Genomic DNA, 71,294 nt, shown 5'->3' with positions numbered 1-71,294 from the left:
TTTTCCTTGTCAAAACACGCGCTTATTAGCAGGTTTCACATGAATTACGTCCGGACTTGACCTTTTCAAGCAAACAGTTTGACATGTCTGAGTAGGAACAGCACAAGTGTTACAAATAATATTAACAATGGCTCTGTTCTGTTCAAGTGTCCCAGTTTAACAATGCGACAGTGACCCTGAACCTGAAACAACTAAATGGATTTCAGCCATCATTCATTTTGTTATGAAGATCTGCGTTTTTCTGACTACAACAGGTCAAAGCGTCTCGTGTCTGTTGCAAAACTATTTATCTGAAATAGATATTACAGTCCTGGGCCTCGTCTTTCATACAAAATAATAATTAAAAAATCTTTCAACGTGTTTGAATGCACCCTCACACACATTTTTATTTGGGCTTGATGATTCAAAACCAGCTCATTTTAAAAGGGGTGAACTCATTACGAAGAATACTAAAATTATTAATGAGAATTAAATGAGGCACCCTAATAGATCAGCCTGGAATTAGCATACAAGGAACACACCAAGTCCTGTTGCATACTATTTCCTTGGAAAAAAAATTCATGCTGCACAATTTCTATCAGCTACGTCCTACCCGTGTCTTTGGCCCTAAGCCTAACCATCTTCCATGTCATTTAACTGCACAACAAGCGGAATCAGTTGTCATAACACAAGGAACATGCCTGAAGTGGCGTGCTATTTAAACACAACTCACTGATATCCCATCAAACAGATGTAACACAGCTATAATGGGAGTGAGGGAGAGGATAATTATTCGATGCTCAGCCAAGATCTAATGCTGCTTTTGTGTACACAAAGTGTTTGGCGCGCTAGTGGCAACATCGAGCCACAAGAAAGCAGTTTAGCAAGCGAACAACCGGGTGACTTAATGTAGGAAAAGGCATAATGAAAGAATGAGGCTGCTGGGAATGTAGACATTTCACTCAGACGGTAACTGGACCGTAACGTGTTATATAATTACAAAGAAATCTCCACAGGGCTACATTACAATATATTAATTTACCATCCACCTCTTCCATTCTTGGAAGCGTTAGCAAACACATGATATATCTGGAAATTGGAATATCCACTTGAGGCAGTACGTACGGACATTTCTCAAGAACGTGACACCTTTTGAAGACACAATAAGGGGAAAAACACTCCTTTGAGGATGGAATTTGAGCAGTAAATTTCCCCCGTGCATTTCTTCATATGTCAAAATATCTCCTGTAAAAAAAGACGGCTGAATTAATGATAAAAATAATTAGTTCAATTACATTTTAGAAAAAAAGCAATGAATTATATTTCCCAGGTAACGACCTCTTCCAGTCTTATCATCTTGTGTTTCAGGCCCAGTTACGGCTCATCTGGCTCGCTTTAGCACAGAAATAAGTGCGTGGCAAATCTAGCATATTTTAGCTGAAGCCTTTAAAGACTGGATTGATTGCTTCCTTCGTCTCTGATGGAGAGGAGGCTCGATAAGCCGCAGGACAGAGTAAATACAATGTGTTCTCGTTCCAACATGGCGAAAAACTGAGGTTTGTATTGTTTATTTTCAATGCAATTTGTACAGAAAAGGCAAAAAAGTGCAGAGTTTGGTAGAGATTATGTGAGTAGGACTGTGAGCGTAATCCAGAGAGGAAATTGGAGAGAGAACCAATCTAATTTAAGATAAAGCTGTTTATTTACTGGTATTTTTCCCTCGGGGGCGACACACAAGTGACATCATTGGTATCAAGTATCTAGTGACATAAAAAAAAATCTTTACAAAAACAAACGACTGGTATCGAGTAAGGCCAAATACTGCCGACTGTCGACACTAGCTCACTTAAACTGTAACAGATCAGCATCATTCACCACGCCTTACAGTCATTCTTACTTTTTCTCAATATTGCTGCGGGTGTTTCAGTAAACTGTACCTGCAGTTACTGGCTCATCATCAGAAAATCAATTTGTTTTCATCAGACGTACAAACAGGCATACGTCCATCTCTGGTAAGTGATGCTTAGATCATCACTCATGTTCGGTAAAATGATTAGTCAGCTCAATAAAGACATTTTTATTGTAAAGAAAAAAACAAATACATTTCCCAATAAAGCTGCAGTTTAACAAACAGCATGTATGTGGAAGCACTTAGAGTAGACAAACAGGTGCGCACACATATACAAACATATATACACGTATATTGAATACACAAACCGGTAAATATGGGCACATATGATGTCATGCACAAACACAGATATCAAAGCTTTACATCCCACGTGCACAGACGTACGTAGTCTTTTGTTGGTCAGAAGCAGCGTCGGCGTTATCTTCAACATCATCAGCAGGAGCAGCAGCATCGGAGCCGCCGCCAGGCTGCACAGGTCTCACTCAGATGATGTGATTATCTGCTCCACTGGTCACTGTCTCCTGGCTGGTTGGCTGGCTGGAACACATTAGCAACTGGGATGTTTCTGCCTGGCAGAGCCAACACCCTTTGTGTGTGTACGTGCCTGTCACTGTGTGTCTATAGATGGTCGCGCCGGCTGGCTGGAACACATTAGCAACCTGGAAATGTCTGCCTAGCAGGGCCAGTGCTCCATGCTATTTCATTTCTGCTATATGAGAAGAGAGAATATGCTACAGAGTCCAGAAGTCAGAGTGTCTCCATGTTTGAGTGTCTGTCATGGATAAAAGGTGGACATAGCCACAGGCTCTACAAAGTGAAGCAGATGCAGAAGTGGCTCACAGTGCAATATCAGTGATGTTGCTGACTGCCAAAAAAAATCTCTGGCTCCAATAGACTCCCGATCAAAGAAAACCTCAACTTCTCCCATGAAACGCGAAATCAATATCTTTTTCCCACAAGTCATTATGGTGTCATTAGTTAAATTCACAGCCTGCGATCCGTTAGCTGGTGGTCTGTCTGGAAATAATTGTAAAATGAAATCTATATTATGACTGAATATGGGGTATGTTTGGGGTTGTTGTCTTGATTGACTGGTCTAGACTGACTGACACATATCACTGCCCAGCGTCTCTAAATATGGTCACCTCAACTCAATAGTCTGTGGTGTCAACTTGTTTCATGTGAATGTGAATATTTGTATGTCCTTGCGAGAACCTGCTTTGTTTGTAGACATTGTTGGGCCACGGAAAGCCATGGAGAGCGGTGACGAGCCGTGGGGTGAGATGAAGAAGAGGGGTAAAAGAGAGAACAATGGAGGCACTGCGGTTTTATCTCCCTGGGTCAGGGGGCACTCCAATCTGTTATCAGTTCAGGTTACAGCTGCAGGAAGTGGCCGGAAGTGGCCAAATGTAGTAGTATTCACTTAAATACTACTGCATCTGTGAATTTCCATGGCCCAACAACATTTTTGCTAAATGTGACGATTTCATTTCAGGGTAAAGAGATGTGTTACCCTTACAATCAGGCATGTCATTTTGAGTTATGATTTAAAGAAGAGAAAGAAAATCCACCAGAGGTCCTCACATGTCATCACTACAAACACCATCATCCATGTGCACGGCACACATGACAGGGCCCTCTCTAGACAAAGCAACTGCAACAATATTCTCTCAGTCAGTGCGGCAGCGAGATGAGTCAGTGATCAGTCAGACGTAACGGGCTGAGACCTGTCGGAGCTCCCCGCTGGACCACCAGAGGCTCGCTCCCAGACACGGCGGCACTGTACAAGAGCAGTTAAAACACCTGCACGCTTCACTGGAGCCACCACAAGTGTGAATATCTCAGCCCACGCTCACTGAATACCGGACGTTATGGTCCTAAAATGGATGTTTATGAACACCTGTCTTGAAGTATAATGAGAAAACTTTGCCTTTTTGCTGTAGATGTTGCAACATTTTTGTGGTAAATTTACACTGTTAAAAAGTATTAGGGCAATGGGTCTTTTTTGTTTTGTATTTCTAAAAAGAAATCAAATTCAGTCAGTAGTTTTGGTCACATATTTGACATAAAATCCACCAATAATATGTCTTATGTTGGTTACTGTCAAATTTCTCTTATTTTCTTGGCAGCCCTGGTTTCAGACAATACCATTCATTTTAAATGTAAAACGTTTTTAGATATATTAAATATCTAATTGGATGTCACGTCGTTTCCCGGAAAAAGTAGCAAAAATGAAATATTTCCTTGGCCTTTCTTTTTTGGATTACGTGTTTTTAACATATAAAAAAAAAAAAAAAAAAAAAAAAAAAAAAAGAAGGCAATACATCATTAAATATGGGACTGAAGTACCACAAGTGAAACACAATCCCACTGACTTCAATCTTGTCTTAAATGAGCATAATATTTGTTTTACTTCCACCTTTTGGAATAACTCAGTTCATTGTGAATGCTTGGAAAACATCCTGTCATACATACATGTACAGTAAGTATACTGCAACACTGCACGTGCTTTGCCAGAATCAAGTCTCCTTACGGGAGCTGTGGCAGAAGATTTCTGAAAATGTATTTAGACTGAGTGAAAGTCGAACCAGGATAAGGATAGGGAGATAGGGAGATAAGGGCTGAAAATGTCGGTGAGAGGCAGATACCAGATGCTATGTATCCAAGCCCAGCACCCACCTTTGCCAACTGTGAATGAGCTCTCTGTGAGCTCCTGCGGCCAGTTTTGCATCAGTCGATAGGTTCTGGATGGCTTTCACTTCACCATTTCCACTCCTCTCACAGTGGCCGTTTCTCAGCTGCTGCTTGTGCCAATGCAGTCGTCAACCTTCTCTCAACTGCTTTCACTCAATAGACCCCTGCACTGTTAAATTTATGGCAAGGGTTCTTTCTTCTCGCCTGTGCTGCCACAGTTCTGTCAACATAATACCAAGAAACCTGCTGCCTAAGGTGAAGAGTCGACACACTCGTCTTTTGACTATTTAAGGTTCTTAACACAGCTCCTTGGCTTTACTAAATCGCCCCCAGAATTTGGGTTGTCTACAGCATAACCGCATGTAAAAGCATAAAGCAGGATACACAGACCAACACACAGTACACAATATAACCCTGTATTCCTGTCCTTCTAGTACCTCTACGGCAGATACCAAACCACCTTCTGCAACCACAGGGATAGAGGATGTGTTTGACATCAGATCGTATAAATTATTTGCTGGAGTCTCTTCCAAGACTTCTTAGGGCTTTTTAAGTTTCTTTTTTCTTTTTTTTTTTTGAGGTGAAATATTTATGGGGCAAATGTTAGCCAGCACAGACTGGCCTCTCACTGTTCTGTTGTTGTGTATTTGCAAGGAAATGAAGGCAGACCACAAACACAAGGGAGTGGGTCTCGCCGCTAGATGAGTTCTGACTGCTCTCTCATGTGTTATCAGCACCGACGTGTCGGCTATGGTTATGTTAGATGTCAGATCAGGACACGACGAGAAGGCCTCCGTGAACACAAATGGTAAGAGATAGGCCGGCTCACTGTGCTGCAGTCTGCCAAGGCTCATATCGTCTCTGCTCCAGATGAAACCCCATATTTCCAAAAGAGACCTTCCAAGTAGAGGGGAGAATTTTGACCACACAGGCTGAAATTACAGTTATTAATATTACTAAACTGCATGTTTCATGTCATTTTCACGTCACTCATAGCAAATGTTAGAGACATCTCAATGTTTTTTTTCTCAAACTAATGCACATATTGAACTTGCAGTTCCATGACAACTAAACAGGCTTAACAGATAACTTGGCAAACGGTGTCAGGGTGTATGGAACGACAATAATACAAAGCGTGTAACCTATTTCCATAAGGTATTCCTCGTAATAACTTTAAATTAAATGTGACACCTCAGATTCTAAAACCTACATAAATATTAGAATACATCTGTTAATCTCACATTAGCTGGCCTCCACTGGAACTTCTTTGTCGCTTTCATATCCATATTAAAATAAACGTCTGACCACATCACATGTTATATAATGCATTTTTTATGCCTCATTTCAGCCAGCCCCACTAGGCTCTTCTTAGACACTTGCCTGTCTGGTTACAGTCAGTTGGCCAGTGCATTTTCCAGTATCGTATCATTTTACAGGCCACTAATTTAACATTGTTACAGCTCATTAGCCTGAAGTGTATCGCTAACCTCAAATTAAAGACACAGTAAAGAGCAATAAATAAAGCTGAGTGATGAGACTTAGTGGTAAATGACTTAATTGCTGTAATTTCTCATTTGTTTACTTCGACAACCCCAGTGAGATAATATTATGTGAGCGTGTGTGAGCGTGTGTGAGTTTACTGTGCGTTTCCACTCACAGCGATCTAACAGTAATGGTTCAGGTGCATTTGTGTTGTTTCATCTTTTATAGGACTTTCAGAGCTTTAAACAATGTTTCAGGAAGGCATATTTAAGTTGTTATGGAGGCTAGCTGTCTGAGACACATGTGTTTAGTTTTGAAACACTTATCCTCCCGTTGACAGATGAGACTAGAGTTTTTCCATGACAACCCCAGACTCGGGCCACCTAACAATAGCTCCCCCAGTCTCATGCCTGCTAAGGGGCAACAACAGGACCTAATGAGAACAAGGAGAGACGGGGCTCCTTCAGCACCTCGGCTGATGTAAGTAGAAAAAAGTTTTCTTTTTTTCTTTTTTTTTTTTTCAACTTCTTGTTACAAATAGCTCTCACACAACCTGGGGGTTCCACTCCGTGTCACATTTTCTGAGTGATGAGATGGGAAAAATGGAATAAATGTTCATCAATGCAATACTGATGAACTAACCTCCAAGACATACTCTACATACAGACTTACATATAATGTACAATGTACAATAGTAATGAGAAGATTTTGTTTTCATCATTAATAAGTCCTGTAAATGTTTGGGAAATAAAGAAAAACTTGCATTTGAATGATATGCTGCCTTTGATAAACCGGTGAACGTAAAATTTTAAAACACTATTAATAGAAACACATGTCCTAAAATTTGCACCTGTTATGAGTGGATTTTGTTTGGGTGGCATTTCGGGGACCTACTGGAGGGTTTAAACATCGCTGGGCTGCTTGTCCTTGTTGCCGCCTAATCTGGAGTCTCAGCCCACACTGAGAGAAAGAGCCAAACCAGCCTCCTTAGATTAGCATCAATCCCTGCAGGCTATTAAAAAGTCATTTGTCTCAATTCAAATGGCAGTCGGTCACATGCTGCCCAAGTGCTGCTTGTTTCATTTTAACCCTAAAGAGTCCCTGTCGGCCATAACAGTGTTTTTGCCACACCGGTGTCTCGGTCAACTAACTTATCTGAGAGCTACAAGTAAAGGCGTCTATTTATACATGCAAAGTAGCAAATAAATGTATGTGAACTGTGTGTAACCGTTTTCGATTGGTCTAAACAATATGGAACTGTGTGTAAAAAGCACACCACTGAAGGCACATTTTTGCATGTCACAGCATGGTAAGCCTCGTGTTATTTTAAGGCATTAAGTGACACACAAGAAGCTTATGGCAAAGGACAGGGGTAGGTGGTCCTTCATCAAGACTACACAACGTGAAATAACAGGTGAAATACACAAAAGTGAACAAGTGACGTTACTTGGCATTTGACTCGTAAGCTGTCTGATGACAGCAGGCTGGACTGGTTGGTGAACTGAATAATAATAATGGTCATGAATGGCCTACAAAAAAACAAATATTTCACAGCTAACATTGAAGCTTAAATTCTGCATTATGTAAGGCGTAATATTTCTATCCTTACTTAACAAACTAACCAAGAACCAAGTTGAGCTTCTATGGGTATATCACCAATGGGGAAAGTTAACTCAGATAGGACAAATGAATTGCTGTGAGAAAGAGCACAGATAGCACATGAGCAGGACTTTGACATGTAAATATGCTCGGTGCATTGATGGATTGATGTTTTCACTGTGTATCCTAGTGAAAACAATGGATAACATAAGGCTATCAGCTTTGCTGCAGTTGTAAATATATGTTTTGAACAGAAAGTTCACCTGACATTCTGCACTGGGTGTTCGTGAAGCTCTATATTTTAATTATCACATTTAGAGATAATTTACTTGGGTGAAAAGGCTGTCACAATGTAAGCCAATATGTCTGCCAATGTGACGGAGCAGTAGCCAGTGGGCTCCATGGACTCTGTTATGACTAGGGGCAGAAAGAGTGGGAGACAGATGGAGAGAAGGACAGATGACAACAGCGAGAGAAAAGGAAAAAGAGATAAGGATGGAGGCAGAGGGAGGGTGAGAGCGAGAGTTGTAAAGAGCAGGCAGGTTGGAGTGTGCTGGCCGGGCCCCAGTGGAGCCATCGATCCAGGCTGGCCTTACATCAGAGACAGGAAACCTGAGCTGCATGCTTCATCACCTTCCCCACGGAGTCCTCCCTCGTTCCTCTCTTTTCGCTTCTATGTAAATCTCTCCCCACAACCATCTTCTCTCCTCAGCTCTCTTGCACTTCACAGTCGTACTCTCGCATCCATTTTTTTTTTCACTGGTTTTCTCTCCTCTCCTGTGGTCCAGGGTCCGTCAGCCTCTACTACAAGCTGCTGTCAATTCATCATTTGTGGCAGAGGCTGGCTGCACCCGGCACTAAGTGCACATAGTCATCCATTCACAACCCCTCATTCATTATACTCCCCGCGCATGTGTGTGAGTGTGTGTGCACTTGTGGCTTTCAGCGTGCAAGAGTGTGTGCACATCAGTGTGTAAATTATGCACAACTTGTCTTGCCTGTCTGTCTAAGCTATTGTTTTGAATGGGGAGGGGGGTATTATGGGGGCCAGTGCCATGCGACTTGGGGGTAACAAGGTTAGGTTATCGAATTTGTTTAGGCGTCACAGTCTCCTGTGGGAGTGAACTCAACCCCCACGCTACCCCAGCCCTCATCTCTCACCCAGCTCAGTCTAAAATATCTCAGTAGCCCAGCACTGAGGGGTCTGCTGTATAGCAGGTTGGGTGTTTGCTTATATATGTTTCATGACACTGTGAGACTCCATTTACTATACACTTTAAGAGATGTTATCATTTACGCTCTGTAATTAGCCACAGCAAACAGTTAAACAGACTAAAGCAAGGTCATTAAAGAGTGTCTTAAGTTTCACTAGAGATTCTGGCACTAAAGACTGTTTTGAAACTACAATCAATGTTAAATTCAACCTTACCAAAACACAATACTGCTAAAACACTCTGTAGTTTTTTTCCAGTTCAGTGGTTCTTTATCTGCAATAACTAAGATTGTTTTGTAGTTAATGACTATATTATATTTTTAATTTCACTGAATTCACCTGCATAGATGCTTAGAAATAAAACTTTTTAGAAATAATTCAGAAGAAAAGCTTCTTGTGTATCTTTTTATATCAGTTCATTTACTTTAACAATATTAACATTATGTATATTTTTTTAAATCTATGCTATTGGCATGGTTTGTGGGTAGTTATGGCTGTGTCACTGTGGGCGATCGTCCATCCATCGTCCATCAGGATTTTGAAGATCTCTTTATTTTTGTATTCTACCATCTTCAAGGTTTTGAGGGAACTGTCTCTGCAATTATTAGATTTACAGCTAGTTTGGAACACAAGCTAAGACATTTAATTGCAATAACTTCCTCTGACTTTTCATCTATCTCCATCATAAGGGTCAATATGTGTCAGGTGTTGGTTTAGGACCTGCAGAATCAATGACATTCCCATCAGTCAAAGTTGGTGTTTGCACACCTTAAACTAAGATGAAGATTTTGTGAAGTAGACTGCAGCCTGTTACCGTTTTCATTAACCATGTTAGGATGATGACATCATGATTGAGCTCAAGATTGCACTTTGCCTAAGAAAAGTTCATAAACCTGAAATAAACATTTCAACATTAGTCATAGGGCAACATGTTGATCTAAAATTGTGCATGTGCATTAGCTTCCTTCCTGGCCAAGCCTGTAGAGAGAATCTGCAACCAAGACTCATACCAGACAAAAGCTTCCTGCACATTTGAATGTGAAAAAAAAGAAAGAAAATTGTTATGCTGCTTTTCTAAACTTGCCAAATGTTACTTCATAATAAGGATTGCGTTTTGTTAATGAAGCTTTGGTCATTACAGCAAAACTCCAGTGGAGCAGCTGTGAAACCACTTGGTGTTAAATTACTTATACACTGATCAGCCACAATATTAAAATCACTGACAGGAGAAGTGAATAACATTGACCGTCTTGCGACAATTCAGTGTTCTGCTGGGAACCTTTAGGACCTGGCATTCGTGTGGATGTTACTTAGATGTACCACCCACCTAGACCAGACCAGACACCCCCACCCCATAGCCATGACACTCCTTGATGGCAGCAGCCATCCCCAGCAGGATGCAGCCTGACACACACACACACACACACACACACACACACACACACACACACGGTTAGGAACAACTAAAAAAACATGAAGAACAACACAAGTTGTTGACCTGGCCTCCAAATTCACTAGATCCCAAACTGATCAAGTATCTGTGGGATGCACTGGAACAGGCCTGATCCACAGAGTCATAATGTCATGCCTGATCAGTATATATACATGCCGCTTGTTATTTTGATCTCAGGCTACAGGAGTTTTTGACCAATTTATTTCCATATTCACCTCAGCCTCCAGTCTGGATTAGGAGATTATATCAGGTAACGTGAGGATTTCCAAATCTGTTCTGGAACGCAAACCACTTGCAGACCGATTTGTCCCACCTCTATTAATGTCAAACATATTTGATATTTAGTATTAAAAATCTGGACGATAACAACAGCAGTTTTACCATAACCAAGAAGGAAAATAAGTCCACAAACATAGGAAGCAGTTGACAGTGTTGATGTCACGCATATATAATATAATACATAATATGAGATGTTAAACTCTTACCTCCAGTTCTTGCATAAGAACAGACATCAGGTGTTGACCCCACCTGCACTCTTGTTTAGCATTCTGCTTAGTATTTTCTCAATTCTTCTTCTTCTTCTTCTTCTTCTTCTTCCTCTGGTAAGCAAATCATCTTACAGGTGCATTACCACCACCTACTGGTGATTGTGGTACTGGTAATGCAACATTCTGAATAATATTAAGCACTGTTGCACTATTATTTTCCAATGAGGTAGTGTGAGACTGAGAATATCTGTAAGTGTGTGATGCATTCAATCTTAAAACTGCAGTCTGAGCCCAGCTTTTATCTATAAAAGAGCTACAGATATTTTCTATATTTAAATGCCCTGGGAAACCCCCATCCAGATTAGTTCCCGAGTCCAATACCATCTCTCAGACCACACATTCTGCACAACACACACTACGTGGTACTCTCAACTTTCACAATGAGACATGAGCCTAATGAACAGCCCAAACAGGACAAACACACTTTTTCTCCTTTCTCATACTGTATTGATCTACTCGGTTGATATCATACTTCCTCTCTCTCTCTCTCTCTCTCTCTCTCTCTCTCACTCTCACACACACACACACACACATATGCACACATGCATATTCTGTCTCTCCTCGCACACCCCTCCCCCATCAAGTCTATATATCAAAAAGTTTAAGACTATTAACTGAAACCAATCCTCTTGAATTCCCTGACTTCTTCTTTCTTACCTCATTCTGTACATCCTGTGCTCTCCGGATCAATTCTGGTGGAATTCCCTGGATGAGACTGGATATGTTTATGTGTGTATGCAGTATTTATATCATCCAAAATATCTTGTTAAACTTAAACGAGCGTCCGTATTCTGTATGCTGTAACAGCCTAAATAAAGGACTAAGTGGTGCAACAATAACTGCTAGAACTGGAGGTGAATCACACAGCGAGTGAGGCAACTACAACACAAAACTATAGATGTTTGAATGCAGCTTAGAGGAGGGCCTTCATGAAACATTACCCCAAAAAGCCAGTCGGGCTGTTATCGTGGCTAGCTGGACTACTCTGAAAGGACATTAGTCTGTCCTTTTTACATGCATGACTAGTTGTTGCATTTGGCCCCTCCAATGAATTTTTCAGCATCACAGGTATGTTCAGCAGTCTGATATAGAAAAAGGAAAAAATGCAGACGCTAACGTAAGCTGAAAGCTCAGGTTTTAGTATCTAGGCTAACAGATTTTGGGGATCTGAATAATGTAAAATCCAGAAGAGAGAAGAGACATAAATAGCTCAGAGTAGAAGCAGACACGGCTCCATCCATGATGGTATTTATTCGAAAAAAATATGTGCTGCCCTGTAGAACAGGCACAGATCTTGTTGTCTCAACATTATTAGTTTGAAATTGGCTCATAATATCAGCTGCATATCTGTGTTTCTTTCCACTGTTTATTTATAGCAAATATTCAAGGCAGAGGGACATTGGTATGTGGGAACCACTCGGAATAAACTAGAGTCCATGTTAATTTGATTGAAGGAACGTGACAGTCAGTGTCACTCATTCCACTCATTTATGTATTTTTCTTTTTAAAATACAAACAGTAGAGGAACCACTATATAATAGTATGTTCAAAATGTGAAATGTATTGAAGGTCATTATCCCTTAAAGAGAAACACAACACAACACTACAACAAGCCTAAAAGGCCACGATGCCCTCTCTGCTCAACTTCTTGGTAGGTCTTGCTTGCCTTGCCCCCCACGCAGCTACATAGTGAGTAAATGGTCATCATGATCAATATCTATTTCCTGTGGTGTCATGTTTCAGAATAATGTCCATATTGAACCAATGTTTCAGCAGACTCCCACCACAGTTTTTCTCTCCCAGCCATCCACCGTTTCCGTTGCTGAAGGAGAGAAAATCCCTACAAATCCGATTAAACAAATGATTTTCAGACAAGCCATTGATCATCCATCTTGCTCCACTGGCCTAACTGGGAGATCCTAACAGTGCAGACTGGGCATCTGAGAAGGGAATGTGCCTCTAATATGGTTTGCGATTCCTGTTTATCCTGCACAGATCAGCAGTGTTAACTTAATTGGTGGAAACTCTGGATCTCAGTGCTACTCAGAGAAAATCCACCCTAAAACCATCTTCACTACAGCGTTATGTTGGGAGGAAAAGCATTTGATTTGATATCCCTCTTTAGAGACCAGAAACTCAAACCAATGGTATTAATAAAGCCAGCTTACCTCTACGACCTTTCTGTAGACACTAATATTGTGAAATTTAGTGTAGGTCACATTTTCTTATGTCACTGAATGTAAATCCAGGGATTCCTGATCTGGTTGATTGATTTCGGCCATCTTGCTACTAACTGTGGGAAAAAGTTGTCTTTGACATCCCGAGATCAAACACACAGAAGCCATATATTTTGTCCAAAGTAGATTTCCCCTTTGAAGTGCGGCTAGTAATTAGGTTTCATCAATAGTAAGCTTTGCTGAAACACAGGCCTATGGTGGTGAGGGGAGCTCCGTGCTACTACCTCCCCCCACTGGGAGTCTTTGTAATACTGCAAACCAGCTCATGTAAAATACATTTCTACATCAGTAAACTGAGTTACTACCCTTATGGGAACCAAAAGGGCCAGAACCCATGCAAAGTACTAGTAAGACAATCAATGTACAGTCCGTGCTAAAAGCACAAACCGAGGGGGGGCTTAAAAGCCTGCACTTTTATGCTTTAATCAATTTATGGGTGTACTGGTCATTCTGTTTAAGCCAATAAACTTGTGGATTACCTTGAAATACTGCTTAGCCCATTGACCACTTGTGTTTATGATGGAAGTTACAAAGGTCATGTTTGTGTGTTTTTTTCTGTCTTAACATGACTGGTACAAAGACATCAGTAGCTTGCTCAATCAGACACACTGCAGTTGCTATTAGGAGAAGTTTGCAGATGGACAGTTGAGGTTGTTTTACAAAAATTGATGTTTGAATAGTATTTGTATCCGTTGACAGTTTGTGGGACGTATGGTAACTGTCAGTCAAATGTGACTGATGAAATGCGGCCCAGTTTTTGAGTCTTGTTGTGTTAAAGGAACTGATTTTCTACCAGTCGTACCCACACATTCCTGATAAAGTCAACACACTGAGTTTGTTGGTGTTAAGACTTTAAATCCCCATTAAATAAAATTCAATGTTTAAATGTTTTTATATGACATGTCTTCCACTAAACATCACCTATAGGCTAGCATGACAAAAAGTAGCTTTGTAGGTTTTTTTATCGTTACTTTAGAGAGTGTCATCTCCTGTAAAATGACGTAAACATGTTGATGACTCATCTTGCACTTGGGGGCGTATATGCTGATTTTTTCACAAATCCTGCCTCTTTTTAACGGCTTTAAACTTTTACAAAATAATAATGTTTGTCAGATTTTTTAAAAACTTTAATTGTTGCGCATTTATATGGACTATTTTGCATTTATATTTTAGAAATACTTAAAATGTGAAACCAAACCAAAGATTTATGTCAATTCTAAGCCACAGATAATTTTCTTTTTTTTCTTTTTTTTTACCTTGGTGAGTAGCTACAGATCTAGTGAGTACAAAAGGTATTATTTACTGAAAACATAGAAATCTCTAATACCAGGTTGTAATAAATTGGAAGTATCCGATACAGTATATGATACTCAGATACAGTATAGCAGACGTATACTTATATGCTAATGACTCCCTTATAATATACACCCATTGTTCCATTTCACTGACAAATCCAGTGCTCCTCTCTCCTCCATTCAGTTTCATTTTTCCTCTCTCACACTTTCCCTTTTCCCCTCCTGTCCTCCCACTCTTCTCTCTTTCTTTCTCTCTCTCGCGCTCAGGCAGACAGGAAGTGTAAGGCCAGGCCAGGTTATTTCAGGCCTAATTGGGAGATTGATGTTCCTCCAGAAACCTGGCACCTTGACATGTCTTTCATCCTCCCTCATGCACTTCCTCCCAAACGGCAAGAGCCAGACATGTTGACGGCTCACTGAAACACAGACAACTGTCCTTTTTGAGGACTTTTCTCTGCCAGTCAAAAGTACGGATGACACAGGGATGCGTGATAAACAGCATCAGCGGGAGGAAACCACCGAGCGGTCAGAAGGTCCTAAGAAATGACTGCTTGTGCTAACCACCTTTATCTCTCAAGACCGCATCGCGCCCATCCTTGCCTATTACTAAGGCCATGGAAATTCTGAAAGGAAAAGAGTATCCTTGAATGGGCTGGAAGAATAGGGGCATCGGTCCCAGCTAATGGGGTTATTTGTGGGGAATGTCTGGAGGGGATCAGTGGGGGCAGTAGCTCTATCGTGTCTTCTATCATCAGGCCATGTCGGAGCAGGCTGTAACCTGAACCTCACGTCCACCACTTCTACAACACAAGCAACAAGAAGCTGGGGCAGACAAGGGCCACTGGAGCATGTCCTGACCAGTGCTCTCTGTTTAAATAAGATGTGGCTGCGAGGGGTCTGGGACGCCTTTCAAGTGTTAGTTCACCCAATTACAAAAACATATTTTGTCACTTAAGGGGTCAGTATGATCAAAACTGGGTCTGGGCGCCCGCACATAAGATGTGAAACTAAAATCACTCAGTTGTTGTCATCCTTCCAAAACTGATTCTGTGATATATTAAGTTATCAAAATGAGTGACACCTAACAGATGTCTTTGTCCAAACTGTTATCCTCACTGGAACCAGTACATGTTGCTATCAATCACAGAAACCCTTAAAGGTGGTCAATTGGAATGATTAACCCTTTTTAATTCAATTCAATTCAATTTTATTTATATGGCGTCAATAACAATACAAATCGTCTCAAGACGCTTTACAAAGCCCGGCCTGAAACCCCCAGAGCAAGCCTGAAGGCGACGGTGGCAAGGAAAAACTCCCTTTTAACAGCAAGAAACCTTGAGCAGAACCCAGCTCAAGGTTTAGTATAGACAGAAGAAAGAGAGAAGAGAACAGCAAGATAAACATACATCTGTCATAGATACACATATCTGACTAAAGCGTACATGTGGAATCTTATGATACAAACTGATGATGTTACATGACAGTTTGAAAATGTAAGAGGAATCATAGGCAGGTTGGAGAATTGTTCATGTTTAGATGAAATGTTGTACAGTCCAGTTTGTTTCAAATATATCACAGTTTTTATGTTTATAGTGGAGACATTTGCATGCATATAAAGCACAGTAGATCCGTCGTTTTAGCTTTTTACTTTTCAAGATCTGAATCTCCAACATTTGCGGTGTTCAGCTTTTTGCCACCACCAGTCTACGGTCGAGGTGAGCAGAATGACGTTTGTTGTGCTGTGACATTCAGAAAAATCAGCATTTCTCTCGAAATACGGCATCCCCTGTGAATAATCCACACAGCACAATGTCGACAGTTTTACTGGAGCAGTTTCTTTGACTGAAGGTAGCGCCGATGAAAATTATATACAGGTACCGTAAACAGTTCAAAGTAAAAGGACATTGCTTAGTAGAATACCTTTGTTGTAAAGTGGTAGGAAAAAAATCTCAGAGCCAGATAAAATATGATTTATCTGGGGCAACCACCCAAAAATATAAAAATTGCCCTCTATTTTAATAACTCTACCCTTTTCCGCCAATGTTAAAGCCTTAACATTAAATCACTGGCAGCCACTAGAGTCTTCAATGATTTCTGTAAGCTGTGGGCTCGGCTAACTTGAAGCTAAAAGGTCTGCTTTGTCTGGGCTACAGCTACAAACAACAAAAGTCTGTCCGAGGGGCTTCCACCTAGAAGGCAAGCACCAGTGGCCACAGCTAGATGCCCATCCATGACTAGATGGGCAGCTGAAATTACCAATTAGTTTACCAATTGGCTGCAGCGGATTCGATTGGTTTGTAATTAATTCTAGTTACTGGCCCGTAGAGCAGGACGGATGGCGCCATGCCTTTGTCCTACTGACACACTATCCCACAGAGCTGGGCCCTGGGGGGGAGGCAGCGGACATCAATACAGGGCCTTGCAGCTACTGAGCCCTCCACCTCCTCCTCAACGCACACACTTAGACACACAATACCTTACACACACTCGCACTCCGCTACGCAAACACACACAGACGGACCCCCTTGGAGTGCTCGGCTGATTCCGCAGAAGGCGAAACCTCAACCGCCTGAGAAGGTGCTGACGACAAACAAAGACAACAGAAATCTTGTGTTTCGAGACCCTGACCCCGTCTCTCTGTGTGTGTTTGTATGTGTGCATGTACAACTCTCTGTATGAGGACAAGTTCAAATTTTTGACCATTAGAGTGAGAGCATTTTGGAATGGGCTGTTTAAGTATGTGTATCAGAGAGAGAGAGAGAGAGAGAGACGCAAAGGGAGAAAGCAAAAGAGAGAAACTCTTCTGCATGTGCAGCGAGAGCGGTGACCGACGGCTGTAGCGCAATGCCGTGGGAACTTCACACCTCGACTTCTCAGACTTTGCTGCGTTGTTTCCATCATTGTTGTGCATTATAATTTTGTACATTTTTGCACGTGCATGCAAGTGTGTGTGCGATTCCGCCTGTGTATTAGCAAGTTGTGTAGAAGCGGTGGCCCAGAGCGGAGGTCACATGGCTCACTGATACCTCCCACACTGAAGGTCAAGGCTTCTACACCCAGAGGCAGAGGAGGGAAGGCTGAAACAGATCGATGATCCAGATAAAAATACACTGCACCTCAGCTCGCCTGCTTTATAAACACACACACACATTCGCAAACATATTCACACACCCTCAACAAATGACTTAAATGCCAGTACAAATGATCCTGGCCTCCTCTTAATGAAAGTGATATCAAAGTGAGAGCCCACGGCAGTGACTGCTGAGCTTTTAGGAGAACGCTACAGTAATAGAAGACCATTAAAAAATCATAACAGCTTAAACGATGAGGTCTCTGTTGTTGCTCTGGCCTAAACCTCCTGCGATCAAAGCACTATCTGCGCTCAATATAAAGGGGGACACGTTGGGAAGGTAAAGTTACTTCTAATGGCAATGCTGCATCAACATCCAGGGAAGCATGCTGATCAACAAAGTCCCCTGTACAGGAGAGCCGGGGCCGGCTGGAGAGAGGGAATCAGACAGGACTGCTGCTCGTGAAAGACGACAACGCGTGATTTATGTGAGCTGTGAGAGGAGTGGTAATTGGGAGTAAAGCTCCACAATGCTTTTAGTTAATGACAAGTCGACTAGTGAAAGATGTCTGCGCCACCACCGCTCCTTATTATGGATGCTGGTTAACAGTGGAAAGAGGGCTGTGTCGGTGAGCATTCATCAGCTAATAAATGAGCGTGATGCTGAGAAGGAATGGGTGTCCTGGCAGCCACCGAGCAGTCAGCAGGATAGCACGAGTACTTCCTATTCAGGCTACATTCTCCCTGGCCAATACTGTATGTTAAAAGGAAGCTGCAAAAAATTCTTAAGATGGTGTTGTCTGGTTTTGACTTCTGCCATTTGAAAAAAAAATAAATGGCAGATTAATGTGCCTTTTTAAGTTCTTTATATGCCGCCCATTGATAAAAGAAGTCAAATTTCAATTGTAATGTTGCATAGAATACTACCTAAACGCAGAGCTTGCTGGGTGACTAAGAGCTCTCATGACAGCCGGGTAAAGAAATGGCCACTTCATCCAAGAAAATAAATGAGCAACACATCTGATCTCACCGCACTCCTCATCATCAGCCATCAGCGGCAGAGACAGATGAGTGAAATCACCACCGGAGAGTTAAAATCAATATTGTTACTATATTTCACCATGAGACAACTGCTGGCGTGACACTATTTATTATTAGTTGAAGTTTAGACTGCGTTGTCGATCAGCTAATCTGCCCAGATATGATCAGCACCGGAGCTGAGAAAAAATTCTCCTAATCTGAGCGGGAATATTGATACGTTTTAAAACAGATTACTGAAATAGCCTCGTGTCCTATAATCTATGAGGGCGCGTAAATCAAGGCAAGGTAGGACAGTGTTCGATAAAGACTAATTAGGCGTTTATGCTCTGGGTTAAAGGGGTCTTGCTGTTATTCAAGCAAATGTATTAATTATGATGTGCATGTCCGCGGACAGAAGCATAACTGATTGTATGCTGGAATTTTTGATGATGTTACTAAAACGCAGAAGCTTAACCTAAAACTAAAGGCTCATTATATATGCTTTGCGGACATATTTTATTTCCCTACAGACTATCCTATTAAAACGTGATAATGACGTCATAATGTGGGATGGATAGATGTTTTTTTTTTTGTTGTTTTTTAATGTACATTCAAAGAAATCCTGAAAAAGTGTAATAACGCCAACAAAACCACGATCAATAGCTCCGGTGTGTCACGACAAGAGTCAGGCACAGTCAAGGTTAAATACATCGCCTCCAACATTTGACTTGATGTTGAATGAGATGTCCCCATTCCACCATGGCTGCATTGAAGCTGCTCAAGCTTGCAAACATATTAAGAGGGGGCAGAGAAAGAGGAGCTTCGGGGTGCTCGGAGCATGCCCGTGGCAAACCTCCGTCAGATACTGTTTGTGTTTAGCGCTCGGGCCCAATGAAGAATTGATGAAGCTTTCTGAAAACGTGCTATCATCAAGACTTGGAAGAATCAGAGCATGGCACAAATTGCATATCTGCCTCTCATGTGCAAAGCACCCACCCTTTATGAGAGCCATCCATTAGCTCCAGCCACAGGGCCCGAGTCCTGCACGCATCTGCGGTCAATGAGGTGTGTGCATGAGTGGAAAGAGATATCAAAAATAAGTAAGACAGGCAAGAAGAAGAATGAGAAAGAACCAGATGACGTATCAGTTATTGTGTTGTGTAAAGATTCAGTCACTTAAACGACCGGCTGAAAACCTTTGTTGCATTTTACATGATATGCTATGGCAGGAGTACAGAATTCCACACAGCGGGGTCAGTAGTACTGGTGGCTTGTTTGAAGCCTGGGGCAATTCCCAAATGCTCAACAGTGAAAGTGCATGTGTGTTATGGTAAGTGTGTGTGTGTGAGTGGTGTTGCAGGGGAGACAACAATAGCAAAAGAATGAGAACAAAGAAGAATAGAGACTCAAACAAGACAAGTAATGAGAAAAATGAACAGAAAGTCGGAGAAACAAAGCGCGGAGACAACAGAGAAAGGGCACGTGAAGCGACAGAGGAAGACACACACAGACACACACTCACACTCATACCGATCTTCTTACACAGCCTTGGCTGTCTGTAGGCTAACCACAATCCTGCTCCCTGCAGTGCTGACCGCAATACAGTCAACAGAGGCACACTGGGCCTTATCCTGCATGACACGCTGGTCGATAATCATGCACACCACCGCATAGCACAACACCACTGTAACTGCGATACCTGGGCCTGCCAGCCTGCCTCCAAACAAACACGCCTGGATGGAGCCACATCGGCGCTAACGGTTATTCATCATGCGTAAATAAAGATGTATGATGTTTTTCAGTATTAGATTATTTTTCAAGAATTTGTTTCAAGAATATGTACAGTACATGGGAGGTTGCAGCAGGTTGAAAATAAAACCGTGTGTAAAATTTGTGGAGAAACAGGCAAAACAAAGGTATATTAAAAAAAGCTAAACTCCCACACGCTGCCTTATTGTTATGACAAATTCATACAAATCTAAAGTGCATTTGAAGCACACACAATATCTGAAATATGGTTTAATATATAAAACACATGAAATAATATATTTACCATAAATGATTTGCTCCCGCCTTCTCGCTTAGCCTTGATATTACAAGGAACTTTTTAAAATAAATTTCCCTTTGTGTGTTTTCCTCCACATGTGACAAGTTTCTGTAATAAGTGACCAATTATATTGTAACATAATGAGCACTGAAACCCAAACAATGCACATCAGACATATGTGGAAGTGTTGTGAATTGATGAAAAGTCAGTAGTGGTTTTAATGGTTTACATTAATCATTAAAGACTGACTGTGAGGTGAACACAAACAGAAACTATTTATTCTTTTGTGATCTTAATGACAAAAAAAAAACAATATCAACCGTAAATGTCCATTCTCCAGCTGAATGTGACTGTGTGACCAACACCTAGACACCTACTAGTTCCATACATCACTTCCAAACATTCATTAGCATATACACATTTTGCAAGGTCAATAAAGTGGCCAAAGGATGAGACTGTTGTCTCCACCGTCTCCGTCTTCTCCTGCTGGAATACTGTAAAATACAACCTGTGCTGTCCTCAGTTTTAGTACAGCAATAAAGTGTCTGGATCAACAACAACCCACTTTGCATGGAACACAATGTCAAACACTGTCACGCAAAGCCGCCGATGCAGCTCATCTAGAAGTCCGATAATGTGCACACACATTGTTATACATATCTGTTTTTCAGATAAGACCAAAATGAAAGGCTGTCACTGTGACTGTAGCCTATACGTCGCTCAGAGTCAGGCTTTACTAGGCATCAGCATCTTAATCTAAGATTGTATTCACAGTCCTGGAGCATTTATTCAGAAACTTTTTTGAAAAGGGGTGCGAAGGATGTATAAATTAATATGTACCATTTATTATAATGATTGCCTAATACGGGTGCGAAAAAAGGTTTTTGTTAGGTAAATATCAAACACGCTCCAATTATTTATAAAAGATATAAAAGAGCAGTACTTCACTTGGGCCATGTCATCTTTCAAACAACAGTTGCATCAATTAGGATGTAATAATCTGAGGGCACGAATCCTTATGTGTCTGTGAGAATGTTTTTTTACAGCTCAGAGAATGATTTTCCGTGAGCAGTAGCCGAGCGTGCTCCGGGTTATCAGTGCGTGTGGTGGACGAGCAGCCGACAAAGCCTCAAGATTCTTTGTGCGACTGAAAGGAAAACAGAAAGAGTGTGGATGGAGAGATGCAAGATGCTTGGAAGTCAATCAGTAAGTCTAGAAACTCAACAGCCCCACCTGCTGTTTCATATGTGCATTGTTCCCGCTGCTTTTAAAGGTGTGCCTGGCGAGGTGGCTTACATACGTGAATAACAACGGAAGTCACAATGGACTACACAAATATTTTAAAGCAGGATTGTGTAGTTGTATTACCATAGTTGTGAATCAAGTAAAGAGTGCGTGTATAATCTCAGCAGTACCACCACGTGTTTTAGTTTTTAGGAAGTTGAGACTGATAGATTTTTGACCGATGGAGAAGTAAATAAAGTGTACCACAGTATATACTGTTTCTGTTCAGATTAGGCTGCATCGGCTGATTTTGTGTGGTAGGATGTCAGGCACTTTCAGAAATCGATGAGTATTGTCAAAACAGAGACATCATTTAGTTTAAATGATCTTGTGAGAAGAAAACAAACCTGACACTTTTTATCAGTCTGACAAATAACTGCTTTTCCCTTTACAGCCCTTTAAACTTTACAAACACAAACAATGGAGAGTGTGTGCGGGCGCGCATGGACACACATGCACGCATTCCATTATCTTCCACGAAGCGGACACGGTCCAACGTGCATGCCCACACACCGCCACAATCTTAAAAAAAAATCCCTTTGTACTCTTCGAATGGAAACAACAAAACCAAGATGGGAGCTGGTACATGGAGGGCGGCACGTGTTGGCCTCCATCAGACTCTGACTCCTCTTGTGGCCTGCATCAGACGAGCGAAGCCCAAAAGAATCTCTGTCCTTTGTCAAATGGATGAAACCACTTAGAAAAGTGGCGGTGTCCCCTCTCTTGGTTTTGGACACACATGCGGGCACACAGGGCAAACACATACTGTAAGAGCACTCATACAGGTATGAGCAAGTGCACACATCTGCACGCACGAACAAGCCGCATGGGGTGGTAAAAGGCCAGGCCCGGAGAGACTAGCAGGACTAGGAACATGTAAAAGCTGGAGAGAGAAAGAGTGAGAGGAAAAGGGGGGAGTGAGAAAGAGGAGAAGAGCACGAGGGAGGCGAGAGGAGAAGGGAGGATGATGGCTTCGAGAGAAGAGTGGAGGTGGGAAAAACTGAGGTGAGGAGAGGATGCCACACGTCAGCTCAGATTCACAGACGCACCTGCATGCATGCAACACACAGCATAGTTTTACTGACACACACTAATATGTGTACGTCCCATTGACTGTATATACTAGGTACGTCCGCATACATGCAGGCATCCGTCCACATTTTAAAGTCATCAGAGAAACAGAATCATGGCCGTGATCGCAACATGTGACATCAAAGCTAATCAAATATTAATACTCTGAAAACATATTGGACGTGTGTGTGTGTGTGTGATTCATTTGTCCCAGTGTCCAGAGAAGCACGTCAGGGAATAACGGACACGCGAGGATCAAATTGATTGAGGGCGGAGATGTATGCAGTAACACCGGGGATTAAAACAGCTAATAAATGTTTCATTCAAAGCCAGGCGCAGATCAAACGTCAGAAAGGCCCCCGGCTCGCTCTCTGGTCTTTTGCGTGATTCTGCTCTTTTCTCTCCTGTCCTCCTCCTACTTCTCCCTCTCCTCCACCTCCTTCAGCTGTTGGTTTTCAGCTGTATTATGACAGCCTCTACAGATCGTCTCACTAGCAACTACAGGCCCTGCCCTTGTGCCTACACATCATTAGCGCTCCATCTGTCAGCTTCCTAACAGGTTCCCACTAATGTGGCCAAGGACTCACTTCATTGCATTCCTATCCAGCAGACAGCCAAAGTCAACCATACACCACGCTCTGTCCCGTTCAATTAAAAAGCTCCTCTCTCCTTAGATTTTTACTCCTCTCTCCTTAATCCCAGTCTTTCTGATCGTGTGTTTCATCCCTGCTTCATCACTCTCCCCTTGCATCCTCTTTGCCCATCCTTCGCCGTCTCTCTCTTCACTCCTCTTCCACTTTTAACCTTTCCGCTCTGCTCCTCTCACCCCGCCTCTTCACTCTCCTTAGACTTGTTCCCTAAAGTATCTGGTGAGATTCAGGGCTGGTGCCAATAGTCAACAGGGGATTAGCAAGAATGGAGGATTGGAGAATGTGTGAAAACCAGTTAAGTCACACACTGTGTAGGGCAGAGGCTCGAACACACTCACACAGACGCACACAACCACACACACACACACAGGCACAGATAACACACATGTGCATAAACCCGAGCAACAAGGTACTAGCTGTCTGGCACGGCATGGTCATCACTTGGCACGCATGCACTCCCCAGACCCACACCACTACTAGACTACAATGTAGGCTCACAGAATCATTCGAAGTACTGCATGTCTTGCAGCTGAAGTTATCCACAAGTTTAAAATAAAATAAAGTAAAATAAAATACATTTGTGTCAGAGTGCATGGAGGGATGTAGTGGCTAATGGTAGCAACGGTGACACTGGTCTTGGCAAATGGGCTGTGTGGCTGTGTGTGTAACTCTATCTGTGGAGGGGGAATACAGCAGTGGTTGGGTAATGGAAAGGTCATTTAGCCAATCCCCCAGGTAGGGGGGCTGGTCTGACACGGCTCGTTTGTCACAGTTCAATAACTGCCACTCCGGGGAGTGAGAGAGAGAGAGAGAGAGAGAGAGAGAGAGAGAGAGAGAGAGAGAGAAAACCAGTGAGAGAAGGGTAGGACGTTTGTGTGTGTGTGCGTGCATGCGTGTGTGTGCAGCAACCCTGGCGTGTGAGAGTCTGCTCCGTCCCTGGCAGCACAGCTGATTCCCAGGGCCTGTCCCTCCATTTGAGGCCTCAAACGGGGTCACAGCGAAGGCCAAGCACCGCGGACCGAGACATCTTGATGTGAAAACTTGTAAGCTTTGGACTGGAAGGATTATTTTCGCTCTAACTGGTAGATGTTTGGTTTTCCAAGTGGGAAAACTGAACTGTTACACTCCTCTTGAACCCAAAGAGGGGCACTCCAGACTGACGGCCCGCTTTGATCTCTGGCTTCTGATCAAGCAGCGGAATGAAAAATTGCATCTAACTATATTTCTAAATGGCTAAATAGGAAACAGACTACAGCAGTGGCTCATCATAGAGATAAGAACGGGCTATAAACAACATAACTATTTTCAGTTAGTACTGAAATAAAACTACCTAAAGTTTCCATTTCTCAATGTGCATACAAACACCTATATAAATACTCATATGTTGTGGATAAATAAAGAATTAAAAAGCATTGGATTATATGAACAAAGCTGAAAACAAACCTATTTCTATTAGATCATGATATAGCCAGTATTTGCAGAATTGCAGCTCGAAGCACTTTATGATTTTAAAAAGTGCATAAAATACAAAACAAATAAAAAGTGTGAAGCAGATCAAGCCCCATTATTCTCAGTTGGCTTTATTGATTTGTACTGTCCCTTTAACATGTAGTTAGGTGTGTGACAGAATGATCCCCCAGCTGTGTGAGAGAGCCAAAGATTTTCACACATCTCATTGAGCGACTGGTGAGAGACACCACAGTGTGTCCTCCTCCTCACTTTGAAAATCAATACTAAGCTTCGGTGTGCTCACTCACGTGTCTCTTCCCAGAGAGATGCCCGAGGCACAGATTTGTATTCATCTCTGTCGGACTGAGAGATTTGAAATTTTATGGCCGACCTCCTGGGAGAGATTTAGGAACTGTGGAGTCTGTGCAGTGGGTGGGTTTGATCACAAGACAATAACCATACCAGTACTGGGGCTATGTTTTTTTACCAAAGGTTTGTGTCTCCCTCTAGTGGTCGTTATGGGAGTGTACAACTGGGACTGGACGCATTCAGAGATATTGTGCAAAAAAATAAAATAAAATAAAATAAAATAAAATAAAACATTCATATTGATAATTGTAAATAATTTGAAATTATATCATATATTTTGCAACTTGCATTTTTAGGTCTTGTAAAAGAAAAGGGGGGCGTAACCTTTTGAGTTAATTCAAGCAGTTTTGAAGTGATGGAAGGTAATTAAGTATTTATATCCAAGTATCACGTTTAAGTACCAATTTGCAGAACTTAAATTATTATCACATTATCCATTCTGTTCTCATCTTTATACTTGTACTTTGCTACATCTCAGAGATCTACATAGTAATAGTAGTAGTAGTAGTAGTAGTAGTACTTTGCACTATACATTACATTTGTCAGATAGCTTTAGTTAGTACAGTTTTGTATATGTTCATTTTGAATCTTTGTGACAACCTGAAGGATTCAGCGTTCCTGTATGAGTCGTGTTGTGACTTGTTCGATTAGTTGTTTAAAAAATTCAATTCAGTCCAATTTTATTTATATATCGTCAATAACAATACAAATTGTCTCAAGGTGCTTTACAAAACCCGGCCTGAAACCCCCAGAGCAAGCCTGAAGGCGACGGTGGCAAGGAAAAACTCCCCTTTAACAGGAAGAAACCTTGAGCAGAACCCAGCTCATATGGAGGGACCCAGCTTCCTAAGGCCAGCTGGGTACAGACAGAAAAGAGAGAGAAGAGAACAAGCAGGAGAAATGAGATAAACATACATATGTCATAGATACATACAACTAACTAAAGCGTACACGTGGAATCTGATGATGCAAACTGATGATGTTACATGACAGTTTGAAAATGTAAGAAGAGTCATAGGCAGGTTGGAGAATTGTTCATTCAGGTAGGAGGGGATAACTGCAGGAGGCCATCAAGACTGGGCAGGTTGATGAGACCACGACAACAGATGTAGTATGGAGCTCAACAGGAAACACACAACTCCAGGCCAGAGACAATGTTCTTGAGGGCTCATGAAAAGCTGACTTTTTAGACATGCGCACTTCTCACAGGACAGCATTTTCAAAATCATATGTGAATGTGAGGAAGTTCAAATTAGCTCATATTTAAACATCTACAGTCAAAAAATGCAACCTATACGTGAAAGCAGTGGTAATATTCACCCAAAAACATCCTATCTAGGGTAATACACTGACAGAGACCATTCGCCTGCACAATGAGAACTTTTACTTTTGATATGGACTTTTAATTTAAATAACTTTGTGTGATAATACTTTTACTTAAGTATGAATGCAGCCCTTGGCGAGTATTGTCACTGTCTGGTTATGGTTGTAATGATAATGTAGTGTAGCATACAACATAGCCACTATAAATGCTAGCTAGCAGCTGGTAAACCATTAGGCATTAAACACGGTATGCCCTACAACTGGTGTGGTTGAAATTGCACTGTACACCTGTGTGGGTTTATTCAAGTTCATATGCATATAAAGAGACAAACATTATAGCCTAAGTAGATGCCTTTAAATGTGGGTGAAACTCTTGCACAACATTTAAAGCAGCGTTAAACCTTCATCTTTGAAATGAGCGTCTCTCACATGGGCTGTGCTCACTGTGGTCAGTGACATCATGGGACAAAAGCTCTTCCTCATTCAAAATGACTCACGGACGTTGGGCCACTCGAGCTTCCACACACAGTTTGCTTGGCTGAGTATCTTGTAACCTTCAGCTACTTTATTTGCTGTTGGCTGGCAATTTTGGTCTCAAGAAGAGCCCTGTAAGTGGACTTCATAGTGAGGAACTGGGTTCAGTTCAAGGAAGTAACAAGCGTGATGTCTCCTTTGAGGTTTAAAGATGCTTTCTGGGTAAGTCTATTTTTGTGGCCTTTTGCTTCGCTGGAGTTGTCTTTGCTGACAGTTGATCTGTAATTTGGACAACAATTAATTAATTTATCTTTGATGAATTCACATGCCAAGTAAACCCCATTATATTATACAGAAAACAAGATTACAACTATTTATAACTGTGATCTGTGGTTCAAATTCAGCCCATATTTACATCACACTAATGTCATTTAATCGTGACAGTTTAAGGTCAAAAATAATATTACTTCTACAGTAGTAACGCTTTCACGTTTGGAGTCTTATCTCTAGTGTGATGTTTGTCACAAATAACTGTTTTTGCCAAGTCCAAGCACTAGTTCTGCATTTTATTTAGCCCACAGTCAGTCCAGGATTGATTTAAGGACATGTTGTAATAGTTGTTGAGCAATGCGGTTAGTTGCAGCAGTTTTGTGCTATGTCTTCTTTCTATACCTTCTCAATACAGGGGTCTGATTTCACTTGTCACGCCGGTTATGATGCCGTGATCCAAAGGTTACGGGACGGAAGGCAAACGTGCAAAGATGTGGAGGAGCTTTTGAAGATGAGGTATATGTATTTATATTTCAGTAGCTGAATCCAAAATGGAGAATAAAGTTGTGGATCTCGTTAAAGAAGCTTGTATAGTGCATGTGCATCACTTGGGTGATTGCTGTAAAATGTAACACTGTGACACAATGCACACAGCATTAGTGAATGTAGTTCATCCAGAAACAGCCAGTTCACCAAAGAAAGACAAAAACACTTCATTAAGGAATCATTGGAGCATTTGTTAGCGCTGTAGGTGACTTTTGATTAAGCGGCCCATTTAGGCACTGAAGCAGGCGCATCACTCATCGACACCGAGGTAGCAATGTAGCTGAACTTTGCTTATTAACTCAAGAGTTAACATGTCAAGCAGTGTACAGCCACGTAAAAAACATTAAAAATAATTCTAAATACTGATGAAGAATAGTTAAGGATACAGTAATTTCATTTAAAATGTACCATAAGATGGAACCAAAGCTATCAAACGATATCTCAGGGCAACAAAGATCATTTTATCTGGAACAAAACTATCTTTGCTATGTACCTAATTAGTTTGTAATGTCATAAAGAAAAGCAAATAAGCAAATCAAATACACAAATCGTTGTTGTTGCTAAATGCGTTGCAAAAGTGTGAAAGAGCGAAACCTACGAAGCTTCAGTGTTAACAGGGTGAAAGGTGCAGATGATATTATCGTATATTCCGTAACGTGTACAGTTCATGTAATAAGTTTTACAGCTAACACAAGTTCTGAGAGTGACGCGGCTCTCTTTCTAAACTCCACAGGGCTCAAGCAGAGGAGAAGTATGGGAAGGAGCTGGTGATTATTGCTCGCAAAGCTGGAGGACATTCTGAGATCAGGTGAAACACATCACTTCATATTCAATCTTCCTGCTACAAGGTCAATATTATGTACTGTATATCTGGGCCGTACAGATCATAAGAATGACATATTGTCCCACAAAATAAATAAATGCTTAACTCTTGCTTGGTGAAGGGTCATAGGCATATTAATGTTGTCAAGTCCTTTTTTATTATTATTTTTTGCTAGTTGAATGTGACTTCCAAAATACAATATGAAACAGCAGTCAGGCGCTTCTGAGTCACATTCTTTTTAGAGGAAACTAACATTGGTACGCCTGGGAGACAAACATAAAGATAAAAGGAGTATTAATCACTGCTACAGCCCCTCTCTTTGTGTACCGTAGGCCATTATCTGTTTTCAGTTTCCTGTTCCCTGCCGCCTATGAGAGACCTCACTCTATTCTCACAGCAACAGTTAAATACAAAGATGCCACTATGACGAGGGAACCCTCTTGCAAACTGAAACCAAATAGATTTTATCTTCAGTGTTTTTTTTTCCATACTAAGGTGCAAAGTTTGCACAGTAAAGCTTAAAACTCCATGCTGTCATAGCACTGACTGAGTGAAATACTTCCTTTGTACTTAAAAAAGTTGAGTCAAATGTCAGTGAGGTGTCCTTATTGGTTCATTCCAAGCTGCTTTGATGTAGCTATACTTTGCTCTCAGCAATGAATCAGTTACTTTTAGCCTGAAAAGTTAACCCACCTCTTTTGCTTAAGACTGTTCCTTGAATGTTCTCTGATCGTACTTGTCTGTTGTTTTTACAGCACTTTGAGAGCGTCCTTTGACCAATTAAAATCCCGTAAGTCCATTTCCACTTTGGAAGTATCCAACCTCAGTTGAGTTTCGGTGTCAAATGAATCATTTTGCGGTTTGGATGTGTTTTGCTTTCAGAAATAGAGAACATCGGGAACTTTCACATCCAACTATCTGATATATTGAAAGAGGAGGTGAAAAAGATTGAGACATTCAGAGAGCGTCAGAAAGAGCAGAGGAAGAAGGTACTGGGTAATTTGCTGTTGCCTAACACCCATCTTAGCACTAACACAGAGGTGTAACATTTGAGTGTCCTGACAAAAATAAGTGAGCAGTTTTCATGTTACTTCACACACTTGCTTACAAGTACAGTTAGTATGCATCATTCAAGTAAAAGGTTCATGCAATATAAGCTGTCTATAAGTTTTCATTGACGTTGTGTTACAGAAATGTTGACCCAATGCTATAAGCATTTAAAACACTTTGCGGGTAATTCGTAAAATGTAACGACTGATACTGGGACAACAACAATGTCAACATTTCAGTCATTAGTAAATGTTAATTCTGTCTTCAAGAAAAGGATAATATTAGAAAAATCGAGTACGAGAGACATATACAGTGCCACTTTAAAGCTTTTGTGCTCTTCGGAATTTTCCAAATGATGCATAGAAATTACTCAGATTCAATCAGATTTTCACACAAGTACTGAAAGTAGTTAAAGAGATTACAATAAAGCAAATGAAACAGGAATATTATACATACTTATCTGTGAGTTGCAAAAGTAAGTGAACCTTTGTTTTCAGTATCTGGTGTGACCCCTCTTATGCAGCAAAAACAGCAACTAAATGTTTCCAGTAACTGCTGATCAGTCGTTTGCAGCAGCTTTTAGCCCATTCCTCAGTACAGAACCATGTCAGTTCTGAGCTGTTGATGGGTTTGCTCACATGAGCTGTTTGCTTCAGGTCCTTTCACAAAATGTCCATTGGATTAAAGTCACGATTTTGGATTCTTTTAGAATTAGCTAGTATAATTCAGAATGAATTGGTCCATCGATGATGGCAAACCACCAGGGCCCAGATGCAGCAAAACAGGCCTAAACAAGGACGTCAGTCATCTTAAATCTCCGCCAAATGCCAACCTGTGCTTGAGCAAGACAACCCCATTTGCTCCCAGTGCATCAGTGTGTGTGCTTGTATGAGTGAATAGGTAGATGTGTCTGTGACTATAAAGTGCGTTGAGTACCAATAGGTAGAAAAGTGCTATATAAAAGCAAGGCCATTTACCTTTGTTGATTCCAAACTCTTCAGAGATGGTTTTCTAACCTTTTCCAGCCTGATGAGCAGCAACAACTCTTTTTCTGAGCTCCTCAGAAAGCTCCTTAGTCCGTGCCATCATACACTTCCACAAACATGTGTTGTCAAGATCAGACTGTGACAAATCCCTGATTTTTTTAAACAAAACGGGGAACTGAATAGTACCTGAGTCTCATTACATTTATTGGAAGCACTTCTGAACCATTGGATTCTAATTTGGCCTTGAAATTAACTTGTAAACCTAGAGGTCCACTTACTTTTGCAACTCCCTGATATGTAATATTGGTTAATTTTCCTGAATAAACAAACGTTTTTTGCGGAAATGTATATTAGTCTGTAAGCTGTAAAACCTTTTAATGTACGTAATGTATGTATAATCCTGCTGGGTAAAAATGCGTGGAAGATTTAAATCCTTTAATTTCTTCTGTCTCTAGTTTGAAAGCATCATGGAGAAGGTTCAAAAGAAAAAGGTTTCTTTATTCAAGAAGACCCTGGAGGTAGGAGAACGCTACCAGTGGTGTCATTTTAATAATTTCAGATCAATACTGGTTACTTTGGACAAAACACATTTTTTTCCTGTCCTTACTGTAAATATGTAGCTTGTACTTTCTCTTTCTCTCAGTCTAAAAAGAACTACGAGCTGAAATGCAAGGAGGCTGACGAGGCAGAACAGGGGGCTGAGAAAATAGTTGTTTCATGCAAAAACCCTGACAAGGTACGGTAAATATGTGAACGACAATAGATATTGTTTGTAAAGCAGTTATATTCACCAGTTTAGGTGAAAATGTGTTTAATCCAAACTCAGAAATATATCCCTTCACATCACACAAATGACCACTGAGTTATGCTCTGATAGCTGATAGCAGGGTAACATTTATGGTTTGACCTTACTGTGTGCAACAGCTGGCAATGTGGAAGTGAAGTGTGTTAAAGTGTTAATGTGTCTTCTATTTTGAAGTAAGTTGTCAGTCTCTCTGGCACCTCTCCATACATTCATGCATGTCGATTCCTATGTAATATTTGTTTCACAGGTACGTCACAGGACAAAGCAATGCAGACAGGCAGCCAATGAAGCAGGTATGACCCCAAGTCACATGTTGCCACTTTCAGTTCCACTTTTAACCTGCATAATTTGTATTTTGCTTTATTCATGTCATTTGTAAATGCAGCTAGCACATTTTAAGGAAATCCTGAACCATACTACTTCAAATTAAGACATTAGAGACCAGACACAGTTCACTAATTACGTGTGTTCACTTTTGTGTTTCATTTTTAACTATAATCATCTGTTCTCTCACAGAGAAGCTGTATGTAAATAACATTGTTCAGCTGGAAGTTGTTCGCCAGGACTGGGAAGAAACGCACAAAAGCACGTGTGAGGTACTGCAGATTTTATTCCTGGTAGCTGCGCTCTAACCTAGTCTCAGTCTAGAAAAAGAGCTCCTAACCTCACAGATAAAACCTCGCACCACAACCCTTTTCACAGTGCAAAGCCTTCCTGCTGCTGACCAGTAAATAGCGTGCTTCCTCTTGCATTGAGCGTGCCAAAAAAAAATCAGCATACCCACAAGCAGAAACACACGTAGTGACGCACAAATTCTGTCTAAGGCCTTTTTTATGGTTCCCTTCCACTGAATACCGTCAGCGTGTGCAGTATTTAGAAGTAACAAAGGAAAGGCAGAAGGAAAAACAGAAACTACGGTGTATCTCAGGAGACTCTGTGTCACAGATGCATTATTAACTTTGAAATGGTACACTAAATATGTGGTGCACATGCGTTTCAGGTGTTCCAGCAGCTGGAGGGAGATCGGATCAGCATGCTCAGGTGTGCTCTTTGGGACCACTGCAACCATTTCTCCATGCAGTGCGTCAAAGATGATGAGGTGAGGTATTTCTTTATTTATTTATGTAAAGAGAACACATTCTATTTTTCTCTCTTTGTTCTACTTATCTCTTTAAACCTGAATGGCGTGGTAATAAATCAAGGGCACTGACCTAATTAAGACAATACCATGATATTGGACCGTGATATTATACAATAACATGCACAAGCACAACTGCCGTCATATGGACAGTTATAGAAAGAAAAAGCCTCTTTCACTGGGTTGAACGTCTAACTTTTACTTTTCATTTCAGCACAGGTCCAAAAGTTGCATATGAAATCTAACAGTTTGGTTAGATTTCTGTATTATAGGCCTTTTGTACTGACCTCCTTCAATAGGGCAAATATATTAATGACAGCTGTAGCACAATAAGGGAGGTCCTGCTTGTGCATGCTGATTCACCCTGTGTAAAAATGAGCTGTCATGTATTTCATGTGCCTTCCTTTATGTGACAAGTTTATAAGTCAGTTGCAAAAAGGTCTATTCGGCATTGGTCTGAGCATATATTAGGATAACTAAAGTATGAATTTAAATGATGGTTTATGGACTCAAGCTAAACTAAATCGGTGAACAAAGTAAATATTTGAACTATTTTAATATTTAAACTGAACAAGTAAACAGGCATTGACACTGTGAGCTTGTTAGCAAAATCATATTAGCATTTAGCTCAAATTCTGTTAGCTGGTGGAATCAAATCATAAATCTAACCCTAATTTAGCAGAATTAACTGATACTCGCTCATCTTCCTTTCTTAGACTAGATAACTGCAACTGAAATGAGGTCCTCTAACAGAAATGCTTGAACGTTTGACCTGTTGAGTTTCATTGTACAATTCTGGTTTCCTCCTTCTTCAGTTGTACGAGGAGGTGAGGAAGATTCTGGAGCAATGTGACATCACCACAGACAACAACTATTTCATAGGGCTGAAAAGCACAGGATCGAGGCCACCAGGTGAGCTTTCACAGTGAGCCAGTAACGCATTTGGAAAAAGCTTTAGACGTAACTCAACAATCAGATCCTTCCCTTTCCTACAGAGGTAAAGCAGAAGAGAGAAGTGAGAAAAAGCAGGACTACAACAGTACTGGCTTTAGGGCACTGCTCAACTTCTTGCCTTTCTGTTTCAGTCGCACACGCGAGCAGAGAGCAACACTTGACCTCAGTCCTTGAATGAGCAGCTTCTCCTTTCTTGTCACAGATCCCATCGTGTTTGAAAGCTACTACCCTGGAGGGGCGGTCAGAGACAGCAATGGCCTAGCCCATTTTGCAGGAGGAGAGGGCATCGTGAGGAGGTGCGGCAGAAGTGAAACAGGCAGCCTTGTGAATGTTCTCAAGAATAAAAGACATATGAGCGGAAATTTGAAATAGAAATAACCACACGCACATGTTTCATGGACATTTCCAGGTTCTCTGACTCTCTAACCGGAAGCTCCATGAACATCAACTCTGACAGTCCTCAATCCTCGCGACCAGCACTGGCATCTCTTGGCGAAGGTGAGTACTGCGGTCACTCACTCACCTGTATTATTTTGTAAAAGAAGAACAAAACCTTGAGTAGTTGTTGGCTCCGGGTTGTTTTGTTTCTACTTTGTCTTATTCTATTTTGCTTTATTGTCTGCTTTGGCTCTGGCTTCAGCTGAGGGTTCAGACGGAGGCTATGCCCCTCTATCATTGTTCCAGCTGGAAGCACCAGCACCAGTGGCAACTGTTCCAGCTGATCAAGACTGCTGTGTCGTGCTTTATGAATACAATGCACAGGTGATCACATTATTATTTTAACACTGAATGGAAACAGTTTTGTTAAAACTAGCAACCCCGATTGTTGATGTAAGTAACTAGGTTACATCAGTCTGTAAATAACACTTGGCATGTTTGCACCGACTGTTCAGGAAGAGGACGAGCTATCTGTGAGCAGGGGAGACCTGCTCCGGGTGTTGGAGCGAGGGGACGACGGCTGGTGGACTGTGGAGAAGGACGGGCGGAGTGGACTGGTGCCAGGAAACTACCTAGGCAAACTCTGAACACGTGCACACACACAAGCACACACACAAGACAGCACAGACACAAAAATACATACTAAACACATGTGCTTAAAAATATGTGCGCACACTGCATGGTGTGTCAAGCTCGCTAAGAAGCATTCTGTACGCGTACTTATGTCACACACCACACCGCCTACAGATTCACACATCTATGTCGGGCTTTCTCACTCTGTACAGTCGTGGTCTTATGTCCAAATATGTACATTTTCGGAACCCGAACTGAAAATCTTGCGTCTTTTAATAAGCAGTAGGTTATTTGAGCGGTGTTTTCACCAGCTTATATCCCCTCCATTGACTCTTTGTACCTTTTCGAATCAGCAGTCTTGTTATTTATTGTGAGTGAGTAATACAACTTTTATTGTACTGAAACCCTGCTACCTCATGTTCTGTACGGATTCTCGCGCTCTATACTTACATGGTGCGTACAGTGCGGTATGAGAGAAAATAACGATGGTAAATCATCTACTGTTGAACATGAGAAAGGAATGGCTTTTTAGAATGGCTCCTAATGACATGATCTGTCGATATGTAATGTTTCAGGAGGTAACAGAAGAGAGTGGTATTGTACCAGTGCTATATTATGCGTAGCAATACTTTCTTATAACATAAATTCAAATATCATCAGATAAAACAGACAAATGTATCTGCTGATAAGAAAATAGAGCAGCCTTGATTGACCGTAAGCCCCGCGATAGACTGGCGACTTGTCCAGGGTGTACCCCGCCTCTTGCCCGATGACAGCTGGGATAGGCTCCAGCAGACCCCGCAACCCTTCACAGGAACAAGCGGTTACAGAAGATGAATGAATGAATGAATGATTGACTGTACTATTTGATGTGACAAATCATGCGTAACTCTTAAATACATCGAAGTGCTTATGACGTTAACAGAACTGAGGTCTAGTGGTCAGAGAAGTGGATTTGGGACCATGGGGTTACCTATTTGAACCCTCTCTACATCCATGGCTGCAGTGCCCTTGAGCAAGGCACCTAACATCTAACAACTGCTCCCCGGGGTCCTTGCGTGGCCGCCCATTGCTCCAAGTGTGCTCACTAGTCTATGTATGTACAAATGCATGGGTTAAATGCAATAACCAATTCCTTGTATGTGTGTACATACAGTATACACTTGGCAAGCTGATTTACATTAGACGAGAATCTTTCTCTGCCACAAAGATGTATGTCTGTCTTCCCTCGCCTTGAATCCAAGCTGGGTTTCTTTTTCTTTGTTATGTCTAAACAAACAGTGCCAGGAAGTTTCAGCTGTTGACTTGAGTCAGGTAGCATGCTGGTGTTAGAGGTTCCTCATCATATGCAGTCTGCTGTCCATTAAGTATTTTCTATAACCTTTGAATAGATCTTCTATGGTAGCAGCTGTTTAAGATACAAAAATAAAGTTTGTATAATTCATTTGTTTATCTGATCGTCATTTATTTAAACATGTGTTTTCCACACATGTTTTCCACACGACTCTCCAAGTCTGTATGTTTGGTTTAATAGGTAAAATTCGCTTGCACATCCGTAGAAGGAATTACAAATAAAACAGGCCAGTTGAAATGTATGAGTTTATTTGTTCTCCGGTCTATACACAATTTTGTTTTTCTTTTTTTTTTTACCCCCCAGCAGCACTAGCTAAATATTTAAAGGTAAACGTAACGGCTCAAAAATATTAAAACGGACCACAATTTCACAAATGTGTATAAAATAATGTGTTATAGTTCTCTGATTCAGCTTTATAACTAACAATCAAACTAAATAGGAAGAGGGAAGTCTCTACCAAACTGAATCTACACATATAGGTCTTCAGGTAACACTGATAATACTCCCAATGATGGCACTGGAGGCCAAAAGGATTTGATTCACAATTTCTATATTGGCAATGCCTCACTAGTGAAGCTTGATTCTGGGGAAAAGCTAAGCCAAAACATTATGTACTGTACATTATTGTACTGTACAACCTTCGTATTTGTGAAAATGCATAACTTTTTCTACCAAACATGGCGTTAAGAACAAAATGCAGGGCTGTTCCATTACATCTTTCAGTGTCCATGAAGTCTTAAATATTGGACTGCATTGCTATAATAGCTGAGATCGAAACCTTGGATCTGTCCTATGGTTAAAAAGATTTACCATTTTCACAAAGTCTGTTCAAACCAGGGATCTAGAAATAGCGTACATGCTCTTTTTAACATAGCATTTAAACAGCCATCAAATATCCCAGAGCTCCAATCGTAGTGCAAACTAGCACAGAAGGAAATACATTCCATACAAAACTCCCAACCACATTTTCACACAAAAGCTCCAAATTACTCATCATCATCCTCCTCACTGGCGATGAACACAAATTTCATGTAGCCACGATTAAAAGAAAACAAAATGTCTGCATCAACATCAATAATGTCAACTAGCCATATACAACTTTGGCTTTTCTAAGTGTTTCAGTAGTTGTAGGAAAAGAAATAAAACATTTAAAGTAACAGTAAGTTAGAAAGCATGACAATAAATAATGGTTTTCCCCTTGAAAGCCAACCCACCCACCCAAACCACGCTGTCAGTGTTCGCTACTTTATCATGAATTGTGCAAGGTGTGCTTGGGCTTATGTAACTACAGCTGATAACTAGTGTGGACATGTCCGGTGAAGCTCCTGTTTATTTTTTTTTTTTGTTGAGTGCTTTGTTGGCTGGCTGCGTCCTTCATGCGTAGCTGTTGGTGGTGACCAGCAGCTCATACGCCGGGTCATGACTCCTCCTGCAGAGCACCACACAGGCACAGAGCATGCCCAGCATCTGCAGGCACACAACACAGGAATTAAAACTGTTTTTTTTTGTTGTATAAGGTGCTTTTCCCTTCTGGGGAAAATTACAGATAAATTTGTAAATAGCACTGTAATTGACAACAACCATCTGGATAGTCTAGGAGACAACAATAAATTACACTATATAAGAAGTATTGAATGCTTTAATAAGTCTGTTTGTGTGTTTATATAGTCAAATTACGTGATTCATCATTGCTTTTGGAGCTGGGGTTTCCTTGTCAATCATGCTGAGCCGTTCAACATGAAAGTAATACTTAAACTGACACATTTAGGTCAGAGCTGCTGTCGGCTCGGTTTGTGCTGACGGACATTACTGCAGCTTTAATTATGCAACCAAGAAACAGGGTTTTGACTTGATTTAAACAGTATCTACGACACCATGTCTTATACGCCAGTCATTTGCAGTGAGCTTTTCAATTTGAATACCTCGTATTCACTTTCAAATGAGGATAAGTTGCTTGAATATGAATTTGTTTCCAAATTGCTCTGAACTGCTCATGTCGCTTGTAATAACTCTTTCAGGACGTTTTGACACCTTCATTTTGTTCCAGTCCAGGATATAATTGATACAAATTCTGTTATAATGTTGCATTTAACCTGCATTTAACTGGGAAATTGAGACAGATGTCTGGCAAGCTCTCATCACTACGCGCTTGCAAACCGTTTAGTGACTGGCCATCATTTTTCTTGAAAATTGGATTTTAGAAAACGAGAAAATAATCGCACTAAAACTGAAGCATCGCCAGCCAGTGTGAGCACTGGTCTGTGTTGCTGTTCTGTGGTTTACAACTACAGCCTGAGGTGTGAAATGCACAGCATAACATTTCCGGCTATTCGGTCATGTGTTTCTTACCTGTATGGTTGCAAAAGTTAATGCAGCCCATATGACATACATCATGATCTCCTTTAATTTCTTCACAACAAGAGCTTCACAACCCTGAGAGAGAAAATAAAGGACCGAACGTGAGTTTTACAGCACATGTCTCACGTGCCAAAATGCACAGGAAATATCATCAGAGAATTTTTAGAGTTACTGTCAGTGTCAGCGGTTCAATCACAGAAAAGCATTACAGCTACATGTGGTGTGTGTACCTCTTGGTAGAGATCTGCTGGCCGAGTGAGAGTGCCTGTACAGTTGCTGATGCTGGGTTGACAGCAGCTGACCGGGACACTGTTGTTCTTGGATTCTTTAAACCAACGTGTGTTCCTCCAGTCAGAATAGTTGTGGATCCCACAGCAGTGGAGCTTAGCAGGAGAATAAGGCCGAGTGGTGAATCTTATGTATGTATCACACGAAACATTGCCAAGTAATCAAAACTAAAGTTTTCCTCACCTGCCTCTGCACATAGTCAATAGCGCGGCTTGGAGCATCAGAGTTGGTGCCGTTGTACTCGTTGTAGACCTTCTGGATGGAATGATTCACCTCATTTTCTACCTGAAACAACCACACAGCTGTAAGTCGCTTCCCTTCACAGCTACAGTATTTGCATGTTACCAAAGAGAAACATTTTTCACGTTATTAATATAGGACTAATTTACATTGCCTTTGGCAACACTCTGACTCAGACTCGGACTATTAATACATGAGAGCAGCTAAATGAATCAACATTAATTCATCATGGGAAAGGGAGTTTTTAAACAGTAGCAGCATAGGGTTATAAAGTGCATTTGGCTAAAACTGCATATACATATAACTATATTCATCACATCCTTTAGCCTGAAACAAGCACTAAGATTTTAGAACGTTACACTCACTCTATTTTTCTACCTATCTATCTATCTATCTATCTATCTGAAATCTGCAGTGTACCGCAGAAGACAAGAGGATGTCTAGTTGTTACATTCAGCATTTCCGCTGGTGGAAACGCTTAAAAAATCTTTACCTTTGCCCTGTATATGTAGCCGAGCACCACGACCACACACTCTGTTAAGAAAACCAACAGGAGAATGGCAGCAAACTGAAAGGACAATAAACATATAGGAAGTCATTAGAAAAACTGGTGTGAAAAGAAAAAAAAAAAATTGTTACCAGACACTTTTTTTTGTGCCAAATCGTTAAGGGTACATAATAAGGCTCTCTTAAAACAACAGGAAAGTGCCGCAATGATGAATGAAAAAGCTCGTAAGAAGATCCCTTTCTAATGTATTGTCAATGTATTGATGGAAAAATAAATAAGTGCACCTTTGATGCAAAATGCATTTGGTATTTAATGTCAAAGCTGCACTGAAATCACACTGAAATGACACTTTGGACCATATCAACGTGGGAATCTAAGGCATCACACTAGCTTCAATTAAACCTTTTTTTGCAGAATACACTGACTCCCCTCACTTACACTGGAGTAATACAAAGGAGCGACGCTTTAGGATCCAGTATGAACAGCATGAATGATCACAACAAGAAAGGTCTATTTCAGCGGTCATGAGGGCAGCTGACGGTTCATTTAAGACAGGCGTGGCAAGCTGTGAACCTATTCTTTAAGCTGCTTTGCATTTTTTCTGACACTTCCTACAGTGCGCGACAGAAACGCCTCGTGAACCCCCCCCCCCCCCCCCCCCCCCCGTCCACATTCAGCTCATTTCAAGTGCAGTCGAAACTCACAGTTGCCAGGCCACAGGAGCTTTCACGTATTGTGGCGCAGCAGCCAATCAAGCCGATGATGAAAAGCAGAGTACCGACGCCTATTATTATGACAGCAGGAATCAGGGTGTACACATCTTGAAAGAAGTGGTCGTAGTCATCGTATGTGATGAACACGTAGGCTCCAATGTAGCACAAGATCCCAGCTGCAGCCTGCGGAGAGAAACAAAGACAGACTGAGACGCACACTCAGAGACACAGACAGAAGGAGCCTGCTCTGCCAATACTGTATTCATTAACATATTGCAAGGGAAGGAAATGTGAGAGACAGATGATTAAAGAAATATATATTTAAAAAAATATATATATATTATAAGCTAATGTGAATATTAGACAGGTGCAATGTGAACTGGACCATTTGTTTCATTGTCTTCTCTTAAACTAAAGCATTTAGAGTTCAGTTTATAGCTTTCCGTATACATTTGAACGCAGCTCTGCCGCTCCGTTAGTGATGGGATGTAGCTCAGATAGCTGGAGGCTAAACTCAGCTGCTGCATAACGTCATAGCCGTAACTTGTGGGCGGCAGCTACACACACACACACACTGCAGCTGTCCGCACTGGTTTTCAATATGACTTCATGAAGCCTCACGGTGAACACGAAAGAGCCACTGGGACGACGCGCCGAGTCCGCATACGTGCGCTCCTCTCTACCGGACTGCGGCGCATCTCTGGCGCAGTCTGCTAGCCTGCTAATCTCTCCTCCATCCCTGGCCTCGCTCACTGGGATGCTGCACATTGTTCAAACATCTGCCGCTTTCTTACCCAAAATATGAGGTTGAGGAACACCAAGACGGTTTTGGACGACGTAATCCCGCACTGGCCCATGGTGTCGAGAAAAAGTTAAAACTGTTGGTATGTGTGTATTTAAAAATATAGATATATATTGATGCACCTGCACATTTGCTGTTAAAATAATAAAATGGCTTCGGTCTGCCCCACTCTGCGCATTCTTCTGGGCTCCACCAATCAAGTCGCAGCAAAGGGTAGAGGAGGGTCACGTGGTCCGGTGACGAATTCCAAATTCAAAACAGTCTTCAGTCAGCTATTTTAATACTGATCTCTGTAACATAGGTAAGAGTTTATTTTATGTGAAGTTCTAGTTCATTTGTTTGGGCTTTGTGTTGTTATTAGAAAGAATTAATGTATCATTTTATATCTGCATACAGCAGATGATTTCGTCAACATAACATACTTTTTGTGTTTGCCTCTGCACATCTACCAGCAGCTTCTTCACCTGAGTATTTCAGCAGTAGTCAGCTGTAATGATGGAGCATGTGAGCGTGGAAGTTTTGCATACCGATATGAAAAAATAGACATTTTCTGTAAAGGAACCATTTACCGTTTGGTTCTCATATTTTCACGCAAAGCCAGCCTGGTTTTGGCTCTGTACGTGTGCCCCTCATGCTCCTTGATGGACAGCCTATAAGCCTTTTAAATGACATGCTTATATTCCATGTGTGTTGGAGAAGCATCCGTCTGTTCTTAATGTGAAACATTCACATTCAGTATGCTGTCGCTATTTTTAAACCACTGTTTGATTCTGCTGTTTCAGTTTGCTGATGCGCTCGGTATAGCTCAAGAGATTTATTCTTTTTCACCAGCATTACAAAAGATTATATATGTCTGAGTGAGCAATTGAACTGATTTGATATTTCACTGTGACATCAAAGCTCACCTGAGAGCCTGCAGCTCACCTGTCTGTGTGTGTGAATTTTATAATAAATACATAATACATATAATAAAGATATGCCTTATATGAATCCAAATAATACGTTTGCTTAAGGTTAATGTACTGCAGTAAACACAGTTAATAACTGTTTCCGTCATGGAAAAGAGGAGAGTTTAATATCAGTGCAATATTATTAAAGTAGACAGCAAAGTTGTTTTGTTTTTTGTTTTTTTTATGTGGCTGCATGTATTTTGCAGGTATATTATTCACTGGTTGGTTTAATGTGCCGACAAGCAAACATTCCCAAAACAAATTAGCACTAACACACCTGAGACTGGTGGGAAAGTCAAGCTTTGTAAGGATTTGGTCATAAAACAAACAGTATCTGAGCTGATAAGGAAAAGTCAGGAGATCACAACTGAAAAGACATGAACATAACCAGGTGGTCCACAAAACTTTAGCTGGAATCATTTGGAATATCGGGCAAAGTCTGCACCGAGATGCCACTGATGTGTAGTAAGAGATTTCATACCAGAGGGTGGCACTGTGTCATTTCCACTTTTTATACTGCCATTGTGAGAGACTAGATTTTTCAAGAGTAAGCAGTTGGTAAGAACACCGCACAACAATGATAATGATAATCCTTATTTTAACTGCATCAATATTTCAGATGTTCAGTCTCAGGCTTGAATAAATAATAATATATGCAGAGCACCCGCACAGCCCCTTGGCAGAAATGAATGAACCTTCTGTGTGTGTCCTATGAGCAAGATAGATTGCTCAATTGAAAATGAGTTGCGACACTCAATCAATAATGACTTGGACTGCTGCCCAAAGCCTTGGATTTATTAAGTGAAAGCTTTCTACATCTGTCTCTGTCCGCTTTTGGTGTCCAGACTGAACAACCATAGAACTTACAAATGCCAGAAGAAGCCGAGGCTGCCTAACATGGCGTAGTAAACATCCACTGTGTGAATTATGCATAAAGTTTACCTGTTGGCCGTTTAAGTCATTACTAAAACAGGACAATATTGAACAAGGAAGGACAATATGTGTGAGGAGGCAATCACACGACGACGTCCCAAAGGCAGAGACATGCCCATAAATGTAGGTCATATGTCTGCAGCTCGTTACCTTGCAGTGAAAATGTCAGTAACTCTATTAAAGTTTGTATAGCTGATGAAAATCACAATATTTTACATCATATGGCATACATTTGGGCCAATGAGTTTAGAGCTTTATGGAACAGAAAAGATTTAATTGAGTTTACACACTGTTTTACTTGTCAGATGAGAGATATTTCATTAGTACAATATCCAGAGAGAGCCGTCTCCACATTCAGGACTTGATTACAATTCATTATAGAGACGCACATGACAAGCGCAGCAATTCTAAAAAAAAAAACTCACATGCCGATTGAGTTGCTCAGTGAGAATATTGCCATATTGTGTGTCATTTTCTATAAGCTTGTACTTGTTCAATTTAAAAGTGTGATTCTTTTTGTTTTTTTGCAGAAAGCCAAAACTGTCCAAGAAACAGCGTCATCACTACAAATGACTTACAGTAAATCTGTTGCCGTTCATTAAGCCTCGATACAAATCCCTGCCGGTAAGTCATTTGTCACAGCGGCAGTTTGGGACAACAAGCCATGATGTGGATGACACTGCACCCATTTCAGTGACAGATGCATTCTTTTAGTCTCTGTGATATAAATAAAAATACTAGCATCCCATTCGATCTCTTCAAGACGAGGAAACCTGTGATGGCTGCTGATTGCTTTTATCTGATTTTATTTAGCTGAATGAGCCACAGCATTATCTTAAGATTTATGGTAGAACTTTTATATGGTTTTGTGCTTATTTGAATTATTTAACAGCCACACTGCTGCTTTATAAAACATAACTGGACTGTGTTTTAAGCAACATTTAAAGTATTTTACTTTCCATTTGAAATATCACAACAAATAGTGAGTGGACTCATCATGACCATCTACACTAAATATCAAATTCAGGCCATTTCTAAGGTGTCTTCCTGATTTGAACTTGTGCACACCTCAAATGCCTCAAAGATTCTTCTCTACCCCTGTTTAGGCCCAGATTTATTTAGTCTATGACTTTTACTTTGATTGACTCTAATCAAAGTGAAAAGATTTTAGTAGAATCTCATCTGTGCTGGAATATCATTTTCTTCGCCTGGGCGAGCATGGACTCTCACTGTTCACTTGTGTAGGTCAACAGAAAGAATGGTTAAACCACAACATATGAAGGAATGAAGAATCTATGTGAGCAATGGAGAAAATTCAGTGTAAATTGCTCTCATTCCCCCAGGGGTGGGGAAGCTCAAATTGTGTGGAAACGTCACCTTTCACAATGGTTAACACTCAAGCATGTTTGGATCTGCAAGTTTGAGTCATGAGAAGACATTAGTCGCTCAGTTACACCCCCCACCCCACCAAACACACATACACCCTAACTCATAATTATGCTATTAATGCGTTAAACTTCCGTGTGCAACAGATCACCATGCACTCGCCTAACATTTGTAATTAATGAAAGAAGACACTGTATTTGTGTTTGGAGAGGACATTTCTCCTGGCACTCAAATAAAGCCTGGCATAGTTTGTGTGTTCATGCAACAACTGCAAAAGACCCAGAACACATACATATCCAAAAGAAATCCTCTAGAACATCTTTTTTTTTTATTCACTCTGCTCATCAAAGTTACAAACACAAGTTTGAAAGCTTTTCTTTCATAAATCTCCCGTAAACTACTGAACAGGCTCTTTTATTAAATTGTACCCAATTTTCTAACCCACTAACCTACTTGTGTGCAATGTCTTGCACCTGAAAATTCCATGACCTCAAAGCTGCTGTTTTTATGGAAAAAATATTGTGGCAAACTTGATTCTGTTTTAAAAAAGCTCTGAACAAAGACTTAATTAGATGCTAGTGGAACAAAAAGTCTAAAGTCCTATACGAAAGGGTAAATGTATGGGTAATTTTATTTTTTTACCATTTCTAACAATAAAAGTAGACGCACCATCCAATTGTAACACAATAGACGTCAACACAATAGAACACAATAGCGCCAGTCTGAAACTGTTTTATCCGAAACTGAATATTGTAACCTTTGTGAGGACAGGATTTTGTTTTCCCCAGGACTGTTAGGACTGTGTTACTTCACTGCTTTAGAAATGTGTAAATTAATAACTGAGATTATTCTTATCATTATGTTTTCTCTGTCACTTACTGAGTCTAAATGCTGGTGTTAACCAGATATCCATTATTCAGAGTCTGTAAATACTTCGTGAACTCAGACCAAGCTGAACATGGAGCACATTCCACACCTTAAAATGACATGAAGGAGTAAAAGGGCCTTGTGGGAGGGCTATTGAAATAGCCTGCCGGTGTCTAAATCAACGGATAAGCCCGAGGCAGAGAAGCTGCATGGACCATCTCACTTCACTTCACTCCACCACTATCGATCGAGAGGAAAGATCATCCCTTTATGCAAAGGACAGAAAAAAAATAAAGTACAAAAGACGATATTGATTCCACGTTGAAGTATTCAGCAAACTAAGAAATGTGATTTATGTAAGCTGCCTACATATTTACGTAAGCGTTATTTTGCACGTATTTTAAGAACGTAGCACAAAAGGGTGAAAAATCTTGCAAATGCTGAACGTCAGCATGATGGACCTGTAGATAGGACCTGTGAAGGTCATGTGTATAAAACCCCTGCAGAGGAAAACAGGGCGCCGCCTCTCAGATGTTCAGTCTCTTTCTGTAAAGCCTACCCGGCACAGGCTAACTATAATTACCGAAAGTGGTCTGGGTTCATTTCAGGCCCTTAAGCGCAACATACATTCTAAAAGCTGCCATCTATGAGGCCAGAAGTGCAAGCAAAGAATGAGTCAAACTCATCTCACTAAAGAGGCGTCTGGACATAAAATGTTTCAGTTAAGTCTATTCTGTTTTCTCCATTACCCTCCAAGGAAAGGTTAGAAACCAAAAAAGAACCCCAGTGGTGGAGCTATAATGACGTCAGTGTGTCATTTAGCTTCCACATTATTCAAGATGGTCCAACATCAGAGTCAAAGTATTGCAAATAAGTATTTTATTTCATATAAACAACTAAATTAACGACAAGACAGTTTCATATATATTCATCAAAATAAATTGGTAAATGCTGTATTGCACATGGAACATGAGTTGTAGGCTGAGTGGCGTTTACAGCAGCCCGAATTACAATCATGATGAGCAGGAGACTGTAGACTGTTTCTGATTTATTTATTTTAACCCACGAGGCCAGGTGACCTCGGATCCGTGTTCATGCGCGCCACATTTTCACGCCCACCGCCTCACTTTCTGCTCTGGATGTAGTTTTCTAAAATCTTCATCAACAGGTCCGCCTCCTGGAACAGAGAGTTCAAATCAGATCAAATTTAGATTTTTTTTTTTTTAAATCTAGTTTTCAAATACGTGTAAAGAAAATGTTGCGACAGTGAGGAGTGTGTTTCTCTCACCTGATTTTTCGAGAAGCTCTCTTGCGTATCCACCTGCGCTTGCAACGCCACCCGCAGAAACTCTTGGAAAAGCTCTCCGAGCGCGCTCTGCCGCGCAGGAAGGGCGACTTCCAGCGCATCAACACCCTGGTCCTCAGCTGAGGGCAGGAGGGGGGCATCCATCACACTCTTCTTGCCCATGAAGTGTCCTGTCAAACCCAAGGAAACGCTCATTAACGCTGACTTTAACAAGGTGAAAACTGGAGAGAAAACGGTTTTAAAAGCACGACACAATCAACATGATGACGTAAAAAGAAATGTAGACTATTATAAATGAACATACATGTGAAATTAGATAGGATCCAACACAAATTTGATCAACTGGTCCACAGTGGAGAATGAAAATAAAATAATAATAATAATAAAAAAATAAAAAAACGATTCTTACCTGTCGCCCAAAGATTGCCTCTTGGATTCACTTTGATTTTTGCAACTTTATTCCTTAGCTCAGTCAGGTCGAAACTGACTGCAGTGGTGAAAGACATGAACGAAAATAAGAACAGATACGTAAATAAGCCACACTGGCAGACATTATTCACTGTAAACCCTTTCATCTCGACGCGAACTGGCGAGCTGTCCTCCAGGGCGCAAATTTCCAAGTGTCTCCTGTTGGTCGTGGATGGCTGAGACGCATCCCTCTTTTATAGGCTCTCCAGACTGGGGTGGGCTCTGTTTATGTTGCGTGTGCTTTTCATTCAACCTACTGCATACACAGAAGTGAAGTCACTCGACAAATTGTTAAGGTGTCGTTGGACCGCGTCTCTGCGTGTGCGTAAAGGACAACATGATTCATCTGTAATTTAGGGCTTGTCAGCCACCCAAATACGAGCAGCAACACATCAGTGCGCAAATATCCAGTGCGGGTTGATAAATTGTGGCATGCTTGTTATTTTTCCTGTTAAAGGTTGAAGTCTTTCCAGATGTTTCTACAGAAGATAAAATATGTGTTGTGGATGGAGGTGCTCTGCATTTCTTTGAGGAAAGTTCCTCAAGAAGTATTCACCATGCTCCTACAGTTTATATAAATCCAATCAAATATCCTACACCAAAGCATATAGGCTGGGCTATATTTAAATGATTTGATAAAGCTTCATAAACTGGTGACTCCTTGGTTGTGCGTGCTGGTGTAAACTGTGGTTAGAATCACAAAATGGCACAGGGGGTAGCTATGCCTTACTCAATCAATGCATAATTTTCTGCTTGGATCCCTCCTGTTATTCCCATCCCTCTCCCACGGCCAAGCCTGGCCCCTTACAATGAGCAACATGACATTTGGCCAGTTGCAACATGCTACTGTGATCACCATCAGTCCTCTGAGGACAGGAGAACCTGCTGGTTCTCACTGCTAATTTAGAGCCGATAAGACAGATGGCCTCTCTGTCACTTCAGGGTGCTAAAGTTGCAAGTATAGAGGAAGAGCTGCAGCTTCATGCTCTTTTAATAACCTCTGACATTAAAACACATACGTGCGATTTAGGGAAATTCAGCACAGCTGAATGTCAGTCTAATTAGAGGACTGTCTGACCATCACAGCATCCCTCTCCCCATGTTCACAGATTAAATGAACAGAGACAGCCGCAACACGGTCTCCTTAGAACATGTGGGTATTTGAATCTCAAAGCAGTTGAGGGTACAGTTCATTTCATAGGACAATCCATGAGACTACAGCCTAAGGTTACTTGGTGGCCCTTTATTCTTTGAGGGCCGCACTAAAGTGGAACAGTCAATGTAACGATTTGAGCCTAATCCATATGAGACACTGCATAATTTATAAAAGACTGATGATTGATGATGAAGATTGATCCAAAAATCAGGGAGTTTATAAAAGGACGCTCCAATGTTGACAAGATTCCCTAATAATCCATGTGGCATGTAATTTATGAATACCAGAAATTGTGACCACTTAAGTAATAAAGAACCCACCTTTCGATCAAGGTCTTTCGATGACATCTAACAAAGACTGCAGCCAGATGCAATCAGTTTCAGTCAGAGTTCAAGTGCCCTGATAGAATTTCAAGTGGATCCATATTAAGATTATATGTTGATCCATATCACGGTATGATTACACGTCTCTGCTGGGTAGGCACGACAGAATTTACCTTGATTGCAAGAACACTGAAGTGCGCTCGTGTTTTATTAACAAAGAGAACAGAAACAAGGTTAATGCCCAAAGCATGTCTGCACTCATGAAGAGCTCGGCCCACTTACAAACACCTGTGCCCCACTCCTGTGACCTTTGTAGAGAAATCTGGCAAACAAGCCATTACACCATTTAATTTACAACAAATGAAGTGAGCAACAAATCATATCTGGAACAACTCACAAGAATGTAACAGCTGTTGGTACTGGTTTTACAGAATATCTGAATCAGTAAATTAACATTATAGAGGGTTTCTGACTAAAATAAGATTCGTGTAAAATATATTCCTTGAGAGTCAAATAAACAAATAATGGAGAGACATAAAAGCAGTTACTGTTGAACACTGGTCAAAGGAAAATGAGGCAAAGAGTTAAAATAATCCAAAGTGAATGGTAACCAGATTTAATATTTAATATTCATAAAATACTTCACATATCTTTCTCAAAGACAATGATTCAACAGGAAAGAAACAAGACTGAACTCCTCTTTTAAGAATGCAGCTTCACATTCTGTAGATTACAAATAAAGATCGACTTGAAACTAAACCTAACCTGGTTCCCTCACAAAAATATTTTTTTAAAGCTTGGATTTTTCAAATGTAAACACCCTATCCACGTTTCTACAAAATGTTCAAACAAATGGTACAAAAAGCCAGTTGGGTTTTGACAAAGTGTAACTTAATTCTGTTTTGAAAGGCATGACTGAGGTTTCCTGGACGTTTATCCTTCTTGAGTGCTGAAGCTTGGGTACCTCACTCCCGATGGACCAACACGAAGAGACCCAGCAGGAAGAGAACAGCATACTGCAGAATGAAAACACAGATGAATCACTTGCACAGAATTTTTAGGTAGTAAGAAAATGAGGGGCTAATTAACGGGTATGTCGACTTACTTTGAATTTGGGGTAATCGTTCATGAGAATGGTGACAATTCCAATGTATGGCACAAACCTGGGGATGATAAGACACTTACTTTAAAGACATTTCATCTATAAAACATATTTTTAATTTACATTACACAAATAATAAAATGTATTGTCACTTCTACAATAAAAACACACAGAGGCGTAAAATAATGGTTTCCCAGTCAATGAACAAATATTTTGTGACTTTCTCCCACATTACATGAAACCAAATTGACTGCAGAAAGTGAGTGAGGGAGAACAAACTCTGCGTAGCGTGGCAGTGTCTTTTTCAATATTAAGATGCAGAGAGATGACATTTACTGTCACATGTCTCACGATTGATTATATAATTTTAGTAAATTGACATAATGTAAATTCACTTATAGCGATAACATGTAGGATCATTTGGCATGATCCTAATAGCACGCACTGTAATCTGAGACTGATTTATAAATCAAAACCGACGCCATAGGTATGTTTGGTGCCGTTCCCGTTAACCCACAGCATCAAACTACACATCCAGGTTGAAAACTTTAGGTAAAACCTGTCAAAACGACTTGAATACAGAGAAAAACTGAGGCCAGACTCCTTGTGAAACATAATTAGACGACAAATTTCAAGGATGAACAGCTGCTCTGACACAAAGTGTTCAGTGCCCTTGCTTTCCCTCTTGTGCATAAGGACAAGCACTGACAAGTAGGATGAACTGTCTTCATCCAACTTTGTTACATAAAGATGAACTAGCAGAGATAACAGCAACCCTAATCCCCAAACCTTTAACAACAAAGATCTGAAATTGCTGTTTTATGCCAATGACCTTGTCAGTTAGTCTCAAAGACAAAGGGGGCTATTGTACTTGAATCTGTTGTAAAAGTGTTCCTTTTATTGTGGGAACCTCAAGCAGAAATGTGGTGGTGAAAGGCAGTCTTTTTGTTCCAATTTAACACATCTCCTTCTTAATTTTCACAGTTTGCCCTTTTACAATTTTGTTTTGGCATTATTTTGAACAGACAAGCTCAAGGCACTAGTCTGAAGTATGTTTCTGAGATATTTTAAAATATCATAAAATAGCTCAGATACAACCGTATCACTTTACAGCTCAGTACTACACCTAGAATCTGGACTACTACGCACTACAGTTTTTCCACCCAGGAGAAAGAAGCTCTGGGGTGTCCATCACTCACCAGTGTGTACATCTGGAAAATAACCTCCCTTTCCCATTTGATGAACTAACCAGAAAAGTGATCCAATGACCACAGGATCAAAACAATCAACCGAATCCCTGATTTCCACTATTATTATATTTTTTCAAACCAAAACACTTACCCCCTAGCTCGTCCCACCACGTCTTTTTTCTCCAGCCAGTGTTGGCCCTGCTTGTACAGTCCTCGGTCATCCACTGCATTGTTGTCTCCTTTGGTCAAGAACTTAATGTCTCCGTTTTCCCTGTGAACAAAGCATCTCTGTGATTTTGAGAACACGACGTACACCAAGTTCCTCTTTTTTTCAACACAGTATATCTGGATGAGGATGCGCGATGAGCGTGAAATATCACAGAGGCTTCTCAATACATTATCTCAGATGGCTTTTCACATTCAGCATTATAAACAGCATTGGCAGTTTTGGCAGGCAGGAACGGGATCCTGCAATACTGGAAGTAGTAACTTCCTCATGGACACAACACTAAAAAAAACAAAAAACAAAAAACACATCATACTTTTCGTGGATCTTTAGTACTCTGTGTACTATTGGGATCTCTCTGCCTTCTATCCTGAAGACAACAATCTCTCCGACTCTAATGGGATCCTCTACACGGTTGGTCAGAAACAAGAGGTCTCCTCTGTGGAAAGCTGGCTCCATACTCCCACTGAAATGAAGCACATACAAATTAACAAAATTAGACTGTGCCATGTGAAAAATTAAAGATGACATTACCACTCTCAATAACATACTGTGTAAATCACTTGTTTCCTTTAGGAAATTAGGAACCTAACTATCTGTCTACTAGCAAATTATAATCTTTGCAAAGACCTGTATTAACAACTATTTTGAACATGGGAGTTCAACATTGCCCAGTTTGTATTATATATAAACTGCAGTCAACTGCTCTTGTGCAGCTCTTCGCCATGGTCACATTTTTTTTTAAATCCAATTAGCTTTCAGGTCTGACGGAGCTCTGAGAGATGTAAGTTCTGTCATGTTTTGGATGTCCATCACATGTGGATTGACCTCGTTGCGTGGCCTCACAAGATTTAAGATATTTATTTAACATAATCAGAATGGGGGATTTTATGAATCAATATCAGATCTTTCACATGAAGTCAGAGTCTCTGAATAATTTGTCTCATTTAATTCCGTATAAAGTTCACCCCGCCGGGACTATTATGAACTTCACAACAGAAATGCTAATAGAATTATAAAGAACCCAAATGATGATGAAAGACTGCTGCTGTGCAATCACAAATGGGAGAATGAAAAGCTATCCAGCAGTCTCAAGTGATATGTTTACATGAACAATATTTTGTTAACCAGATTAAATTAGATCCCAATTAGATATTCCAATTTAACTTCCAACATGGACACTAAAATGAGCTACGTGGGCCATTTTCGTGCTCCAAAACATCAATTTGATTCTTTTTTTTGTCAACGTTGTTCTACCTGCTGTGGAAATATAGCAGGAGACGTTATTTCACCAACAACACTGAATTTATTCAAAAGAAGATGATGACCAAGAGAGACCCACTTTTCAGCACTGCTGCCCAAATCAATTCCGGGTTTGCTTAGGTTTTGAAACACTTGTTTGAACAACCTTTTTTTTTCTTTTTCCCCCCCCGACACTCTTTACTTCACATGACTGAACCTTTGCATGTTCACCTCAAATGGTGCAAACACGCTCAGTAAGAATGCATTCATTCTACAAAACCACCAGATCGAGTGTTAGTGGTTTTTTCCCCCCCGTTGGACAGATTATCACTTGACGAAACCACTCCACTCAATCAGATTAAAATGTGTTACAATCGTTTCCTGTTTGATCTCACAGGGCTATAATTATGAATATCAGCACGATTGTTGTGGAACAAGGAAGTTGGTAGCCCATGGAACTGCCTAAAACATCTTAACCTCTTATTGTCTCCTGTTATTATTTTACAAGGGAAAGGCTGAGTTACACATTTCTTAGGATGACACAGAGGTTCTCCTTTTGAATCAGCATTAGACTACAGACAGTGTAGTGCTTTATTCTGGGTAAAACTGGCTTTAATACCTTGGTATGTTCTTTACTGTACCTACCAACCATGGGGACATGTCTGCCATTTCTTCAACCTTAATTCTCACTAGCAGAGCGTGATGATGCTAAATTAAACTTTCTTACCTGAGAACAACAACAATAGGACTCTCACTGCCGGTGACCACCATCAGTCCCTTCCAGATCATCAGCGCAGAGGAAACAATCATACCAAAGTTCAGCACCTGGTAATAAAGCTGCAAACACATATGGAAAATCTAATCAGTGCAACAGTCTCTCGGATAATAAGTGTGCATGTACAACTAGCGGTTAACTATAAGCAAACCAAAGCAGCTTTATAACATTATTATTCCCCGACATGTTTGTAAAATAAAAGACACTCATTCTTAGCACATCTGGCGTTCAGAGTTTTGCTAGCGGAGCCACAACAATAGTGTGATAAAATGAGAAACATAGCTAGCTACAGTCGAGTTAGAATTACTGTCGAGCCGAGGTTTACAAATGTATTTTAAGCTGGTGAATATGGAGGAGCACCTGGGGACATGTGTGCATACAGTAGCTCACTTTGTAGGTCGCTAACAACTGAGAGACAGGCTGCAACGTTAAAGGCGGTCTGCGGCTAGCAGCCGTTAGCTCCGAGCTCTCCCACCATACAAAGAGACAGCCGTAACATGAGAGTAAACTAACGCTCCGGCACCTACCTGCCGCTTGTTCATGCGACGGACATCGTCGAGAAAGTCTAAAGATAACATTGTTGCAAATACTACAGTATAGAAAAGCGCCTATATCACATTAAAACGTTTAAAGTAGCGAGCATATGGATGCACGGTCGAGCCGTGAAACTTGCATCCGAATCTTCCGGGTGAGCTAAACCGGAAGTCCCGCCCCCGACCGAGCGCTGTGTTGAGGTGTCAGTTCAGGATACGAGACAGAGCAGAGGGGGTTTCCAAAACTGCTCAGTGGTTGAAACGAGACGTGTTGCTGCTTCAGTGCAGTTTAAACATAAACAACTGAGAAAAGGCTAAATTTAGGATTGGCTTTTTTTAAAGCTTGGTAGATTTATAGATAGATAGCTAGCATTATTGCCAAACAATTAAGTGTTTCTAATTAAATGCACACTGACAGAAAGAGACATAAAAGAGATGCGATAAGATAAGATAAGGTTTTATTTGTCACATGCACAGTTATACATAGTACAATGCACAGTGAAATTTTTTTTTGCACCTGCAGCCAGTAGTAAAAAAGTACCACAGTAAAACAGTAATAATTGCACATAACACACAAGGTAAACAATTGTAAATGTAAAACTCATAAAAATAAAATATAGACTGTAAACTTTAAATGTACACTTAGAGGGGGGTAGCTAGCTCATATATATGCACATTGAAACAGTATTGAAAACAGCTATGTGACTAAAGTGCAGTGGTGCAGCGGTATAGGTCCAGTTTAAGGTTCAGAGTTGGATAGACGGATGGCATGTGGATAGAAACTCTTCTTCAGCCTCTCAGTCTTTGTCCTCAGGCAGCAGAAACGCCGGCCCAGTGGTAGTAGGGAGAAGACAGAGTGTCCGGGGTGACTGGCCTGTTCCAGGATCTTCTTGGCCCTTAACCTGCAATGTTTTGTGTAAATGTCCCGCAGAGCCCACAAATGCAAAGTGGTTGAGAGAGCTGTAAATACGTGACCATGCAAGTGAAGAACACATGAAATGTCTAGTGCAGCAATGTATGAAAAAAAAAGGTTATGTAATTTATTGATTTTTCTACTAAAAAGTAGCATAGAAAGGTGCATCTGTTGCCTTGGCTTGAAATGGGGTTGTGTTTATTGTGTTCACAAGAGAGTCCCTATGAAAATTAGCCAGGAGTTATGGGGGATGTCACATGGAGGGGTTTGTCCAGGATGCCAGCCTTTCTGGTGAGTACTTTGACTGTGTTAAAGTCTGTTGCACCAGCACACCTAGGCAAACCTGGCATTGTGATAATGCAGAAAAACGTACCAGGTAGCTTAATTTATTCCTCACCGTTCTCTATGCTTGTGTGTACATAAACTGATCAGTTTGGGAATTTGGAGGACAGGTCAACACCTGTTCTTCATGTTTTCTGAGTTGTTCCTAAAGTGTTTGTGTGTGTGTGCCTGTGACAGGCTGCATCCTGCTGGGGATGGCTGCTGCCATCAAGGAGTGTCATTGCTCTGGGGTGGGGGTGTCTGGTCTGGTCTAGGTGGGTGGTACATGTCTAAGTAACATCCACATGAATGCCAGGTCCAAAAGTTTCCCAGAAGAAGACTGAATCATCACAAGATGGTCAATGTTATTCACTCCGCATGTCAGTGGTTTTAATTTTGTGGCTGATCAGTGTAAATAAAGTTATTGACTGAGATACCACAAAAAAAAGCCTGATAAACACAGTGAAATGTTTTGTCTTCAGCAACATTTAATATGTTTTTAAAGAAAGACTCATCTTTTTGTTATTGTTGTTTAAGCCATCAGAGACAGAATTCCACGACATGTAAGGGATATAGGTTTTTATCTATTTCTCCTCCAACTCCTGAGAAAAGATCTGTCTCATTTTAGTGCCTAGATGCTCTCTTTCACAATTAATCTCTCACTTTGTCTGATATTTAGTTTCTGGCAGGTAAGCACACAGTGAGTCTCTCCAATCTTTTGCCACAAAGAGGTTGATGTGAGCAGTGAATCTTGGTCAAGACAAAAGACGTGGGCGTAAAACCCATACAACAAAGACTACAACACTGTAATGAGGTGATTAAGCTCATACTTCTCTGCAGATAAGCAAGCCATGATAGATTATGTATTGTCAGTGAGCCATTACTTTGATATAAAAAAAAAGAGATAAGCACAGGTTTTAAAAAAAATCACATTTACAAACAAGCTTTATTGTTTCTAAATGTGAGTCAGATATAGTAAAGTTTATAATCTGTGACATAGCTGTTGAGCTGTGTGTCATAATCCAAACAACCACCAATAAATAAATCACTCTAAATTAATCTTTTATGGCATTTTAATGGGTCACTTTAAATATTTTCCTGCAAATAAAAGAGTATAAATTGGATGTAGCTGAGTTTACTTTCCACTACAACCTTAATTAAGACTCCTAATCAAAACTGTAAATAATCAAACACAGGAAAAGGAACATATTAGTTGAAAAGTGAGCACTAATTATTAACTGTCTCCTTTTATCATGGACCACATCTAATTTCCTCAAGGAAGTGCATTTGACTGAGCAATTGATAACCTGAAACCCACAAACCCTTTCTGGTTGTTGTCTCCACCTGTGCATGATTTGTAACACGCTTGTCATGTGTGTTTGAGTGTTGATTAAACAGTCAGGTTTTATGTCGGCATCTTTATGACTCATTTAATTGCGTGTGTGTGTGTATTTTTTTTTTTTTTTTTTTACCGTCTGTTTGGTAGATCTTTTTAATTGCATGACATTGCACATTTTTTCCAACATGTTTCACTAACACTGTTTGGGTTTCCTATCTGACTCAGTGTGAGCAGGGACGTGCATACACATCATCATTGTTTTTTGGGAACAATGTATTTAGCAGTTACATTTTATATGTGTTCAATGAAGAAAAACACATTATATATTAATAATTGTGGGTGATTAACACAAGTTTAGACATGGATAGTACCAAAGTAAAAGAACATTGACTAGTATTTTGTTCATTTGCATCAGGGGTGTCAAACTCATTTTAGTTCGATGGCCACATATTTGATCTCAAGGGGGCCGGGCCGGTAACATAACAGAATAATAACCCATAAGTAAGAACGACTCCAGACCTTTTCCATTTGTTTTAGTGCAAAGAAGAGCAAGTAAATTAGGAGAATGTGTAGATTTAGTAAACTGTCTTTAAAAAAAACACCTGTGATTCACGTCCTCTGAGTTTGAATGAAGATACCCTAAGATACTACAAAATCCTCTTACAGATTTGTGCTCTCAATTTTAGATTTAAGATGTTTTCTTACTGCAAAACATTTCAGTTACATGTACTCAGTTTATCATGCATGACGCGCAGAGGTTAACGACAGCTGTCAAGTTCACACACACTTCAGAGTCCAGTTATTCTTTAGTGTCCATTCAGCAGTGTCTGACTTCAAGCTGTAAATATACGGGCATGTGTGAATGTTACATGCAAAACTTTAGTTGGCTCGTGAATGATTTACACTTAAGACACTCCATCACTCCTTTAACTGCCGTTTTCTTTAGCAGTGAAACATACAAGCAACCGTACTCCTTTCACTTGGACAGTAATTTCCTCAGAAGTTTTGCTGGTGTGTCTTTGGTGTTTCAACACAGTAATTCTGACTTTGATAAATAAATCTAACCAATCAAGGCAGCAGTAGACCAGCCACGCCCTGTGAGGTAAAATTACTGTTTTTGCCAGTGTATTCTGGTGGCTTTGAAAAGAGCACAAGCCCGATCAGTTCTCTTTCAGAAAAGGTCGTCTGACAGCAAGATAAAGTGGTGATATGGCCCACACTTGAACTGACATTGATATGTTGTGCGGCTGACCCTGTACATAGTAACCCATTGCATGAGTCGTGTGCTGTGCTTCTTTCTACTTCTTCAAACTTGGGCCTTGCCAACCAACATTTGGTAGGTAACAGCACTATGCATGAGTATGTCATACGACCCCACCGCTAAGAAATAAATAAATCCCTTTAAGAGTCATCACACCAAGGACACTGATATTGTGAAAACTAATATTGGGTCATCCACTAAAGCTGTTTAGAAGCTCTTGAGTATATATACCTAAAGTCTAATTTCCAGGTGATAGCAGGCAGCTTGTAGATAATACAAATACGTACTGTATAAGCCCCCTTTGTGATGAGGTGTCTGTGGAGAGTTTTTGCGGAACATACAGTATCTTTTGAATAGATTTTCTTTCCCATCTTTATGTAGTTTACACTTGAGGATTCATCCGGTATCATCCTCTCCTCTTCCTCTGCAACATACAGTATGTAGACAACGCTGATTTTATTCAGATGTAGCCTTTAAGTTGTCCTCTGAGAGGAAATAATGCGAGATAAGCATCAGCATGTCATTATTCCATAGTCAGCAAAAGCTTCCTGTGATATGGCAGATTAAGTCAGCAATGACAGTTAACTTGGCGATGGCACAGGGACCAGTGGCAGCCCGCGACTTTTGGAGGCCCAGAGATAAAACTTTTTTCAAATGCCAGCTAGTCTGTGGCATTTAGGAACGTGTGATCCTTTTCATATAATCTGCCTAAATGGTCACAACCACCCTGGCCTGCCAATGGTAATTGAGGTCAGTCAGGCACGGCAATGTGAGGTCAGAATCCCAGCCAGTTTTGCGGGGATTTGGCTCTTAGATACCACACCTTCCAGCCTGTTTCTGTTTTTCATTTGATTTATTTAGATCTTACATGTTATACATCCTGACTGTACTTACATATACCTGCGTACTAATACTCTGTATTAATGCTATGTTTATGTAGACTGATGTTTTTTCTCTATTCTCCTGTAATTGCCGGTGTTATCTGTCAGAATTATCAAAATGAAATGCAAATCTGACCCTTTGCATTGAGCATATTTTTACATCTTGCCACATAATAAGCCAGAACGTGATGCTGACCGCTACCAGTCTGTTAAATGGGCTAAGGAGCTGGGTGCTGAGTGCTAGCACTTCACATTAACTCAACATTATGTCTTGTTAAATAAAATATATTACTTTGTACACGTAAAATTTCTACAGTTGGGGACTAGCAATTCTCTCATTTGCTGTGTCTTATCATGGGTATTAATGCTGCGATCACTCTGAGTGATCCAGTGATCTTTATTGCATTTCGTCACAGCTACTCAGTGCAGCATGAAGAGCTGTGCCAATGCATCTTTTCATTGTAATTTCCTCACTTCACTCATAATTTTGTCTTTAATGTCACACAAGAAACAGCGGGATTAAGCTATGACTCGTTTTCTGACGTCGTTCCTGTCATGAAAAATGTGACTTCTCTAATAACATACTCACGCCATGAATATATCTAAGGAAGTGAGCTCTACAAGAGTTAGAAAAAAATAGGTGTGGGATATTTTTGTAATTCTGTATTAGCTTATTGGGACTGCTTATGTTTAAAACTGCTAACCTTCCAAAGTAGCATTAAAACTGTAGTAAAAACTTAGTTAATAACAGGTATCGGTGACGGCACAAGTAAACACGTTATTATTTGTCTTTCATTTCATCAGTGACACGGTGATTAAACTAACAGTAGGTGGCAGGAGAGCTGTGTTTTATGATAGGCTAAATCTTCTCCATGTTGTTACCACACCTCAGTCACAATTCAGCAACATCTCCAGAATAAAGTATTTAATGGTGAAGACCGGGTTCTGTGTCAAAACAATATAAAACAACCAGATGTCAGTCATGATTTTATTTTACCTTATGTCAGATAAAGGCTTGTTCGCATAGTTACAAGATAACTTAATTTGTCTCCAGATATGACATACAACATCCACTTATCCACATATCTGGAGAGTTCCTTGTTTGTTTTTTCCTGCAGTACTAGAAATAGGCCGTTTGTCATATATGCACATTACAGAGAATCTGCAACAATACAGTAATGCAAGACATATTCGTCTTTTAAACTTGTATCTTTATTGTACTCCAACCATCAGAGAAAAGCATTTGAAGATAATACTTCCTGTACTGGCATCTTCGTCAATTGTGTTTCTGCATGAAAGGAACAAGGGCTGCGTAACGACAGCATCCGCTTCTTCACACCAATATCTGTCATCTCTCTGCTCTGTTCACAACCTCTAACTCTCTCAGGCTAATGGACATCATCAGACGTGACACTAAGTGAACTTTTTTTTTTTTGATAGATTTAGCTTTCCATCACTGTTCACACTTGTGTGTGAGGCCACCGCTTACATAAGCGGTGACTCACTAATGACTGGGAATCACATATGATTATCATGATGAAGTTAGCCTTTAACCCTGTAAACACATTCTCTAATATCTGTGAAGGAATCATATTTGCCCTTGAGTGGAATTGTTACAAAGCATGCAACAGTACAAGTCTTCTTTTTACATCCATTGCCATTATGGCTATCTTTGCATAAATTCACCAGCAAAGTAGACCAGCTTTGTATCTCTTGTGAAATTCTGATGTTGGTAGAAAATAGCTTGCAAAAGTTAAAGTATTTAAACTGTCCTACGAATCAGCCCATATATGGCAACCTGCAAAGTTGTAAATAGTGCCTGCTTGTCATGATGACAGAAATGTGACAGAGTCCTTGCAGATAAGAGGAGTCACTGAAATAATGCCATTTTACTTCTCTTTCCAGATGATATACACAACGATGAAGCTGCATGGAACGGCTTTCATTACTCAGCCCAGACTATGATATGTAAATTTCTATTAAGAGTGACATTCAAGATTTAAAAAGCCCACACCGTGCACTTTGACAGCGTCTCCAAGCGTACAAGATGTAATCATACCTTTTATTGTACAGCCAGTCGCATTCAAAGGTGCAGTTTCAAAAATAAGCAGTGCAAAGTAAAATAGCAAGTAAACATGTCAGGTTACAATATAAAGGCACAGCACCATTAGACACTGTACAACAGTGTCTTGTGAGGCCACATTAGGCTTGTTACATTCCTGTAAGAAAAAACTGACTGATCAATCCCAGCCTTAAAAACGTGCTTCATGACCGTAAGCCTTACTGTTGTTCTTGACTTGAACTACAAAAGAATAAACATCATTACAATACAGTAGACAACATGTAATGCCACTTCAGTTCAAAATGTCTCATATTTATGTAGTACACTGACCTGAGATAGGCATCCACAATCTGTGACCCATGGCACTTGATTGATAGAATACAAATTCAGGAAAGACTTTTATTACACAACAGCTTTAGCCCTATAGATACAACAGAGATTCACCACAGCATGTGAGGGCATCAGTCCACCATAGGTGGATTCATGGCAAGGAATGGTGGTCGTTTAAATTAAATAGTTAAGTCATATTTTTTATAAAACTCTCTCCTCGTGCCTGTAGGTTTTTGAAGGTGCCAATATGCTTCTATCTTTTCTCCAGCTAATCCTGCATTCTTTGTGAATATATGTAATTTGTCAAATTTCATTAAGATGAGCTCATTCTATGCGGTCTTAACCACTTTGGAAGCATCATCAGCTTTTTGTTTAGTAGGGGTCTTCCTTCCATCTTGCTCAGCCTTCCTGGGCAGCCTGGGGCTGCCAGCAGCTTTCCTGCCAGTCTGAGGGCTGGAGGAGCCAGCTGCCATCTTGCGCTGAAGTAACGGACTCCTGGAGCCCTTGGGCTTTGTTGGTGTCATTAAAGAGTCCATGACTTTCAGGGACCTCAGGCTAAGCAAACCACAGAAGTAGTTACACTTGTGTTGTGAGACAAACTGCTCAAACACTTTGGGATTCCCTTCAATAGATAAACCTTGATGCCTGCAAAACACACACATGCAAAACTGAGTGTCACAGTCGTGATCGGTTAAAATGTAAATTGCCTGAAAAATGAGGTTTTCACAGTATCATTTACAGGAACAACACAGAACAAATATACTGACCCTGTTGATTTGACTGAAATTCCAACATTGGTGATCTTAGTGTCAACACCTGCAAAATAACACATTGCAATTTGGTCAGGTAATGTCTTCATTTGTGACATGCACAGTGAATTGTCATCACATTAACTCCAAAAATGTATTGAAATGTGACAAATTAGACACAAGATAAGTTTCAACTACGTGAAAAGTCAGCAAAAGTCCATTATGAGCAGTGGTCCACATATAAATATGTATTGTATGTAGTTTGCTATTGATTTTAACACAAGCTGAGGAATGAATCAGAATGTAAGTAGGCTCCTGGTGATTTGTTTATTCCAAGCCATCATTATATTTCCTGAATAGACCAATTACTATGAGAAAATATAAACCTGACATGTCTCTGTTCCATTCAAGAGTCAGCTTACCTTCTAGCCGAGTTAGTAGCAGATTGCCGTTGGTCCACTGAAAGATCCAGTGCTGCAGGGCACAGCACTTCTGCCCCACCTCGGAGCTGGCCCTTGTCTCTAATCTGCCTGTATGATCCAGGGCAGAGTACTTCTGATACACTCCTGTCAGATCAGTCTCCACTGTGGCGTAGGGGACAGTGTTAGCTGGTCGGTACATCAAGTAGACTGGAATCACCCTGTATGACAAAGATAGTCATAGTGTAAAGATTATTTTACAGACGATTAATGGACAGTGGTCTATAAAAAACACTGAACTGTACTCACTCCAGAGAGGGCCCAAAGTTTTCTATAACTCTTGCCTCCGCAGAGAAGATTTTGCAGTATTCCCGAGCCAAGTTCTGGATTTTACAACCCTGCATATGGAACATTGGAGAATATCCAGTAAAGATTAGCTCATCCTACACCAGCATCTTATTTTGATTAGTGCCACAATAATCCTGCGGGGGCGTCACAAATGACACCTGATTCACTTTGATGCTGGAGTGATATATGTAAATGTTGGGAAGGCTTGGATAAATGACAAAATCAAACCTTCCTTACATCCTTAATTGCAGTACCTGCTTCACAATGTCCAGGTTCCTGTCAATAAGACCGCTCTCCTCTTTGCCTTCATAAGCGATAGGGTTGCACGCTTTAATGATGCACGTGTTTCCAGACTCAAACACAGGCTCCAGTCCATAGATGACTTTCGCCCTCCAGACTTTATGAGAACAACCGTCCCCAACATGAGACTCCTTCATCATTATACGACCAAAGAATTTGTTTCCCCAGACGCCGGAATCAGCCACACCCTTGTTGAATATCATGGATGTCATCTCGATTTCCTCTCCAACTGCATGCACGGGAATTCAAGAAATTCAGTTTGAAAAGCACAGGTGAAGAAAAGGGATTTAAACATGTAAACACTCATCTTACCACCAAGGTCCTCACGCAGCGACATTCCAGCCAAGACTGCAAAGCAAAACAGTTTGAGAGAAGATCACGTTGTGGAGAACGTGAAAAAGTAATGCTGTTATGAATATTTCATGCTAAATTTGTATTAAAACAGTCTTTACTTTCTCCACTGAGGAGGATATCTGTTGAGTCTGTCCCATACTCATTTGTGATTGAGCATCCGTAAACACCGGAGTCTTTGCACGAAGCCTGAACAATGGCAAGATTAACCTGAGTTTCATCCCCCGCACTGGAAGACACACAGATAATAAATGATATAAATATATATTAACAATTAATGTTTTTAACTTTCACCCAGAGAAAAAAATCTGTCTGTATGTTCAATGTGCGAAAACTTACTTTCTTTTAACCTGAGCAATCTCCTCCTCATTTTTGTACCATTTTATTGCAGAGTCAGCGAGAACGTTGAAGAACTGGCACCACAGTTTCAAGTGTCCGGAGGCGTCTGCAAAGATTTCAGCTCTGATCTTACGGATTACCTGAGGAGCTGAAGGGACAGAGACCCAACACAGTTGTTTTACATGTATCCAGTATGATAAGTTTGATCTATTTAAACTATATAGCAAAGGATGCTTTGTTATACGCTGTAGGGGCAGTTTCACCTGTGCACACATGCCAAATTCTGTTTTGTTGAAATTTACAGCATTGGTTGAACAAGTTTGCTTTCAGTAAGGGATAATATCAACACAGGCTGATGGATTTGTGACCAAAAGAGCACTGTAATCAATTTGACTGCCAAGGCCTGGGCAGGCGCCAGAGTTAAACATGTCAAATATCTGCATACCACCATTACCAACCCCACTGCACTGTTATTTGAAACTGATCAGCTGCTACATTTTAGCCTTCTGGTGTGTTGTTTTAACTTAAGACACAGTATCTTCATGAGCAATACACATTACCGCCTTTACAAATAGCAAAAATTAATGTAAGTCTCATGTGACTCGTGTCTCATCTTACTCTTTTCAAACAACTAAAAACTTATTTTTACCTTTGAATGGGTTATACTTGTCCTTCTCTGCTGGTTTCCCCTCTGCATTGCTCTCCCCAGCAGGCAGCTGGCTTGGTATTTGAGTTTCTGATGCCATCTTCCTTCTGTTCAAGCGTGGAGAATGTCTTTCTGCGAGAGAGGCGGGCTCACCTGCCTGCTGAAGTAGAGGCGACCGTCGAGACAGGCTTGGAGACACAGAAAGTGCCACAGAACTAGTGGAAAACTTATTGTTCTGTATGGGTCCATCCTTTTTCTGAGTTTGGCTTTCGGCTGATGGCTCTGTGGCCTCCTCAGGTTTGGCCTTGGTTGTTATGATTTTACGACGTGCCCCCAAGGCTAACTCTTGTGGAGTAGCAGAAGGGATGGGAGAAACACTGTTGCTTTTCTTTAACAATGAACTAGGTCCGGGAGTTGGACTGACTAAGGAATCAGACCTCAAACATTCCTCTGCCATAGAGCTCTCCTGCTGAATAAGCTGGAGATTATTCTCTTGTGTGCCAGCCCTGAGCTCACTTTCAGTGGGAAACATTTTTGTACTCTTCAAAGAACTTGTGTTTGTACTACATTCTTCCATGTTGCACGGATCAGAAAGTGGTGTCAAGTTAATTTCTGTAATTCCCCTTTCACTGTTGCTGGTGACTTTAATTTCTGGAGTTAATCCTTGCATGAATCCCTTGTCTTCGCCTTGAACAGGTTCTTCTTTGGTATGCTCTAAAACAGTAACATTTGGCTGTTGAATACTGGCTTTCATATGTGCTTCTGTAAGTGGAGACTCAGATTCTGGACTGACGGTTCCAGGTGGATTTGAGATTGATGGAAGACTGTTTGTCAGTTTGTCCTTTGAAGCCAAAGGAGGAAAACTGTTTACAACAGAGCAATCTTTTGAAGGGACCAGAGTTGATACTTGAGTTTCCAGTCCAATGTCCATGACACCTTCATTACATTTTTTGGTGTCCACTGTGCTGCCATTGTCTATGACAGAGACAGGAGAGATGACAAGAGCCTGAACAGGTGGTGAAATTGCACCTTGAGTCTGAATTTGTTCCTGATTAGTTTGATTTAGCTGACGATAAACCTCCATACGTGTTGCCTTTATGTTTGTGGGAGGAGTGCTGTCAGTGCTTGTCCCAGTTCCTCTGTCAGGCACTGATTTCTTCACTTCTTTTTCACGCCTTCTGCCATCATCTCTTAATTCCTGACATGTACTTGCAATTGCTGTTGTCGGATCTTGTACTAAGTTGATTGACGCTGAATTAGGTAGTGTGGAGTCAAGAGCTTTCATTTGTGACCTCAAAAGCTCAGCAATAGATATGACTTTTGTTACAGGCTTTGGAATTTCTTGAAAGTCGATGAGGTGTTCGACTGAGTTTATTTTCTCTGGAGTTTTTGTCGAAGGTGGGAGACAAGTCTCTAATTTATCCGACTTCAGATTCTGTGATTCTGAACCAGTTTCCTCCTCCACTTTTGATGTGGGTTCATTCTTCTCAGTTTCTTTGTAAGACGTATCTGCAATGATTACACCAACGTCTTGATTCACTGCATCTTTGGTCTTGCCTTTTTTACTTTGCTCAGTCATATGTAGAGCAGCACTTTCAGTCTCCATCTCAACTATCCTCTCATTTGGGGCCACACTCTCAGCCTGTAGTAATAACTTACCCAGCTCATTAGTCCTTACCTTCCCATCTTGTATTTCTGTCCCTTCAACAGTTTTTATTGCTGTATCAACTTGGCTTTGCAGGACGGTGGCCGAAACCTTACACCCTTGGGTATTCTCACCACTACCAGGGCTTTCAAGGGAAGACTTCTGCGCGTGTGTTAAAGGGACGGTGTGGCTTTCATTGGATGCCTTGGAATGATCCCGTGTGTCCTGCACCATTGTGTCAATGGCTGTTTGAAGAACACTGTGCAAAGCAGAGGTCTGGATGTCATCTGCTGCGGTCTCCCTTTCCATGGGAGTCTTTTGTGGTGGTTGTGAGCTGATCGTATACTCATCAGGTGGTAGCTTAAAGCTGACAGGTGCATCATTCCTGTTCATCTTTGCATGGGCCTGCGTAACCTTGGGATATGATACAAGCAGAGGTTTCCATGCTGTAAATACTTATTCCCTTATCCCTGGCTATGCTGGACATGGATAAACACATGCAATTTTAAAAACAGCAACAGTGTAACCAGCAACAAACAGAGGAAGGATTGGGAAGACCGTAAAGTGAAACTGAATTTATGCAGCGGAGAGTAAGTTAATCTGCTCTATTTCCAGTGGTAGAGAAATTCACACGAAAGGGGTTCAAACGCTTGAGCACCTGCCACATATTCATATTTGTAATCTTGTTGACAGATTAAAGTGAAATCTTCTTTTAATTGAAATGTGCTGTGATACTGTTTGCTAGTAGTGTGACATTGATCATATACAAAACATAACATAAGCATCAAACATAAGCATCAAATCCATCGTTGAGTTGAAAATCTCTCCGTGACACACGCCACTGCATATTATTGCTCGATACAATAATATAGAAGTGCATTACTTGCTTCCTTTCCTTTCTTCCTTTCTATCAAAGTCTGACGTGGGTAGACCTATTCAAAGGGAAGGGTGGCTAAAAGGGAATGCAACTTATTTTAAGTGGCGCTCTAGCCATGCTGTGTATTGTCTGCATGTCTGCACCTCTCAGTGCAGACATACTGCTGAGGTGAGGGGGATTGCATAAGCAGTGTGGAAAGACTGGCAGCGCTTACTGATGAATATATATATAGATAAATGTAGTGTACGTGTACGGTTGGAGGGTGTTAGTATATTTAACATTATCATCACAGGATTGATCTCCTCATCTAACTCTTAATCCAAAATCCAAATAACAGTATTTTCCAAAATCTCAACAGGATATTTTCATTTATGCATTCTGCTTAATCTGGGTAACAGACTTTTTAAAAAAAAAATAATAATAATAATAATACGGTCTTTCTTTCAGACCTTTGCACTTTCAGTATAACCAATATGCACCACATTAGTATACCTGTTGCAACTGTCAACATGTGCGTCATTTAATTCTTGTCACCCAGCGTGGTATGCTTGTAAAAGCTATAAATAACTCTGGGACAGGCCTGTGTTGGCAGCACAAAACACTCATGAGCTCATGTGAAAAGGTTCACTAACCTCACTTGGCAGGGCTGGCTGAGACACAGATACGTCTTCTTGGCAGTGGCGTGTTTCTTTCTCAGGCAGTTGATCTCCAGCCGGTTCACACAGACGCTGAGGCAAAGCAATGTCACATGAAGTATCCAGTGACCCACTGTGTCTGTGCGGTAAAGATCCGTCAGAGGTACCTCCTGACTTCACGTCAACATCCATGGCTGTAGTATGTTCTGTCATACGGATGTCCTTCTCTAACATGTTTGGGAGCGTTGATGCAGCACTTGACTGCGATGACGTAGGGTGAAGATTTTGTCTCTGCTTTATCAAATTTTCTTCTCTGTCTTTGCGTCCACTTTCCCTTTCATGTTTTGCAGATATTTTACCCCCAGTTCCTGGCACAGTATGACTTCTAGATGGATGAGCAGTGTTTTCCTTATGTGAAGGAACAGTTACCTCAGTGCACGTGTTTTCATCCTTCGAAGGCCGTTCCACAAGCATTTTGTCCTCTGTCGTGGATTTCTGATGTTTCTCTGCTGTGTTTCTTAAGTCTGAATCCACAACTGATGCATTAACATTGTTCTCTACTTCCATAACTTCTTCTGAATTCTCTGTATTATCATGTACTGCCAATGTGCAGGCTGGACCTACAGATGGTGAAGTGTCATCTTTTGGCTTCTTCTCCCCAGACGCTCTCTCCCCGAGAGTATCCGTTTTTGCAACTTTTGCACTATTCAAAATTTTAATCTTCTTGACATAGGGTGTTTTTGGTTGGTGTGCAGTGAAAATCTTCTGGACAGAGTCATAGGTGTATGTCCCACCCTTGCTTCCGTTGTCATTGGCGGCCTGTCCATTAGTTAAAGCAGAGGCTGCTCCATTAGTGACTGGGACCGACTTTTCTTCAGCTTCCTCCACAGTGGCCTCCTGTATCCTGGCCTCAGTCTCTACAGTCGCCGCCTGATGGTTCTCCTCTGTGCCTTCATCCTCCGTGGAGCTTGGCGTGCTCAGAAAGGCTTCCATTGTAGAGCGCCGTTTCCTCTGTGTGCGGTCCGGACTGATGGTTCGTAGCGGCTCCTGGTTTTCTTTACCTTCCACTTCCTTGCTTCGTCTGTTCTCGGCCTTCTGTTTGAGCTTGGAGAAGTAGCGCTGGTGAATTTTGAACTCGTTCATTTCACCCACCTCCAGGACTCCGGAGCAGGACACAATACCTTTACTGTTCATTGCTGAGGCCTGGTATATAGCTGCATCCTCCACAGTGCAACTGCAAATGGATTAAAATTATTATCATTATTGTCAAGAAGGAAAGATTTACAAGGCCCTGCTTGGTATTTTACCCATTATATTACTGTTTTGCTGTTTTATAATGTGTGCCTTTACTCAATTAATTGAAATGACTGGATTAAACTGCAGATGCTGACTGATATTACTGAGCTGGGAAATATCCATACTGTGGCTGAAACCTGGAATAACATGCAGAAAATTAAAAGAATTTAAAGCTTAAAATTTAAACCTTGCCTCATTTTTATCCACAGAGAACCAAGCTTAATATTATTATAACTTCAGTTTAATCATCTTATGCGCGCATAGATTGTTTGCTATAGAAGCAATGTGACTGACTGTATGAATGAATGAATGAATGAATGAATGAAAATTACTGAGGCGAGCATGTGGAGAAACTCTCTATATGTTAAACTACTTCACTGCAAAAATATTTAAATGTTGTTCTTGGTAGAACAAATGCAGCATTACAGATAAATAAATAGACATACTCGTAAATGTGCAGGGAATGATTTTGTCCATTACGGAATATTTCATATTTGGGCAGTCCACAGAATCTGTCCAACTGCATGTCATCCTTATACCACATAACTTGAGGAGCAGGGTATCCTGGAAAAAGAAAGAAAGAAAACAAGACATGGCAATGTTAATTAACTACTGTATTTAGAAGCGTTTATTGTTGAATAAGCCATTTATATTACACCATAAGCATTACATTCATTTGACAGCACAGAATGTTATGTAGGCTTCCTTGTGAAGGAGTGTTTACCTGTGACCACACAGGTGAACTTCACGTTGCATTTTTCAGACACAGCTTTTGACTTCAGGGTAGTTTCAAAGGAGGGCTGCGTCTCTTCAGTTAACTGTGCCATCACGCTGCAGAGTGTGCTCCTGAGCAAGAAAAAAGTCAGTCATAATGTTAACAGTATTAATTGTCTCTGTGCATATGCATTAGATTATTCAATACAAACTGAATGACTGATTAGCTTATTTTGTAGACAGTTTGATACAGTCTGAGGATGAACACAAAAACTTAAAACAAAAATATGCTTTATTTCTCTTCGGACCATTATCTCTGGATGCCATTCTTTACATTAAAGTATTTGCAAAGTAATGCAGCTTAATGTGTAAGTGAAACAACAAACTTAATTTTTTTTGTATTTTTTTTTTTTAAAAAAAAAGATGGTTTTGTGTTTCAGCGAAAAGAAGAACACACGTTCGAAGAGTTTTTTTCCCGATCTCTCAGTGCTGCAGTTTAGCGGGAAGAGCCGCTCTTCCCTTGAGAGATCATTCATCGTGCCATTAATTACAGAAATTAAAAATAATGGTTCAAAAACACTGAGCCACTGTGGCATGTGGAAAAGCGGAGGAGGCGTCACACACATGCAGCATAATGTGAAACGGCTAGGGCTTGCATGTACAATATAAGTGTAAGGACACGACTGCAGTATATCTACATGCAGTTGATCTATGTCTGGTGTTGACATCCCGTTCAGTGTTGGGTCAGAGCACAGCTAAAGGATACTGTTACGCTTCACTGATTAGCACTCACCATTAAGAAAACAAAACGAGACATGGATGCTTAATGCACTCACTCTTTTAAATCATACATAGATTATTTATGGCTTATAGCATAAGTACTCTGTACTTCTGATTATATTCATGGTAATGAAAGCTGCCCTTTAGATAATGCAACAAATATACAAGTTATTTATCTATACTTTGATTTAAATAGCTTTGCATGCATGGATTTGGTAGTGATAATTACTTTTAAGAATGCTGAAATAATAAGTCCATCTCCATCATTTCAAAACAGAATGATAATCTATGGGGATTATGAGAGTGAAGTCTTGTTAAAAGCCAACAAATAGAGACAGAAATATAAATGTTGTTAAAATCTGTCAATGTGGATCAAACGGCCCTGTGACTTACTCACAGATTATTTCAAAGAATCCTTCTGCTCTTAACAAACTATACACAGTATCATTAAAGAGGACAAATCCGTCCACGCATGGAGCTGTTGTACTGTGTGCTTGAAATGAAATGGGGCCCATGGTGCATTACTGAGATTCTGTTCTCAATCAGCAGTTTATTTAAACTCCGGTGACCATGGCAACAAACAAAGAAATAGCATGTGGCCCACTTTAATCTCAGTTTAGGGAAATGTCGAATGATCGGTGTGTTATTGAGAAGATGCCGGTCAGCTGCAGCGTTGGCTCAACAAGAAGGACAACGCCCAGAGTCAGTCTGTACCTGTTTTCTGGCCTCACGTTAGAGAGGTAGCTGCAGCCACCGGGCCGGCTGCTGCTCCCGCTGACGCTATCTCCATTGCCGGACCTTCCATTCCCAAAAGAGGAGCGTGATGTCGTCCTCCGTGAACCCATTTTACACCAGATAAATATATAGTCAAAAAAAGTAGAAGTTCTCCAGGAAGAAATTACTTAGTTTTGGGGTTTCCTACAACCTAAAAGAAAACATGACAATTGTTAATCTGAGCAGAAAACACAGAATAAATCTCCAACATGAAAAGGCATTCTTAGTTTTTCTACAAGAGATGCTCTGCTAAGATTTACTTTACCTCTTCTATACATGCTGCCCTATTCAGTATTTACATAAACAACCTCCAGCTGTCTATTTCATACAGTTAACTCACCATTCAGAAGTTTCATTCCTTCCTTTGACAGATACCCAACAGCACTGACTGAGATTTCCAATCAAACATGAGCATGCGTAAGCTCCCGAACTATTTATAGCCGGCCTGCAAATAGGCACAAGAGCACATCACACTTTCCAAAACTTGCCTTTGGACCATTTTATAAGGGAAAAGAAAAACATTATGCCACCAGCAAATGAAAGAAGAAAAAAAAAAGACAAGTAGTTTAAGGTCTGTGAGGAAACAAAAAAAAACAATCCTTTCAAAAGCGAAAATTCCACAGTTATCCCATGTCAATTTTAAGGTCGTCCCAGATTCTGTAATCCCCTGAATAGAAAGAGAGGATTGAAAAAAACAAAACAAAACAAAACAAAAAAAAATGGGGCAAGTGTGTTTTTGTATTCTGTCACCAGTGGACATTGCGTGCACTCAAGAAGAGAGAGGGACGACTTGTGTGGACAGTCCTCGGCTCCTCTTCGGAAACTTGTTAGCACTGTGCACAGAC

General features: G+C 40.7%; 5 protein-coding genes across 5 annotated transcripts; 1 reads left to right on the top strand and 4 right to left on the bottom strand.

Annotated features, from left to right (window-relative positions):
* Window positions 1-26,849: 26,849 nt before the first annotated feature.
* LOC311485939 (proline-serine-threonine phosphatase-interacting protein 1-like) lies at window positions 26,850-34,764 on the top strand. The gene is made up of 15 exons (XM_084541669.1): window positions 26,850-27,388; window positions 27,852-27,952; window positions 28,716-28,790; window positions 29,561-29,595; window positions 29,688-29,794; window positions 31,297-31,359; window positions 31,485-31,577; window positions 31,894-31,939; window positions 32,163-32,242; window positions 32,647-32,745; window positions 33,600-33,696; window positions 33,941-34,034; window positions 34,148-34,236; window positions 34,379-34,500; window positions 34,632-34,764. Exons 1-15 carry the CDS (start codon window positions 27,356-27,358, stop codon window positions 34,761-34,763), a joined length of 1,266 nt encoding a protein of 421 aa, XP_084397795.1. The 5' UTR covers window positions 26,850-27,355; the 3' UTR covers window position 34,764.
* A 2,694-nt stretch (window positions 34,765-37,458) lies between these two features.
* On the bottom strand, window positions 37,459-41,379 carry LOC311485940 (tetraspanin-3-like). The gene is made up of 7 exons (XM_084541670.1): window positions 41,005-41,379; window positions 40,202-40,393; window positions 39,483-39,557; window positions 38,933-39,034; window positions 38,692-38,844; window positions 38,453-38,536; window positions 37,459-37,570 (listed from the first exon to the last, which is right to left on the bottom strand). The coding sequence occupies exons 1-7, from the start codon at window positions 41,065-41,067 to the stop codon at window positions 37,478-37,480; spliced, it is 762 nt and encodes a 253-aa protein (XP_084397796.1). The 5' UTR covers window positions 41,068-41,379; the 3' UTR covers window positions 37,459-37,477.
* A 4,742-nt stretch (window positions 41,380-46,121) lies between these two features.
* Window positions 46,122-47,116, bottom strand: nmbb (neuromedin Bb). The gene is made up of 3 exons (XM_084575073.1): window positions 46,864-47,116; window positions 46,437-46,624; window positions 46,122-46,325 (listed from the first exon to the last, which is right to left on the bottom strand). Exons 1-3 carry the CDS (start codon window positions 47,027-47,029, stop codon window positions 46,272-46,274), a joined length of 408 nt encoding a protein of 135 aa, XP_084431199.1. The 5' UTR covers window positions 47,030-47,116; the 3' UTR covers window positions 46,122-46,271.
* A 1,894-nt stretch (window positions 47,117-49,010) lies between these two features.
* On the bottom strand, window positions 49,011-53,645 carry sec11a (SEC11 homolog A, signal peptidase complex subunit). Its single transcript, XM_084574996.1, has 6 exons — window positions 53,464-53,645; window positions 52,889-52,998; window positions 51,236-51,385; window positions 50,845-50,964; window positions 49,507-49,564; window positions 49,011-49,417 (listed from the first exon to the last, which is right to left on the bottom strand). The coding sequence occupies exons 1-6, from the start codon at window positions 53,512-53,514 to the stop codon at window positions 49,367-49,369; spliced, it is 540 nt and encodes a 179-aa protein (XP_084431122.1). The 5' UTR covers window positions 53,515-53,645; the 3' UTR covers window positions 49,011-49,366.
* Window positions 53,646-60,732: 7,087 nt separating this feature from the next.
* Window positions 60,733-70,538, bottom strand: alpk3b (alpha-kinase 3b). The gene is made up of 13 exons (XM_084541054.1): window positions 70,390-70,538; window positions 68,906-69,027; window positions 68,628-68,745; window positions 66,883-68,119; window positions 63,732-65,787; window positions 63,083-63,230; window positions 62,845-62,972; window positions 62,705-62,740; window positions 62,347-62,621; window positions 62,054-62,142; window positions 61,748-61,965; window positions 61,344-61,392; window positions 60,733-61,221 (listed from the first exon to the last, which is right to left on the bottom strand). Exons 1-13 carry the CDS (start codon window positions 70,518-70,520, stop codon window positions 60,906-60,908), a joined length of 4,923 nt encoding a protein of 1,640 aa, XP_084397180.1. The 5' UTR covers window positions 70,521-70,538; the 3' UTR covers window positions 60,733-60,905.
* Between the last annotated feature and the right edge of the window lie 756 nt (window positions 70,539-71,294).

Source organism: Chelon labrosus, assembly GCF_963514085.1.
Source record: "Chelon labrosus genome assembly, chromosome: 3".
Taxonomy (NCBI): Eukaryota; Metazoa; Chordata; class Actinopteri; order Mugiliformes; family Mugilidae; genus Chelon; species Chelon labrosus.
This window is presented reverse-complemented; position numbering and strand designations above follow the sequence as displayed.

Excerpts from the sequence above, each read along its gene's own strand:
- sec11a (XM_084574996.1), bottom strand. The coding sequence starts at position 53,514 with ATGTTATCTTTAGACTTTCTCGACGATGTCCGTCGCATGAACAAGCGG. Across the intron at positions 50,965-51,235 it reads GTACTAAAGATCCACGAAAA|GGAAAACGGAGACATTAAGT; the intron begins GTATGATGTGTT and ends CTTTGTTCACAG. Across the intron at positions 49,418-49,506 it reads ACGATTACCCCAAATTCAAA|TATGCTGTTCTCTTCCTGCT; the intron begins GTAAGTCGACAT and ends TTCATTCTGCAG.
- alpk3b (XM_084541054.1), bottom strand. The coding sequence starts at position 70,520 with ATGGGTTCACGGAGGACGACATCACGCTCCTCTTTTGGGAATGGAAGG. Across the intron at positions 62,973-63,082 it reads ATTGCTCAGGTTAAAAGAAA|TGCGGGGGATGAAACTCAGG; the intron begins GTAAGTTTTCGC and ends TGTGTCTTCCAG. Across the intron at positions 62,741-62,844 it reads TATCCTCCTCAGTGGAGAAA|TCTTGGCTGGAATGTCGCTG; the intron begins GTAAAGACTGTT and ends TTTGCTTTGCAG.
- LOC311485940 (XM_084541670.1), bottom strand. The coding sequence starts at position 41,067 with ATGGGCCAGTGCGGGATTACGTCGTCCAAAACCGTCTTGGTGTTCCTC. Across the intron at positions 39,035-39,482 it reads GCTACATATACAGGGCAAAG|GTAGAAAATGAGGTGAATCA; the intron begins GTAAAGATTTTT and ends TGGTTGTTTCAG. Across the intron at positions 38,845-38,932 it reads TTGACTATGTGCAGAGGCAG|CTCCACTGCTGTGGGATCCA; the intron begins GTGAGGAAAACT and ends TCTCCTGCTAAG.
- nmbb (XM_084575073.1), bottom strand. The coding sequence starts at position 47,029 with ATGAAAGGGTTTACAGTGAATAATGTCTGCCAGTGTGGCTTATTTACG. Across the intron at positions 46,625-46,863 it reads AGGCAATCTTTGGGCGACAG|GACACTTCATGGGCAAGAAG; the intron begins GTAAGAATCGTT and ends TGGGTTTGACAG. Across the intron at positions 46,326-46,436 it reads AGAGCTTCTCGAAAAATCAG|GAGGCGGACCTGTTGATGAA; the intron begins GTGAGAGAAACA and ends TCTCTGTTCCAG.
- LOC311485939 (XM_084541669.1), top strand. The coding sequence starts at position 27,356 with ATGTCTCCTTTGAGGTTTAAAGATGCTTTCTGG. Across the intron at positions 27,953-28,715 it reads GAGGAGCTTTTGAAGATGAG|GGCTCAAGCAGAGGAGAAGT; the intron begins GTATATGTATTT and ends TAAACTCCACAG. Across the intron at positions 32,746-33,599 it reads AGTGCGTCAAAGATGATGAG|TTGTACGAGGAGGTGAGGAA; the intron begins GTGAGGTATTTC and ends CTCCTTCTTCAG.